The sequence below is a fragment of the Phalacrocorax aristotelis genome, chromosome 4 (assembly GCF_949628215.1).
Source record: "Phalacrocorax aristotelis chromosome 4, bGulAri2.1, whole genome shotgun sequence".
Taxonomy (NCBI): domain Eukaryota; kingdom Metazoa; phylum Chordata; class Aves; order Suliformes; family Phalacrocoracidae; genus Phalacrocorax; species Phalacrocorax aristotelis.
The window spans coordinates 6746593-6818681 of NC_134279.1; the positions used below are offsets into that span (position 1 = coordinate 6746593).

The 72089-nt window shown below is 40.6% G+C and overlaps 1 protein-coding gene across 1 annotated transcript; it reads right to left on the reverse strand.

Annotated features, from left to right (window-relative positions):
* Window positions 1–1599: 1599 nt before the first annotated feature.
* Window positions 1600–50947, reverse strand: TNIP3 (TNFAIP3 interacting protein 3). The gene is made up of 12 exons (XM_075090171.1): window positions 50867–50947; window positions 41457–41589; window positions 32198–32284; window positions 30502–30591; window positions 29297–29362; window positions 27873–28004; window positions 23864–23992; window positions 19595–19711; window positions 16472–16597; window positions 14297–14455; window positions 10854–10914; window positions 1600–2427 (listed from the first exon to the last, which is right to left on the reverse strand). Exons 1-12 carry the CDS (start codon window positions 50872–50874, stop codon window positions 2396–2398), a joined length of 1140 nt encoding a protein of 379 aa, XP_074946272.1. The 5' UTR covers window positions 50875–50947; the 3' UTR covers window positions 1600–2395.
* Between the last annotated feature and the right edge of the window lie 21142 nt (window positions 50948–72089).

Sequence of the window (72089 nt, forward strand, 5' to 3'; positions counted from 1 at the left end):
AGAATCAGGTGAAAACTTTGGCGGGTGTTTAGAAAATACAATATGTAACAAAGATTGGGAAATGCCAGAAGGTCCTTTAAAAGACTGAGGAGGAACTGGGAGTGCTGATACCCAGTTTCAGAAAAGCTTGAGGAAAGAAAAATACCTGTTATGAGTCCTATGGTTGATTTTATCTCAAATAACTCACCCCCTCAAACTTGTGTGGGTCACTGCAGAAAGCGTATCCTTTGGGGGTGTTTGAGTCTGACAATGCTAATTCAAATAGATGACACCACCTGCATTTGGGAAACATACATCATTACGAGAAAATCAGGAGGAAGAAAAACTGTCCAGGCATTTTTTATGCATTTTAAAAGATACAAATCCTCTATCATTTAATACAAGGACTACCCCACACTTAGCATGATCAGGATCTGTGTGAGTCAAGATTTACAGTCTTGTGCCCAAGCCAGCCAAACATTAAAAGCCTGTGACTAAACAGAGAGAAAAAAAGATACCCTGCAAAGTCCATTTTCTTACTGTGAATGGCTCGCGTTGAATCATCCGCTTGGGCCAGATAATGCTTGCACAAGTTGTCAGATAATGAGTTAAGCGCCACAAATGGAAGGCATAAACCTTTGCAGTTAGTTGGGGAAAACAGTGGAAATGAATGAAATGGGGGTTTGTTGCCTCCCACACCAACCACACAGAAGCTCGTCTGTTTTGAGGATTCACGACGTCTCTGAGTACGGGCTGCTCTGCCCACAGCACTGGTCACCTGCTGAGAGCTCGCATTGAATTAGGTTACATTATAATTGGATTTTCCAAAGGCAGTGCATTAACATTTTCCATGATCTCACCCTTATTAGCCAAATCACTAATCAGGAGTAGCGCGGTTATATTGTTTGCTGGTTAAACTATCTGCTGCTATAGTGTCTGTAAGCCAGCTCCAAATTCATGCGGAGATGAAAACTCCTCTCTCTCTCTAACAGAGAGTGGGGAGTTTATTCTGTAGCTAATGGTGCAGGCAAACTCTAATTTTCAATAGTTCATGAAAAAGCAATTTCTCTCCAGAGGCCAGTTTCCTCAGTGCTTTGCTTGTGTTTTTTCCTGAGTCTGTATTATAATTTAGGAGCGTTGATTCTTTGATCAGTGTAGGCAAAAGCAGCATTGCTGTAAGATGTAACAGCAGAAAAATCCTTTCCCATGGACTGTTCCTCATTGTGTCCAAAATCAAATGCTGAACATGTTTAATCCTGTAAGGTTATTATTTTAATGCACAGACCTTTGTATATCAATGGGAATGGAAATACCTGTTCTAAAAGTAGAAATGAGACATACAGGCAATCTCTAACTGATGACTCTCTACAGCTCAAAAAGCTGTTTATGTGGTAACTTAAACTCATATTAACTACTCCTGAGCTATAAGCAGACTACACAGGACATCTTATGTGGCCTTATGGTGCAAAAAACCTCAGTTTCTTCTTTCAGGTGGGATCCCAGCAGATTCGGGTACCTGCCTGAAAGTAAGCAACAACCTTGCAAGTAGATGATCAGGTAATGTTTGCTGAACATCCATTCACCACAATTTTCTGAAAGAATTTCATGGTCTAAATACAATTTCATTTAAAAAGCCAGGTTTTATTCTCAGGTTAAATGTTACACAATGATGTTCAGATTCATTACAAGAATAATTTGGAAATACAAAGCCATTTTCAGCGAGAAGGTAAACCCGTTAAAAAGTTCTACTAACATTCTTCTGGTACAAATAAGTACACACAGGAAAAAAAACTGTGATTACATTTTTCATATCATTTTGGAGCCAAAACAAAAGGACAGCTGGCCTTGACTCAAAGAGGGGAGTAGGCACCTTCTACCTGGCCTGGTATCAGCGGTACCCTGCTTACAATTACACAAACGTGTTTGAACAGTGAAGCAGATTTCTTTTATACCAAATATTCAAGAAAAAGAGTACAGAATTCAAGATGGTATATCAACAAATCATTCCCTGGAATCAAATAAAAAACACTATAATTCTGAAACAAACAAAAAAATCACAACATTATTGGGCTTATAAGCTCTTGAATTCAAACCAGATGCGACTGTCTCGGAAACCCCAGCAATAGCTGCATCTTTCCTCATACGGCTTTTTAACAGATTCTCATAAGCAGCACAAACAGCATCTTCAGAACAAAGGGCAATAACGCTTCCCAGCAGAGTCTAACTGGATCCTGAGGATCACTAGCCTGTATGATCTGCTTTTCTATTGTCCTCACAGGGATTTCACCAGGCATAAATAACATGCACTGAAGAGATAAGGAGCTAGGGGCAAAAAAAACCTCAGAACAAAACAGAATAATGAAGTTGCGAGACTAGCTTGCAGCTTTTGGTCTACACTTCTCCAGGCCATCGGCTGTCAGCGATGTGCTCCCTTCTCTGAGGATGGATCTGCAAAAGTACATCAATAGAAATTATTTTGACATTGAGAAATACAACTTGCTTATGACTAATTTCCCTCTATTTTGTAACACATAGACACGCACCCCCGGAGCCACCACTGTACATCGTTATAAGCCTGTAATCAATCCAACACAAATGACAGTAAGTGTTAAGAAGCAAAAGAGAGTAGGGATATCATACAGTGCACTAGTACTCTCACCGTCTCAACTTTCATCTAGCCCTGATTGTTGATACAGAGCAAACAGTAGGGTCTAGTAACCTAAAACCCCCATGTAAAATCTTTCTAGATCTCTGAAAAGAACAGCTGACATTCAGCAGTGTTCATAGGCATACACTAGCATTAGGTGCACCCGAGAGAGCAGGTTAAGTATGACAGAGGGAAGAATTAGATAGTAGTACCTACTGCTAAGTAGGTGTCTGTGGTTCAAAGACTTGTTTGATAGTAATTCACTCGAGGTAGGAAAACAAAATAAAATCTAAGAAAGGAAATATACTATTGCCGGTGTAACACATACTTCCTTCCTGCAGTTTCAAAAGATTCTGGAAATGCTGTCACACATTGCTGCTAGCACACACACAAGTGCACACAGTATTTTGCTTATAAGAGAAACATTAAGAGTGAAATATTTCCAGCAGGGTTTTGAATTTGCCTAGGAGAATTGCTCTGCAGCTGCTACACAGTAACCCCATCATTCACTTCCAAACCCACAGAGCTGATGATATCCAAACGTATACGAAAGAAAACTTGATCCAAAAGGTCCACATTTGTGGCAAGCAGCAGTTCCGTGAATCACCAATTTTGGTGACACCTTTTTCTTTGCAGGTACTGTCAGAGCTAAAATTCACATTATTTATTCACAAAAACCAGGAAGAACAGCAATTAGCAGACTGGTTCTTTGTGCAAGGCAGATATAGATAGGTATTTGTGTTTTCATTTCATTGCCTGCAAACAGCCCCCTATAACAACAAAGATGATGGAACACCACTCTTCTAACAAGAAATGTGCTTCTAAGCTTTGCATCAAAGGTTGGTATCCATATAACAACACAATTTGGAGAAAAAAAAAAAAAGAGAGGTCTTGGATATCCAAACACTTCAGGCAGCTATATGGTGGGGATGTCCCTCAATTATTTTTGTTCCTTCCCAGTCCCGAGTCCCACTGGGACACACTGAGGTCACCCTGCTTATGCCAAAATGCTTTTGGCTTCTAAAGTTCTTGCCCAGCTGGTGCAAACCAGTAGACACCACAGCACTGCTGGCACAGTCTGCCAGAGAAGAAAGGCAAATGTGATAGAACATGTAGTTCCCAAAAACAGTGTCTCTCTCACCTCGGATGGAATTAACTATTCGGGAAACCTTCTGGATATTTTGCAGTACGAGCAGGCTTCAGAGCCCAGCACAGAGTACTTACACACTTAAAACATAACAGGCAAAGGATGGTGGAATCCATATAACGAGGGTAGGTAGCACTTGGCTGCTACTTTAACAAGCAAATGTCATGGAATGAATTTTTACATCACTTCCTTAGAGGATCAATGAGGAACCAAGGATATTTCCAAGATAGCAGATGGATGCATCATCAAGTCACCAGGAAAGAAAATGATTTAATGAAAACAGCCACCATGTCACCTATTGCCAGAAGACAGTCATCGACGACCCCTTTCAGGCAGGTTCCCTTAAATGCCTCGATTCTTCCCTGTGTTTCATTCTCAAGGGAAAGAATAAAAAACACCAGTGTGTGTGAAGCCATTTCAAATCTAACACGTACTGAATGATAATTCCTCATTTGTTGCTTCATAAAAATAAAGTTATCAAATCATGCAGCTGTTTAAATTACATATCCTGTTCCTCTTCACATGAGACTTTTCTGCCTAGTGCTCTGACAAACTACAACATGTTCTGTGATCTTTAGCTCAAGTTGGCTTTTGAAAGCAATACCTTTCTAAAAAAGGCAACTTCTCATGTTCTGGAGTTAGAAATGAAAGGTGTGCTAATGGCCTTTTTGTTACACTGCAGTAGCAGAAATCAAGTTGTATCAGTAAAAATCCTGAAAATAATCACATTTTCGTTCCCAGTGGGGATGGCAAGCTCCTAATTAAATCTGTCTTGACTAGTCAGGAACACTGATAATTTCTAAGGTAATGTATGCACTGAGGAGAAGCTAATACCAAAAACATTTAGGGTCTGGGATTTTTTCCAGGAAAATTAAGATGTCAGTTAATTGACTTTTTTTTCTGTCTGATTTTCATTGAAGACCTCCACAAATCCATTTTTCAGTTTTTCACACACCCCCCCCAACAGATGTCATTATTTTCAGTGGAAAAACCCCACACTTCTCCCTCCTCCTCTTCTTCCAATTAGCTGTAATTATAACAACATTAGCAGCAAAGTAGGTACCCTGAGGCAAAAATCTGGGAAGCAGCAGAGTGTCGAAGGGAACAAGAGATTATATTATAATGAAAGTAAGCGGACACATCATGCTTCTTCATGTGCTCATCTGGCCATCCTTAGGGCTGTGCAGGCTGATTTCTGCTTTCCCTAAGCGTGCCAAGATGAGGCGGTGACCAGCTGCTCTCACCTCTCCCACAAGCCTCCAGAGCTACCCCTTAAACTGAGAGGTAGGTGAAGGGCTACGTTTTGGCTTCTCCCTATGCCTGGTATAACCGGATCCGAAATAAAAACCTACAGTTTAGGTCAAAGAAATCCGGTGGTTATATCTGATGTTCTGAAGGGGTAACTGCGGTTCTTAAATACATGTACTGAGAATCTTTCTGCTGAGAAAACAAATACAATAAGATTAATTTTGGAAGAGAGAAAAGCAATACATGCCAGCAGTTGTGGCATGCAAAAGGGTCCTTGCTCCGAGTAGGCTTTGAGCAATAAACCTCTTTTCCAGAGAATTTTTCACTAAAAAACTGGGTTCAGGGAAAATCTCCAAAATGAATCTTTTTTTCAACTGTCTTTTCAATTTTGCACAGTTGGGTACGGAAGGAAGTCAACACTGCTTGCCAAATAAAGTGACATTAAGTACACTTGCTGGAAATGTTTCTGCCTTCCTCCTTAAAAAGACCAAAAAAAAAGCAAACCCCAAACAACAAAACTCCCAAAAACCTACAACCAAGAGTGAAAAGATCAAAACCTGGTTCCAGAAATGCTGAGTGACAGAGCACGGAGAGACTTAGGAGCAAATGTCCCTCCAAAGGCAGCATTGTTGTACAAACAAAGCTAAGCTAGAAGAATTTAAGCACAGTTTAGGACCAGGATTTCTACACAGCAAAGTTACCTGGGGAGGGACCAGCCCAGATGTGGGCAGGAAGAGTTATTCTCTTGGGAATACATTGCTGGTGCAGTGAGACAACATCTCATCTCATTGCCATCTTCCTCAATCTTCACCTGCCTCCCACCACTTACCTTTCCACATTGCCCTTCTATCTTTATTGTGACCTTCAAGGAAACATCTTTGCTTTTTTTGGAAGTGCAATGATTTTCCCTAATGCTGCCTTACAGACAGGCGCTTGCCCTGCGAGGACACTTGAGCTGTCTTTCCCTGGCAGCCTGATCTCCATTGCAGCCCACCTACGGAGCACGGCTGGACACAAAATGTTCCTAGCCATCTCTTTGCCCTGCCTGCTTGCAGCTGGAGTATTTCATATTTGGGAAGATATGGAGAAGAAATACTTATGTTCACAGACAAGCTGAACTCTGGTACGAGTTATCTGCATTTTTAAGCAGTTTAACAAGAGGTTTAACATGAAACTTTCTGGATACAAATGGGAAGAAAATGCTAGTAAAATCAGTCCAATGAACCTGAACACAGCCCACACCCTCCCATTTGCAAACTGCTTGTTGAATATTCCTGGATTCAGTTTGGATCCCAGCGGTAGTGTGGAAAATTGAACTCTTGATGAGATTGCAGCATGAAAGAGCAGGAGGCGAGGAACCAGGTTAAACACTCACCTTCCTGTGGCCATGCAGACATACAGCTGGCAGGCAACTGCATTCTGCAGTGCAGCCTGGCATGGAAGCCATGGGCATGCCTTTAGTACTTGTTGCACTGCGAATATGCAAGGGTGTGGAATACATCAACTCACTAAACACATCATCAAGGACTGAATTTTTTTCCCATCCTTTTTGGAAAATTGTATTTTACATGGTTAGTAATTCTTCACCGTCCCAAGCGACCTCTGGCAGGTCAAAGTTGTCTCCGTGCTTACCAACAGAAAGGCTGTGTTTTTTAACCTATGAAGCCTGCTAAAACCGTTTCTAGGGTCCCAAAGCCAGAGGGGCCTGAATAGTTCTCTGTTCACCTTTAAGTAAGCTCCCTAAAGCCAGAGACATGTTTTAAAAAAAAATTCAGTGGTTTTATGCAGCCAGGAGGATCATCAACCTCTGGTTAAAGAGGGTAATTCAACAATAACTGTGGGCAACTGCAGTCAAATAAAAACAATAATTGATAAAGTAATTTAAATCTTGATTACTGAATCAAAAATATAAAGGCCAAGTCTTATCCACAGAATCCCTTTCTGGACATCAGAATGCCTATATACAACCCGTAGTTTTTATTTTACTTATTCAGGCTTACAGAGAAGTAAAAATATTAAGTAAATGTAATCAAACACACATTCCAGGATTGCTAGCTGTGTTTGATCCCCTCCACATATTCATACACACACGGTCCTACCATCACATTTCCATGCCGTACATGAACAAAAGCAGGGATAAGAGACTCGAGCATGCTGTTGCATCACTCTGAACTCTGTGTTCAAGGGCAGGCTGATGTGATTTCAAGGCTGACGACTGGTCTCTCAAGCCACAGCAGCCAGCCTGGGGCAAGTCTGGGAGTAACTGCCTCTCTCTATAGAGCAACTTCAGCCTTATGTACCACAAGGGCTACAAAACCCTCCTCTTCATCCAGATTTTTAACTGGTCCATAGATACTTAGCTGTAAAACAGAGAGGTAGGTCACTAAAACCAACTCCTTATGCTCTTTTCAGTAGGATTAAATCCTTAAATGGCCCCTAGAAACTCTAGCTGCAAAATACAGACGCAGAGATTACTTCACCAACAAGAAGCATAGGATAGCTCTGAGGTGTTTTAGCCAAAGAACCAAGGACCGCTCAGCCCATCGCTGAACCTCACTTAACTGACAAATTTCTTGGGAAAGAGGGAGCTGATGTAGCCCTGATTAAGTAACAAGCAGTGCTCACTACTCCAAGCTCTGAACAGACACATAAGGTTTTTGCATAAAACCATACATCATAGCTGTAATCTTAGCAGCTCCCTTTAGCTTCACTCTCTTCATAAAGCTAAATTGCAAGGATTTCATTTAGATAATTACCATTGCCTTGCTACTGTGGAACATCTCTTGTTCATTTTCATTTTGGAAAGAAAGGCTCAATGGAAATAAACCCAGGTTTTTCAGTGTTTTGTCGGGTTTTTGTTATTTGTTTGTTTGTTCCCCCCTCTCCCCCCCATTTTGCCCTCCTATTCCTCTTGTCCTTCCTGTATTCTGATGAAGTTATTTCCAGGCTAATTAGAAAGGGCTGAAAACAAAAAGAGGCAGATCCAAACCATCACACTACCCTGAAATTTCAGTGCTGGAGGCAACATCGCTCCTCAAACTTGTGCATAAGTGATCTTCTGCCAACTATCAAAACACAGATCTGTGGGAAAAGTAACAGACTGGAGTAGAAACTTTAGAAAATAGGATAAAATAGGATTGATCAAAACTCTGTAGCAGATTTTTTTTCATTTTAGAAATATTTCAGTGATTATCCTATTTCTGTAGATACAGGCAGAGGTGTTTCTTATAGAAAACAAAGACAAACAAGGCTTCACAGAGCCAGCAGTCCTTTAGGACAGCCTTCTTTGAACACGGGAGCAGCTAAGAAAAGTGGTGACAGTGAGAAGAAAAGTACAGATATGGTTACGGGAGAAGCAGAAAACATGAGATCACAGCTGGTTACAGAAGGACCTGGAGAACCTAAATCAAATGCCAAAACGCCTGGGTGCAAATAACTTCTTCCCTCACAAAGGAGGGGAGACAGGGAGGAAAACACAATCCACGTACAAGTATACAAAACTGCAGAAAAAATTAATAATTCCTCCTTGGGGACAATATGCCTTTTCAGTCCCAATGACATTACAGCAAACTAGTTAGAGTTGATGTAGAGACTCTCATAGATTTCCAGTGTCTTTAGAACAGGCTTTTTTGATGTTATGTCAAAAATATATATCAGTTTCCCGATTCATTTCACTTGTGTTCAGCTCTAAAGTTACATCCTGTGACCTGTATTTTCTAATTCTTCCTTAAGCAAAAGTACCCAGTGTCAAAGGAATATTTGTTCAGTTAAGGGAAACTTAAGGGTCTTCCCTAGAAACATCAATCTACTGAAATATCATTCCTAAAGGAAACTGCCTCATGCCTAAAAGTTGCTGCACTGCTGTGTTGTTTTTCTATAATAAAGCCCTATCTCAGAAGAGACAAGATTTATTGGTCACTTTATCGCCTAATGAGGAAATGAAAAATGGGAAATGAGACTCAGGAATGCTGCTGCACATACTAGCTTGTTTAAAACCGTCATTGTAATTAGACCTCATACAAAACAGAGCAAAGATATTGCAACATCAAGAATACTTGCATGACGTACTCTTTGAGTTTCCACCTTTGAAGCCTTTCTCAAAATACTTAAATGCAGATTTGTTATAGGTGACTATATATAATACATAAGCCCAGGCTAGTGCCCTTTCATTGATAGTAGAAGTTGGACTTCACTGTGATCAATGGCTAATAAAATAATATTTATCAGTAAAGTTAAAAAGAATAAAAGCCCTGAAGCTGTTGAAGCAGACATCCTACACAGTGCTATGATGGGACCTGTTGAGAAATCCTCTTCATGGGGACTGAAGACAAAAAGGAAGGGAAAAGTCTCCAGAGGTCTCCCTGTCCCATTTAGAAGGAGGTATTTGGATGTTCTGGACAAGGAACAGGAATAGAAAGAAAGAGCATGGTTTTCTAAAAAAAGTTTTTTTGGGGAGCCAGAGTCAACTCATATAATCAAGCAGGGTAAAAAGAACAACTCACTCTCTTCAGATCCCTTAAGTGTAGTGCCCTGGACCACAGCTGCAGTTGGTGGCTGGACTTGTTTCATTCACTGTTATAAACATCCTCCCTGTATTCTCTTATGCAGTAAATAATTTTGAGTTTAAGTGGGAGGAACTACAGAATGAATCTCCTGTCCTCTCTCGCAGTCACAGCCCTACTTTCCCTACAACCACATCAGAACCCTCCCAACAGTCGCCATGTAATTATGGGAAGCTCATCCTCCATTTCAGCCAGCTACGTTCCCACCCCACCCTCTCTTCTGAGCAAATGTGGACAGCAATAAATAACGGAATAGTTCCTCTGTAGCCATCTTCTTCTAGATGTTACAAAACAGCCTTTGGTGATGAGTCCTTAGCACCCCATATGGTGCCCACTCGCACCGTGAAATGGTAGACACATGAAGCACACATGCTCCTGCAGCGTACACCAGCAAACTTTGTTGGTCCCCTGCAGCACATGATGATGTATCATTCATCTGAGATGGTATCTCTACAAAAGGGCCATGAGACGCAAGAACAGAGCAAAATACAAAGCTTTAGGTGCCATAATTCTCAACCACTATTGAGAAAAAAGGGGTGGTTTAGGGGAGTTTCTGAAGGAGAAGATCCAGAGGGACGGATTCCCACCCAGAAGAACATCCCTTCTTTAAACTCTCTGGCATCCATCTTTTGAGTGGTCTCAAAGTAGTATTTCGAAAGATCCAGGAACTTGGCGTGATTTCAAATCCAGGTACAAATACTAAATACTCCTCCTGGTTTCCAAAACATAGTTTGCGCCGACACTTTGGCAACTAATTAATTTTGTCCATTTACATGGTCTAATTTTTAGACTTGGCATCTTGAACTGTCAGAGCAGATCAAGAGTAGCAATGGGCATTTTGCCTTTAAAGTGAAACAACATCCCAAAGCCTGTAACATTGTTACAAACGGCTTCTAAAATCTGCCTCATCCTGGCCACCAGGTTCGGCACATCATTAAATTCAGTCTTAGCTGGAGCAACAGAAGCTCTAAGGACAACTCTGAAGATATATTTTCTTTAGGATTATTACTAGGTGTTTAATGAGGCAAACATGTGATCCTATAATGTGTAATAGAGACATTTTATGAATTGCAATGAAGCTGAAAGCCGTGAGGTAGATGGTATTACATCAGAAATCTCACCTGTGTTGCACATTCACGAACCTCTGCTCTCTGAGGCAAAGCTGTCACATAAGCACTCAACAGATAGAGAAGTTCACTCTACAACCCTCAAAGGCCCCCATTTAAAAAAATGTACATTTAAAATATGCTCTGTACAGCTGTTGTCTTACCATTTGCCTTGTGCTGCACATCTGGCGGAAACTGGTCAGGAACATACCACTGATAGTCTGGCTGCACAGAACAATAAAACATTATTACAGCAATATGGACTTCATAGACACTTCAAACAAAAGAACAGTGACATGATAAAAATATAATCGTGCTGTGAAGGTTTTTATTAGTCATATAAAAGTAGTTTACAAAAAAATCTTATATTTAGCTTTATATTTCCACTGATCGAGCCTTTCAGCTTGCTTCCTTTTTTATGACATGTGGTTTAGATGCTGCACTCATTACAAATATTGGTGTAAACCTTTCTAGATCCCACAAATCAAAAGAAACATTAACAGAAACAAATCAGATTTTAAAAGGGCTTAAGGAATAAAGTGCACCAGAAGGTACTAGCAGGCGTCACATTCTCTGTATTCAAGAACCCCAGAGAAACCTGGTACACAGACCTGACAGGTGAAGCTGGTCCAGTTTGAATACATGTAACGTCTGTAACATGTTTCAGTGTGACAGAAATAACCCATATAATAAAGTTCCCTCCCCTCCTCCCTTCCCCACAGGTTAGCATTAGCGTTACTATAACATTGGCTGTTATCAAATAACTTCTTGAAAATACTGTGGGATGGGAAAAATTCCCATCTTTCTTCTAAGAGGAAGTAGTGGGAAGGTTATGTCCATGCAAACACAGTTTTGTCCAGGAAAATCCTGGGAGAAAGAAATACTGCATTATAGTTTATACCACACACCGTGTTAAATGAGTAGCAAATTACCACTAGAGCAAACAACTTTGGGACAAGGCATTTCAGTTGAAGCTGTGTTAAGCTGTCTATCTGGTTTAAGTAGCACACGCAAGCTGTCAAAGTCCAGGTAATTACTGCTTCAAATTAGTTAAACTGGGAAAATAATTCTTGTTTTACAGAAATCACTCTGACAAAATCCCGAGTAGTCCCAAGGAGACTCTTACAAATTTCAACTTGTAGGGAAGAAATTTCATAGACTTCTAAAGAAGTTTTGCCTAAATTAAGATGGCAAGATGAAGCTGAGATAAAGCAAACAGATTTAACTTTTACGTATGCTGCCATTCATAGGTATATAGCAGTAATCGCTCTCATACACTGTCAGGGGAAAAGGAGCTATCCTATTTTCACTTACATTATACCATCCACAGGAATTACTAACTAATTCTGTGCTTGTGGGTCAACAGAATAGGCTTTGATACAAAGCAAGACTCTGCTTTGCTTGCAGCACTGGTAGTTTTTCCATTGATGGCTCAAAATACACTTATTTACATTGCATTTTTGAGTTTCTGTTGAATTTTCTATTCTCTGGTCTACTCTTTCACACATACTTACACTATGCAAACTTGAATGAATTTCAGAAACAAGAGATGTATTTCATGTCAGACTAAACAAAATGTTTCTACTAACAATGTAAAAAGGAACCAAAAGGTGCAACATATAAAAAGAATGAGAAAGCAAAAGCACAGACTAAACACACAGGATTACGTATGTTAACTTGGGACACTCATTAAATTCTAACACCTTTCTTCATTGCTAAACAAATTGCTCAGGGAGGTATCAAAAGCTCAGAGCAGCAACACTGCACTCACACGGACAAAGAATTTCAAAGAAAACTCAGAATGAAACTGGGAGTTACAAAGCAACCAGTCAGACTGACCCCAGTGCTCCGGCAGGAATGGCAAAGTTGTAAACCCAGAGATCCCTCGCAGAATTAGAAACCCAGATGATGAAAGATCAGGGAGAAGAGCCAAAATCATCTGGGACAGCATCCAAATTGCAGTGAAAAACATTCTGCAATACTTCCAACTCTGATAAATAGGCAGATAAGCACACTCCTGAAGCACAGAAATGACTTGTTTGACCACAGCTTTTCGTTGGATTTCTACAGTCTGAAAGCCTCGTATGCGTTTTGCAAAAATTCGGCTATAATTCCTCAAATAATGAGCATCTTTCCATATGTGACAGTTTTATAGCCAGAAACAGATATTATGTATTTAAAATGACATTCACCATGTTTAAATGCATTCTCACTACATTTGAACAAGCACAGACCGCTTAGATAACCCAAAGCACTTGAAAATACTGATTCAAAGAATGGTGTTTTTGCTTGAAATAGACAACTCCCCCGCACAGAACCTGCCCTAGCGCAAAGCTATTCTTCATGCTGAGGAAGACAGGACCCTGTTGTATGCCAGCAGATTTCCCATTGTGTTAGCCACACTCAGATAGAACTTCCACTTCTGCTGCTTTTTAAAATGTTTTGATGCAATACACAGGCTTGCTTGGGAAAATTGCATTCCCACAACATTCACAGCCAGACTATCTCACCCTCAGTAGAACTTTATTCCTCGCATAATCCTGTTTCACAGCAACGTACCAGAGGGAAGATACTACTGGGTACAAGTCACAGCATCCGGGATTTTGCCCTTAGAGTTTAATAGCAATGTTGTGAATCCTGACGATAGTTTGCCGGCCTGCCCCAGAAGGCATACAGGGAACCTGGGATTGTACCGTCTGGCTACAGCGGAACTGCCTGACAGCAGGACAGTTATATGACCTATGAATACGGAAGCCATAAGTGAAGAAGGAGGAAAGTCCTTTTCCAAAGGCAGGGCTAGAGAAAGAAATTCGCAGTGTAAGACACAGAAATAAGACATATTAGTCAACAAGCTTTCCTAGACTAAATAGAGGGAAGAGCCCAGAATAATGATGACCACAGCTTTTTTGTTACTATCATTTGTGTTGAAGGACCAGAACTGGGCTCCAGAGAGCAGATTCATATTTCGGAATTTGAGTAATTATATAGCTAGAAAGGGCTCTGAATTTGTGTCTTAGAAGTAAATTAATCTAAGAAATCGGCAAGAGTCCAATCAAACAACCTTATTTTTCTAATTAAGGAATGACCACCAGTATAATTGAAAACAAATATATAAAAACAACCCTTTTTCTTCTTAGTGGTATTGTAGATAAATAGTATTTGCCAAAGTAAATTTAAAATATATAAGAATATATACTTAAAGTATAATTCATCAACCAAATATTTAAACGGCTGCAATTTTTCCTCTCTGTGCACAGATTTCTGTTGCTTATGCTTTGATTTCCACATGGCAGCACTCTGCAATTCAGTACCAAAGACACTGGAACAGCAAGGAAGAAAAGAACACAACTATCAAGAGAAAATCAGCATTTCGGGGCAGATAGTAAGGGAAGAGAGGCTGTACTGAGATCAGGAAGACTGTTGCAGACCTAGGGCTAATTCTAAAACCAGCATAAAATCTTGACCTGGAACTGACAACAAACTGGGAAACAACAGATTTAGTTACTGGTGAGGATGGCACTGTGACAGCACCACCTTATTCTCCTGAGGTCACCATGCTGTGAGAAAACCAGTGCCCTTGTGAAATGGGAGATGGTGGGAACCTTACTGAGTGCTGTTGCTGCTCATGTACCCTGCGAGACGCTGGATGTGCTCGAGGATCTTGATAGTGAAGGACCAACCCACAAGTCCCATAATTAACACACGGTGAGAGGAAGAGGGGAGGTGGGTAGACGGCCTTCTCAGACTGTACCTGGAGGTCTTTTGTCTGTCAAAAAAAACAAAAAAGAAAAGCAAGAAGAAATGCATTAGTACCAGGATACCATGACCAACAGAATATTCACATACAAATTCATCAGTAAAAAGCGATGGGGAAGAAACCGCCCCCCCTGCCCTCTCAGCGTGGGTCACAATGCTGCTTGTTTAGACCCTTCAGACTGTTCATGATTTGAAAAACTCATTTAAGAAAGCTGACTCGCGCCACACCAGAGTCTTGACACTTTTTAGATGAGAAAAGATTGGTTTCAAGATATGGCAAGCACATTTCTGGCTGTTTTCTATATTCAAGAAACATTTTCATTACCCACAGTAGCTTTCAATAGTTTGAAGCAGGACTACATGGGCAGGCACTTGCAAAACAAGAAAAATTAATAATATTGGTAAAGGACCAAAGTCAATGGCCTTGAGATTTGGGTCTGCCTTTTCTTAGGCCTGCTGTGTCCAGCAGAGACAACAGGAATTTGCCTAAGGACAGAGCAAGGAGGAGTAAAAGATGAGTCACAACTAAATAATTTGACTTAAGAAAACAAACTAAGAAATTCTCTATATGGTTCCTCTCATGTTTAAAATCCTTCACAAGCTCTGTTTAATCAAATCCCAAGGCAAGAACAGCCAGACAAGATCTCTAGTGTAAACTCTCAATGCAAAGCAGGGGCAGTCGAGTTGTGCATACACGACACAGCACTTGTACTGCCCTTTGGGTGTGTTGTACGTGTGCGGTGCCGTTGGCATTTCTCCTGGTCCAGAGGTGCTGGGGAGGAGTGGGAAAGGCCTTTTAACCCCATTTGTAAACCCCCTCTTCACTGTCACCGCTGTGAGAGGTCCTCACAGCGTCCTTTGACTGGTTGGGGTTGCGCAAGAAATTTAGTCTTTTATAGTCTCTACATAATACAAAAATACATAGAAAGAAGGTGTCTTTGAGTACTCTGGCTCCTACCAAAAAAACTTCTTTACTTTATTGAACCACCCAGGAGTGGGCTGGTGGGTGACAGAAACATACCTGAAAGTTATCGCATGCAATGCTAACAGATTTATCCAAGGTATATGCGTGGGATGTCCCGAGTGGCAAATCACGGCATTCCCTCTGGCATCGCTATTTTTACACTTGCATGAAAAATGCCCAAGCATCCATAAAAGCACTGACAAGTCTGAGGCCTTCCTGCAGCAGTGCCCACCATTGGGCAGGATGCCCAACCTGCTTCTCCACTCGTGCTGAAGCCGACGGGAGTGAGGGAGACTCGACAGCACCTTGCCTTTGATATGGCTGTAAGACCCTACAGGTACCGATGCATGGCTTGGTTGAGAATAAGCCCATAGTGAAGTTTCTGTTTCACAACAATGGTGGGGACGACAATAAATCACAGAGCGTTTTGGTAATTGGCCATTCTTTTAAAACATTGCACAATTTTGTTAAGACAGGAAACCTCAACATTTCATAATTTTTGAAGGGGATTGAGAAAGCTCAGAGTTTTGCATGCCATGATTTTACTATGGCTTCCTGAATGTCTGTGAACAGAATAGTAACACTACTGTGAAGAGATAAAAAGGGTGTTGCAACAAAAAATTATTGCAGCGGCTGCTCAGCTAATTTGGATGGAGACAATTTTTTTTCCTCAGTGACCTTAACATTACTCTAATTCCACTGCAGAGGTCAGGATTCATTACAGAAGCTTTTGTTTCAAAAGTGGGTTTGATGTTACAACTCTTACATCAAGTGCCAGTGAAGCAGTGGATTTGGTTTTGGTTTCCCTCCCTCCATTTTAAGATATGTTTGAAGAGTTTTTGCAATAAATACTCCCTTCATCTACTTAATTTGGAAGTCATCTCTAATGATTTCTCATCTTCTTATTACATTACTTTGGAATGATTTCATCCCAGGTGGTGACCTCATATAAAATCCAATGTCAATTAATGGAAGCCAGAAAGCCTTGGGTTGTGTGGAAAGTGAGAAAATAAAAATAAAATACACATGTGCTGGCAATGGTAACTTTCTTTTGACTCATACCTGAGAGTTTAGTTTATTCAGTTGAGACTGTAATCTCTCATTAATTTTCTGCAATGCTTCTTTCTCCTCATTAAGTCTCTCTCTGTCAGATCTCTCGTTTCTGAAGTCTTCTTCATATATTTGTACCTGCAATCATTATCAGTATGTGAAATTCAGCAGAGCCACAACAGAAATTTTCATCCACTTTGTTTTCTGGTTGCTTTTTAAACACTGGCCAAGCAGCAGGGTGCATTCCAAAAGAATCCTCCTTCTTTATAATTCTGGAACACAAATTTTCCCTTGTCTTTCTTATGACTAAAGTGACAAGCAATGTTATTCTCCGGTGGCATCCGTCAGTTGAAACAGGCCATAGCTTCAGCATTCAGAGACCCTTGTAATTTAAAAGGCTGACTGGCAGATAGCAGTTTTAGATATTATACATAAGATAAGCACTAAAGACATTAAACTTTTTAAGGGATAAACAGTAGGACAAACATTTTACCAAAATTTTTTCCAGTTTACTCTGCAATTGTGAGCACTTTTAATTCCTCCTTGTATCTCACATGCAAGCAGGTGGCATCCTGGTGGAGATGGGAGGTGTTGGCGCAGCACAAAAACCTAACTTTTAGCACGCAGTCTGACACGATGTTATCACCTGGCCCAACCTAACGATGAGCCAGTATCATCAAACAGCATCCTGCTTTTTTACAGCCCACTGAATACCGTTGGCCTTAAGCCTACTTTGCTTTACACCTTTTCGTAGTTGTCTGAAGCTTTACCTTTCCCACTGTGCTAGCTGTCTACCCAAGGTGTGGCCCAAAGGACTAATCTGTGCAGAATAAGTGATAGTATTTAGAGCCATGGTCACATATTAATGACCAGAAGACTTGGACTAGGCAGGACTGTCAAGGAATTTAGAACTTGGCTGGACCACTGTGGGGAAAAAGAAAAACCAAAACCTGTAGGAAGGTATCGTGTCCCAGACGGTAGAAAACATAGGTGGAAAAAATAATTGGCCCATGTACCTTTTGTGTGCCATAGAGGACTTCTAATTCATCCTCTCGAACCACAGCCCGAAGAACCTACCTGCCCCGGTGTAGGAGCACAGGGGAATGTTATGTACACAATTCAAAATGGTAATACAGAGGTCTGACCCTGTCCCTGCCTTTCAAATACTGAAGGATGAAATGGCTTAGCTCTTCTTATGTCATCAGGAATCATAGCATTTCATCCCATTAAAAAAATGTCCGACCACCTCAGGCACAGGCAGCGAGCACATGCATTCAGAAGCAACGGACAAATCATCCATAAATGAATTGGTGTTAAGCTGACTGGCTTAATTCTTCAGCTAATGGGCAGGCATCCCCCTGGTAAAAAGCTGGAGGTTGGTGGCACTTCTAATGAAAAATACAGAAAAAGCATGTTGGGGTGGGAACCACCACCAGAACTTTCAGAAATCCTTTCACATCCTCTTGGTTGGTCACTAAAGCCCACTGACAGTCTATTTCCAAAGAACTTGCTTGCTGTGGCTCATGCCCTGCCCGTCGTACGGATCCAGTTTTCTTTTTGCTGGCAGCAGCACTATGACTTCACAGGAGGACTAAAGAAATGTTAATACCTCAGAGGAAGAAAAAAGTCAACACAGGGCTCTGTAAATTATTTTCACAACTTGCCTGTTGCAGCTAATTTTTGCAAGGTTTTTTCAGACCCGATGGACCCCCACTAGATGTAACCCCCTTCCTGAATAACACTGGGTAAAAGGAACAAAGGCTTCTGTGTGGTTGTGTGGGGACTCAGCTCCACAGCCTGTGCCTGGAGGAGGCATGCGTGCCCCTTACCCGCCAAAGCAGAGGCAAATCTGTTGCCTGCAGAAATCTAGGTGTCTCGTATCCCTGTCCATCTACACATTTCTCTCCTCCGTATTTCCTCATTTCTTCTCCCCCAATTCCCTCTCTGCTGTCCCACCTCCCTCCTGCTCCCCAGCTGTACGATCTGCTGAAGCTGCAAAGGAACTACTTTGTCACAGTTTTGCCATATATTCTGTTGCCCTGAGAAAGAGAGGGGACACCTCCCAGGGAACTAACGCTTTCATCTCTTCTGTCGTGGCCAGGGATGGGCTGATGACAACCAAGCTCTGGTGAGACTCTGTCACGTTGCTCTTTGTCCCAAGAGTCCCTCCTCCATACAGTTAGAGCCTTCTGCTCCATTTCGTGCAGAAGGAAGTCTGGACTCACTGTACTGATTTATACAACTAGAAAAAGACATTCATAAAATGGATACCCCATGAGAATTCTGAAAAAAAATTGGTTTACTCTATTTTATTGTGTAGAATGAAATAACTCATTACTGTACAATCAAGTGCAGGATTTTATTCTCCAGCATGTGGCAAGCATTACATTAGAGAGCAAAATCTGGCTCTGCTGTCAAACGTGACAGAAACAAGTATTTTATTCCCATTGAATAAAATTCCCGTTCTGATCACATCCATTTGTGAGTCAATACCGTTAACCCTAACACTGTCCAGGATGACAGACCTAAAATGTAAAATGATCTGAAAAGCATCATCTTTTTAAACAGATTCTTTCATATGGAAAGAAAAAGAGTGCACAAAGCACTTGAATTCCTCCGAGCAAAGATTAAAAAAGAAAAATACACACACTTGTCTATAGTGATTGGTATGCAGGTTCAGATGAAAATGTTTTGCCTCACACTTTGAAAAATTGCAGTGCCACCACTGTAATTCTCCTAGACTAGGATTCATAGGTAATTCACTAAACTTTCAACTTCTAAGAAAAATGGATCAGAAGAGACAATCAGTAACTCATGAAGTTTAGCATTGACTCTGGATGAAATTCAGCCCCTAGCAGAGAGCTGGCAGGACGTCTCCAAGGCTCAGGGGAGCCATTCTGCTGCTTTGAGTCCTACACAAGTCCTTGCTCCAGTACTTTGGAAGGACTCAGTTTCACTTGGTGGACACTGCTGTGATGACAGCATCTTAGGAAACACCATTTGAATGGGCTATGGCTAAACTGGTTCTTCCTGTCAAAAGCTCTATGCAGCAAGTCTGCCAAGGACAATTCCAGGGAGAGAAGGCAAAATCATGCTGTATGAAATCCATCCAGGCTTACTTCCAGCTGTTCTCACCTGCTGTCTCAGAACTTCAAGCTGGGTTCTCATGTCCTCAAGGCTGTTCCTGTCACCTTTCTCTGACAGAGTCCCAAGAACAGGTGAGCACTGCTTTTTCAACACATCCAGAAGGGCCTACAATGCCAAACAGGAAAATTACTAAACAAAGATTCACTACATAAAGAAAAAAAAAAAACCAACCACCAAACCCAAAACAAAAACAAAAACCCCCAACCTTTCAAATAATTAGAATGTTTGCCCTCTAAATAAACACATTAGTGTAAGTCACAGACTTGTGGGTGTTTTCCCTTCACTTGCAGTTGCTTCAGTTACATACACTGGATATAAACCCCATGAATAACATAGATGCACGACTAGGTCCAAATCAAAGCATCCACACTACATCGATGCATTTGAGGCAGTGCCATTTTACTGTCCTTTTACCTATAACTATAACCAACATTTTATGGAAATCACAGCTGCAAATCTCATTCATAAACACCACTTCCCTGTGCAAGTCAGAAATTGGGAAAACAAAGACAGGTATCTAAACTCAGCGGAGGCCAAAACCAAGCAAACAAAAGATCCAAGAACATAAAAGCAATATTCAATAAACATGTGACTACAGTAAAGTCTGACTGAAATGGTTTTTTTGCACTAAGAGTACAAATTTCTTCAACTTGAACCAAAGTAAACCCTTCGGTTAAGAGGAAGTTATGTACTCTCTATAGCTTGTCACTAGAGGGAGTTATGAATACACACACTACACTGATAACGCTCTTACTCTATTTTCCAGTCAAATTCTTCCATAGTTCTTTGCAGTTTTTATTTCTTTTTTAGCAGTATTACACAGCTCTCACTCGGACTGGGAAAAATTTTAAATCACTCTTACCCCTCTCTATGAATTACCACACATTACACTTATATATTTCTTATTTACACTAGAACAAATATTCATCATTCAGTACTTCTTAATGTCTTTCACGTAAGACATGAACACAACTAACTTCATCCATTTTAGAAAGTTTAATTCCTGCTAATGATCCCCAGCTCCCCCTTGCTGGCCACACTCTATTCATGCTGTAAGGAAAAGAGGGAAGGTAATTTGGAAGGGGAAGAGGCAAAGGGGGAAGTGGCCAAGCAGAACCCGTATCTAAAGTAACCCAAGGATTAATATTAATTTTCAAAAGGTCAACAAAAAATTTTTTTAAAAATTAGTGCTTTCCATGGAGAGCACAGAAGAGAAAATGAAGGTTTTTTATCTATAGGCTGCTGTCCCTAAGAATTGTGCAGAAGAGAAATCGGTATAATAGTGGCAGTTTGTATGCCATGTCAATCCATAAAAAGGGTTGAACATAAACATGGGAGGATGAAGATTACTGATTAACCCTCCGTAAGCTATCTGTAATTAATTAGTTAATTATACATAGCTTACTGATTAATCCTCCTTTTGCCCCTTTGAGCCACTGCTAATCCCTTTTAGGCTATGACATTGCAGTGCTCTGTGCTAATAGTAAAACAAATAATAAAAACAAGTTTCACATTGGCATTTAGGCTGGACACAGATCGCTGTCAGCAGCACGAGTCAGTGGCATTTGACAATATCATGGTACGTACGATACGTTCCCTGGCTGACTGCAACCCAGATCCTTTCCCAGGTGTGTGCTTTGTTAAGCATACTGCTGAGGACAAAGATGAGTGAAACGTGGTTTTCTTCTTCCTCCTGCCTACACGGGATATGTCTCTTATTTTGCTGACAGTCACAGAATCAGGAGACTCATTTGGGTGGCAGGGAATCTCTGGAGGTCCAAGCCCCTGCTCAGAGCCGGGCCAGGGAGGTCAGGTTGCTCAGGGCCTGTCAACTAAGTACTGAGCATCTCCAAGTGGGGTGATTTCACAGCCCCTCCAGGCAACCTTTTCTAATATTTGACCACCCTCAAAAGAAAGTGCTTCAAATGCACTAATTAGTTACCCTAATTCTTGAAAAAATGTCACTATATTGACTATTTTTCTTGCAGCTCACTTCCTAGAATCATAAAATGATATAGACGTATTAGGTATTTGGGCAGTTCTTCAGGTTATCCAGAAAATTCCATCTTAAAAGGTTAAGAGTAGAGAAAAATAAGGCGAGGATTTTTTTTTAAACCTCATTTGGATGCAATGCTGAGAGACCATGTTTTACCGCTTCAGATAAAATAAGAGACTGTAGCATGAATAAAGCTGAATCGGTTTTGGGGTCATACTAAACGCAGATCAAAATCTTTGAGGAAAGATTGTAAGAGACATGCTGAGAAGCACTATGTATGGGGGAAAAAATTAAAGTTTTGTAATGTTGCTATTAGGTCAACTACAAATTATTGAGAATTACATTATTTTATTATAGGAAGTTTGCGTTCCCGAGTATAAAATGGAGACTAAACACTACTGAAGCCAATACTCAGAGATGTAACTGGAATGTTTTTCTTTCAAAATTCCCACCACTCTGAACTGTTTTAGTCATTTATGGAAGAAATGATGATACTATTTTCCATTGGTTTTAAAAAACAACTGTAAATAAAATTATCACGAGACACTTCAAATAAAAAGTAAAAAGGCTATTTTAAATATGTAACTAACTTTCTGTAATTGGTCCTGTATGAAATTTTTGCACATGATCAAAATCTTTTGACAAGATCAAAATGAGATGAAGCCAAAAGTAAAAAGATCAACGTACTTAAAGTAAAAAGGCTAATGTACTTAAGAAACAAGTAGCAATATCTTCCATAAACTGAGAACTAAGTAGCTTAAAGTGACTGAGATGAAAGAACATGTGTATTAGTAGGCACAGTTGTACTTTAAAAGACCAAAAGAGCTGGGTCAGCTTTGCTAAACTGTCCTCTGGTGAAAATACAATTGTCCTCTGTAGCTATAGGGAAGGAGCAAGTGCCCCTGAGAGCAGTCCTGCTTTCACTAGAGGACAGTACTGCTTCATGGAGAGGACAGATGTGCTTTGTGCAAGCAGTGAAGCAGATCTGTTCAACACTGCTACCAGAAGAAACTAATATCGTCTGGCCAGAATAAATTCAGCCCAGTTGAAACAGATTAATGCATCTAATGAAAAAGGGTTACAGTTCCAAAAGAGCCTTCCAACAGGATCACAGTAGAAGGAGCTTAAGTGATTAAGGAAAATGTTGTCTGATTTCAGAGAATTTCTAAGAACTTCAAGTCACTGAACCTGCTATAGCAGGGGACTAGATTTACAAGGGCACGGAGGTTCCCTTCTAGTCTTATTTGCATTCACAACATGAGGTTTGAAGAATGCAAACACACAAAATCAGCGAAATATTGCTTGTGGAAAAGTGTGTTACATGAAATTGATATTTCATTTGAAAGTCTATTTACCTAAGTTCCAACCACATCATAAGACAGCAAAATAAAACATTGAAATAAGTTTTACAAATAAGTCCTTGATTGAAAGTTACAGTAAGTCTTGTCAATGCATTTCAAAAAGAGTGAGAGATCATGTGTTCTGTCAGATTTTTGGATATGGCAACATAATTTTTTGCCCTGCCTTTTGCACATCATGGCCCTTTAGCTGTGTGTCACTTGCACAGCAATGGTTACAGCAGTGCATTTCCTCAGGAAGTGTTTGTGGTTCACCATGAAATACAGAATTGTTAGAAAACACCCACTGTTTTATGTGATCTTTTGATTAAACAAAGCTACTTTTATTACTTTCCCTCAGTTAAAAAAATAAATCCCAGTTAGCTATTTTATGGCAATTTCCTCAATGAGGCATATATACGCATACATACTTGTACGTATGAATATATATAGATGCAGCATATAAAAAGTGAGACAGAAGCATTTCTTGTGAAGAGAAGCCATTTTTCCTCAAACACAGAATACACGTAGAACAACAGTTTTTAACCTGTATTTTTTTGCCCAGTGTTTCAATGGGTGCATATGAAAGCACCTTTGTGCTGCTTACCCTTTTGTTCTAAGGATGGAGAATGTAGAGAGAGGTTAGATATGACACATAGAGAGACTTCACAGCTGAAGCCAAAGAGTCTCTTAACTTTCCTGTTTACAATGCAACCCTATTACCTACCAAGAACAGCATACACAGGTATTAAAGTAAGCTCTTGCTTATTTCTCCAGCTCCCTAAAGGGGTTCATGAGTCCTACCATGAACAAGGTGTTCACCCAGGATGGAAAAGATGGGCATCTGGTAGTGTCACTGCTTGCCACCAGAGACCCTAGAATTACAGGAAGAGGTCATGGTCAGTGGCTCACTTTTGTTCATACCTTATTAAGACGACTTATTTCACTCTCATAATGTTCTTTCTTTCTGATCATTGAGGCATTCTTCTGCTTCAGGAGCTTGTTCTCTTCCTTCATTTCATGGAGAGCCTCACTAAGGGCCTTCGTTTCTTTCTGGTATGCAAAAAGACAGAGAGATGCTGCTGAAATGCAGATGGAACCATTTTTCAAGAACATTTTTTCAGAATATCTGCTGTCTGGCAGATGTGCTGCATTTTTGTTGTCCCAAACACAGCTGGGAAGGGAGGGAACAGGAAGGCAGATGGTTAGTAGAACCCAGATATGATAAAGTCTGTTGAAATTGTTTTGACCGCTCACCATATGAGATGAGAGAGAGGCAACATACCAGACCAAATCCCTGCTCTCTACAGTCTGCAATTGCACAAAGCCGTGAGAAATCTGGCAGGCCAAGCAGATCAGTACTGTACAGAAGATCAACTGAAACCTGCATTACTCTTACGTATTCATAGTGTAAGGCCAGGGCTAAACACTGGTGGAGTCCCAGCTGTTCCCAGCGTCATACGACATTAAAGACGAAACCAGATCTCAGTATCACATAGTCTGAGGGCTTTTTCCACTACACAAGAGGATGAAGCAGGTCTCAGCCTGCTCAAGAAATACCAAGTTAGCAACCGAGGCTCAAAAACCCACTTTCTTTGACCCCACCGGAGTTGTTGACTTCAGCTTGACCCTTCCTAGTGCATGTGCCTACACTGTTGCCACCCCAACAAACTACCAAGACGACGTCCCTACTTGCAACAGGATTCATACACTAGCCTTTCAAGTTGGCATTATAGGAATTAAAGTTTGGCAAACCTGTCCTGATAAGTTTGATGCTCTTCTCCTACTGCTTTCAGCACAGCTATTATCAATTTACAATGAAATTGTTGAAACTGAAATCTTACAAAGCTAAGATCCAAATCAGACCCTGAAGCAAGGGGCATTGTGTAAGCTTCTTTCCCAGGGTAACGCATTCCTCTCTAGCCCGCTTTTGCCAGACTGTCTTAGACCAAAGCTGTTTAGACATATGAAAGAGAATGGCCTGTTCTACCAAAAAAAAAAAAAGAAAAAAAAGATTTAAAATATTCTTATGCAGCTGCTTTATGTGATTAAAAAAATGAGATCCAACAATCACGCACAGGATGCCATATGGACGCTTTTTCTTCTGTACAACAGACATCTCTGTGCAGCCACCAACTAGGCATTTAGTGTTCAGGCTCATGAGAAGTACATCACTGTGTACTAACTGACCAACTGAAAAACACCCTTGAGTAACTGTCACCTACACATGAGGTAGCTTCATTTTCCTGCATTCTAAGCTAGCTGGAACATTTCATTTTCTCCAAAAAACAGACAAGATTAGCAGGGTACCTCTGCATTAACTATAGGAACTTACCCAGGAGCTAGCTCAAGCTGGTATGTGCATATATGCTTTAAGATATTAAAGAAAACCAAAACACTAAGATCCATATAGGCTTTTAGCTATGCTCTTCTCTTCACCTTTGCCATCCTCTTTTCCTAACTCGGAGAACAAATTCTCCCTTTTGGAGGTTGACACCCGCATGAACATGGCCATTTATAACTAAAGATTTCCAGTTTTTCACATTTTTGAACATTCTGAACTCTTACAGCTTATTACTTCTTATTCAACACTGAATCTTAGGTGTTACGGCACCTGGACTTTCCAGTGACTAGGTGGGTCTTTGATTCCTGTCTATAGGAATCAAAGGGTATATAGTCATGCCCAGAGAGAACAACAACAAAAAAACAGATCTCCAAAACAGGCAGTTTGGAGGACATGGGGACAGATAAAGCTCACATTATCGTTCTGAGCACGCCATACCTCCAGGTGCATTAAAAAAAAAAAAAAAGCTCTGTAAGACATCAGCAGCATGTAATCTGTCTCACAGTTGTTTGGTGCTGCTGATGTTCCTAAATGGCTCAGCAGAGCACTCAGAGAACTGCCACTCTGAGTAAACAGATTTTAAAAGTACTGTCAGGTTGCTGGACTAGGTAAGTAGAGAACAAGCTTATTACTTTGCTCTGGAAATTGCCCTGTACAGCCCATCCCAGCTCTGTGGCTACAGGTGGATAAGTAAAACATCTAAAAAAGAAAGGGTTGTTACCTTTAAAGAAAAGAGAAAAAAATAAAAATATACATATACACTTACACATATATAAAACCAAATGCAGGTATGAAGAATGTTAGATGCCATGGGGTAGGGGAAATCAAACCAAACACAAAGGCCAAAAAATCTAATCTTGGTAGATCTGTCAGCTTGGGCCCCTTCCGCATCTGCTGAACTTTAAAGTAACAAGCCTGCTCACATGCTTTCAAGCTGAACATATCTCTCAGCATTTTTCTGAATCATCCCCTGGCACTGCTTTTTCTTCATCCTGCCCTGAGGGCAGTGTAGGATAACTTGAGTTGGCACAGCTGCTGACATGGGTGTTACAATCCTTACTGCTCAATCAAAAAACTCTACTTTTAGCAGCTATTTCTGCAAAGGTGTTCATCTCCTGCATCCCTGCATGATATCCAGAAAGTAAAGAAACTCAGGATAATTAGAAGGGTTTACTGGCTGAGTATATAATTTGTAAAGAAATTGCTGATCTAAGGCTGAAGTTCCATGCAGGTTAACCTGTCCCTGTAACAGATTTTTGTATTATATTGTCATTTAGTTCATTACTCATGTACATAGTAAAAAAATTGGGAGAGTGTACCTCTCATCCTTACCTCTTCAAAAAGATCGATAGGGCTGTTTTTCACACCTATCTTATACTAAAGGGCAGGCAATAAAAAACTTGGTAATATGAACAGGGAGATGGATTGTCTTGCATTGAATCCACACTTGGAGCAAATACAGGCAGTGATTCAACAAGTACTTAATGACATAGTTTGCTTTAAAATGTGTAAACAGTCTTATTGGTTGGAAATCAAGCACGTGCTTAGCTAAGATCATGCCGTAACTGATAAGCAAGTAAGACGAACGTTCTGCTTATGAAGATAAAAGCTAAGGGCTTTGCATTTCTTTTCCTGCAGCAGCTAACTTACATCTTATCTGAACCTGAAAATGATGCAATTGCCACCTGTTTTCGGGTTTGTTTCTTGTTATCAAGCAAGTAGAGAAGCCTGACTTCAGCCATCAGGGCACCATCCAGAAACTCTTACAAGAAGTTAGGAAATGTGCAATACCATGGAGCAGAATGAGAACAGGAAACACCACTCTGCGATGCTTGTAAAACAGGGCATTAAGTTTTGTGTATACGTTGGGTATATACATGCCGATCACCCAGGCTGGTGGTTTTACCATGGTGGGAATTCAGCTTGGGGATCTAGCTTTAGATGCGATGCCTACACAAAAGCCAGTGCTAAGGAGTCCTGAGAGGTGCCCAGCCACTCTCGGGGTGAGGTAAATGTCACTTTAGAGCAGCTGATCAGCCCAGGCAGTTTCAGCCCTAAGAACCACACTGACTACGTAGCTCATATTTGTGGGGAGCTGAGATAGCTAGCACACATATATATAGCTAGTACTCCTATATTGTCAATACTAAAATATAAAAATGGGCATCTGGAGCTGAATTCATTCCTTCAAGTATTTATTGCCAAGGACTTCATGTAACATCTGCAGTAACATCCCTACTCCATTTGAAATCACTGTAGAATTTTCATTCACAAAAGAGATTCACCCGAACTGAACAGTGAGAAATCTCTGCAGTATTCATATCAATCTGCTCTTTACTCCCCCAGGCACACTAATGCCGTGCTTTCTGCCGATTGCTATTGAAATTACTCTCTCTATATAAATAGTTCTCTGATCAGACAGAAGATCAGCCACTGCCTTGGGTACAATATTGAAGAGCACTCAACACCACAATCTCATCTCACGGCTGTGCAACAACCCACACCCTGCCACTCACAAAAAGACAAAGAGGAAAGGCAGACAGTGTTCCACACTGAGCACAAACTGGGTAACAGAGTGCACCCTCCTACCGTTTCCTGCAATGGCCTCTCTCTCCCCAGGGCTCGCAACTTTTCATCTTCTGGATGCTGTCGATGTCTCTCTTCCTCCAGCTCACTGACTCTCCTCTCTGACACGTCCAGTTTTGCTTTCATTTCTGCCAGCTGAAAAGCAAGTGACAGACCGTGGTGGGCTGCCTAAGGATCCTGAAAGGCACAGCACCTTGAAGGTGCCTTCAAATCCTTTCAGCTCTCAGCAGAGAGGCATAGAAGAGTGGTTCTGGTTTTATGTAAAGTCCCCCAGCCACTGACTTTCCCCTCTCCACCTCCAAGCTCCACTGTTCTGTCTGCAGCAGAGACTCTTAATAATCCTGGGCAAATTCTCTGTTGGTGTTAATCCAGTTGGGTCTCGCACTGTTTTGCTGCCAAAGGACAGCTACCACAGGTCTGTCCCTCCAAATGAATTTTCCATTTTGATGTTCTTTTTTTTTTTTCTTTCCCTTTTGCAGTTTGGACTCCCTCTGCAGTGGTGCACATCCAAATGATCTAGCCAGATGCATATATTGGACCCGTATTAAGTGAGGAAGCACCATTTAAATTCCTGTTCTTTTCAGGGAAAGGAAAAAAAAATATCAAAGAAATGATCCACATCTCAGTAAACCTTACTGGAAAATATTAGAGGCAACTTTCCGGATAAGCACATTAGGTCATTCTGCAAAATTCCTTTTCATAGAAGAAAACAGGAGGTGAGAAGTGTCAGTCAATTAACCAACTTGGTTTTTGGAATATCAGGCAAAATTTTGAACAGCCAGCTTCACTAGGCAGCTGAATATCATGTCTGCAGCAAAGATGCCACACAGCCACAAGCAACAAATGAAAGCTATGCCAATGGGATCTTGACAAAAAAAAGGAAATAAAAGGTATTTATTTCCTTTTTTTAATGAAAAGCTTTTGTACAGAGCAGTTTCTCAAAAGCAAGAAAGTCCCTCTGCTTATAGAAGGTAGCATTCATGGAGGATTTACCTGAGAGATTCCCCATTACAAGGATCCCCAGTGAGCTTCCAGGCTTCACAAGCCAGCCACAGATGATACAGACCAGTGGCTGGGCACACCAGGCACTGCAGGCTTATTTTCAGTTAATTGCGCTCTGAAGTATGAGCAATTTTTATTACCTTGTGGAGGGCATGAAGATCTCTGCTGTCATGTCCACCCTAGTCCCTACTCTTTTAGAGCTGCCCTGCTTCTCTGGCTATTTTGTCCTACTGAAGATTGCACACACATTAGCTTCACTTTTACATGGTGAAGCTTCTTAAATTTGTGAGCTGAAGACTAAGAACGTCTTTACGTCTTTTTTCCCTAAGATATTTACTGTAGCTATGGCTGGTCAGTATTTAAGCACAGACTTGACTATCAGCAGGTAGCATACATATTCCAATAGAAGTAGTCAGCATTGTTACCTGTTTTTCATAAAGCTGTTTCATGCTTCTAAATTGATGATCCCATTGCTTGTTCACCTCCAGAAGCTGTAATTATCAGGAAGTCAGAGTAAATAACCCTTATTTCAACACCGTCAATAAATAAAAGAATAGAGCAGCAGTCTAATCCTCTGGCTATGAGTGTTCACAACCTCCTCATTATCTTGCCAGTTCGTTTCAGAAAGAGCAAGTTTAAGGTTTGGCAAGCTTTACAGTCCATCTGCCAGTGGTTTGGTATTTCAGTTAAAGTATGTGAGCGTTCAGGAAATAACATTCAGGAAACATGCAAATACACAGTAAGCTTCAGGTGAATCATTTGCAACACTGTACAAATCCCAGGCTGCAACTCCTAAATGGCCAAGGACTTTCTTGTTAGATTGCTTTAAGTTCCGTAGACATAATTCCAATTAGAAGGTCTCAGACTTCACACAAGTGAACTGAAGATTCCTATTGACTGCAGTCACTACTGGGTGCAAAACCCTCTTGCTTTCTCAGTACCACTAAACCGAGCAAGCGCACGCATGCAAGATGGGGACATTGGCTAACACCACGAATGTAAGTGGTAGGAGTGAAGTCAGCACGCGTGCATTTTTATTGGAGGAAGCCAAATAGGTCCCTCTGAAGCATTGTGCTTTGTAGGATATAAGGTCACTCTTTAGGATGCTCAGCAAAAGAACGTCTTCCAGTTTGCTGCTGTGACTAAGACACCACTGGCTACTACTCACAGTGGTTCCTTGGCCTTTGCAATAGTGATCATTAAGAAGATTTGCCCTTTATACCGTATAAATCTCTGCTCTTCTAGATTCATAGCCGCGTTACAATAAGTCATCATTTGTTTTTAGGAACAGGTCTCCAAATATAACCCTGCCTAGCTTGGTAGAGAGAAGTAGGGCTATAGGAACTAGTTTAACACAATTTTAAGCGCTTGCACACTTCAGGCTGTGAAGAAACACAAAGCAGAAAGTCTCCACAGAGAAATTGTCTCACAGGAGTGCAGGTTGAGATTCCCACAGGAAAAACATAGGTCTTGCTGGACTGGTGGATTAAACCCACCACATCATAAACGTGGTGTAAATAACAGTGATAACACATTCAGTGTTTTCCTCCCCCGGCCACATCACTGACATTGTACGGCCTGTCCTAGAGGTTATTGTATCTGTAAAGGTTAAGGGTGAACTCAAGATTACCTCTCGTCTCTGTCTTTCCAGTGAGAGGATCTGTTGTTCCAGAGAATTGGCTGATACAGTCTTCTTTTTGGTCAGTGACATGTGCCTTGACTGGAGAAAAGAAATGGTGAAAAATGAATGATTTCAGCATCCTCTCCAAGTCAAGATTATCATATAGAACTCCCATCCACCTGCCACGTGCATATAAAGAAACTGAAACAGCAACATTTTCTTACATTTCAGTACCTTTACACCTGCTGACAGGAGATTCTGAAGCGTACATCTGCTTTAACCCTGCTTGGTCTGTGTTTTAATTAAAGCATTATGCAAATGGACACAGAAATTAATAAATTATGTCTATTTGTACCATGTGAGAGACAAGAACACAAAATAGGATTTTAATTATCTTGCAGATGGTAATACAAACAAGCAGGACAAGACACAGAAGTTGAGCATAAGTTGAACTGGGCATAAATAATTTCCTTCATTTACAAGAACTAGAATAATTAGTAGTATTGCCCCTGGTAAGTGCTTGCAGGCCCAAGGCAATAAACATTAGCACAATGGGCTCGAAACAAGCAATACAGAAAATTAATAGGCCATTTAAAGAATTTAGGAAATCAGTCTGCAATTGTTCCTTTTTTTTTTTTAAAAAAGTGTGGAGTTTTGCCCATGCAGGACAACAGCAGCTAACCTCATTTTTATAATGGCAATGTCATACATCTTAATTTCCAAGAAGTTCCTATGGATTGTCATAAAAAAAAACATGTGATGTATTAGATATACGTACATAGATATATATTAAGAGAACTGCACTGGAAAAAAGATACATGCTCATAAAAATAAAATATACTATGTTCAGATACCTGGTCAGGGATTCTCCCTAAATTCTCAACCAATAAATGAGAAACTAGAATAAAAGTGTGAGCACTTCCGAGGTCTTAAACCTCCTGAAATAAATTTATCTTCTTCAGCTAGAGAATTTAAGGCTAAATACCAATGAAGAAGATCAAAGCATAGTTTTGTTGTGTCTTTTCACAGGCAAAAATCCTGACCACGTATTTGCCCATGGCCAATCCTGCTGAGCTCTAACGTGGAGCATTTGACTTCCACGCCAGAAAACACTTAATCCCTCTTCCAGTAGAAGTTCATCATATTTATCTTAATCACACATTTTAATCACATATTTAACTTCTGAATTCTAATTCTAAATTCTGAATTCTAAATTCTGAAGCAATTACCTGGCAGTCAGTGGAGTTATTCACATGTATAATTTTTTTCAGAATCTGGACCTTAGGCATGTATTTAAGTGTGTATTTAAGAGTCCTATTAAAGCGAAGAGGACAACTCACGAATCTAACAGATGTGTATACACCTGGCACCAACTGGCCCTAACACTGCTCACAGAAGTTGTTGGGTCACTAAAATGAACCACTTTCTACCCTTTGTAGAACAGCATATTAAAATGACCAGATACTTTTGGGGAGAGGGGGAAATGCTAGGGAAGGTTTTTCTTCTAAGAATGCCATATCCAAAAATATTTCTAACATTTCCTTCTGCTCTTAAACAGCATTAATCATTCAGATACATCTACAGGAACACAAAAACGAGCCCATAACTGTCAGTCTACAAAGTGACATGCATGATACCTGCACTGGCTCAAGCCAATCCTGTTAATCAGACAACACTTCAGAGGACAGCCAAAAGAGTCACTTACTTCTAGTGGGTCTGCTGGGGCTTCCATGTCATTCACACCTGCCCACGTGCATCCAAGACGGCCTTGAGCATTTGTTTCAATAGGGGTCTTTGGAAGAAGAGCAATGAAACAGATATTTTACATTGGCTAAAGGAGCAGAATTGCATTAAGACCCAGAAGATCCATGAGTGCTGCCTGCCTGTGGAAGCAGCCGAGGTTCAGAAATAAGTGGTGGAATTTTGACTTTAATCTTTTCCTCCTTCCTGGCTGGGGCTTCCCAGAAGGGTTGAAGCACGCTGCCTATGACTAATACTCCGGGCAAGGCAGTTCTCTGCTTAGTGTGCATGTAAATCGCAATCAACTGGCCAGTTCACCCCGAGAGAGGAAGTTGCACATAGAAGTCAAGAAAGGGTATTTCTTTTTTTTTTCAGTAAATAAGAGGACAGGGTTTCCTATCCCTGTTTCCAGTTGTAAAAGATGACTTACATAAGTATGGCAAGTATTAAGTGACACTAAGACAGCATGAACTATCATGATAGAAAAATTTAGTGAGTCATGCTTATAAAGGAGTAATAGCAAAGTATTAACAGCTATGGGGAAGAGCACACCAATACAAACCCCAAGATGTTTAGGGGAAAACCATAACTGGAAAATTTATTTACTTTCCTTGAAGAAAAGGTGCACAAAGGTGAAGAAAGACAGGGGTGGTTATTCTTCTCCTAAGGACATCATATTTGCAGTTCTAGTACTTACCTTATCTAAGCTTGGATCTAGCTTCAACCTACTCAAGTCTTCACTTGAGTATTCAAGAAACTCAACACTTCAGATTTGTGTCTTAGTTTCCCGTTTGGAAAAAGAGGTGAACCGTACCAAGTTAAACTCACAGGGAAGATTAACAAAGAAAAGGCTTCCACTGACTTCACATATAAAGTCACAATGAAATAGGAAAGTGCAAAGTATTGTCATCTTCAGTCTTGGAATTCTGAATAATGATGGATTTGAGAAGGAAGTGTGAAAGAAAAATGATTTTCCTTATTGTAGAAAGATCCCTGGGTCTGAGGCTTTTCCAGTGGGGCACAGGTTGCTTATCTCCTTTTCAAGGAACGGAATGAAAGCTAGCCTGTGAAATTTGACATAAATCTTGCCATTTCCAGAAAAGAATTTAGACAAAGTAAAGTAATCCTGTAAAATGGTGGAATTTAACAGCCACATTCCAGACCTCTGGTTCATAATGTGTGACTAAGCAACTCCTCTTTTGCAAGATGCAAAACCCGATTTTGAAGAAAGCTGCTATTTTATAATATTTGCATATGAAATATATCCTCCCTACCATAACGTTATTTTTGTTTTTTTCCTGGCTTATGGAGCAGCTGGAAAACTCATGGGGTATAAAAAGAGAAATTAAAACCCAAATGTTATCTTAATGAAGGTATTTTAGATTCTACATAGAAGTCATCCTACCTATCAAAAAATAAAATTTAATTGTACCTATACCAAAAATAGGCTTTGCACATATCCCTCTCAGGTACAGCATTGGTTTAAAGAAGGAAGATCTACTGGCTGATAACACAACTGCAATTTCCACAATCGCATTTCTTGACATTTTCTGTAGTGATTAATGTATCATAAGAAATACGAGCCAGGAACTGTCACAGGCAGTGAAACAAAGTAAACCTCTGTAGCACCAAAGCAAGGCTGAGTGAAACAGGAAGGCCATCCTCCGGGAAACAGACATGCGAGAAGGCCAGCTTCTAAAAATGAATAAACATACCATGCTACCTGAGAAAGTGTAGTAATAGCTAGACCATAAAATCCCCATAGTGGAGAAGGAAGAGGAAACACCACACATTTTAAAAATGAGACCATGTATTAAAATATTACTAAAAGTTTACACCAAATCAAAGCTTACACTTAATGACTTCAAAGCACTTTGCAGAAGTAGGCAATAACCCTATTATACACATAGGGAAACAGACCAACTGAATGCTAAAGGTCATCCAGATGTTACTGTCAGATCAGAGAATGATGATGTCACCTTTCACCCACAGCCTGACCATCTGTCTGTCACAGCTGCGCCTGCAGCATCCATTAGCAGGCTATCACTGCATCATTTTGTGTTCTGACTGTACTAAAGTTAGGGCACATGAAGAGTCAGGAGTCAGCTGCTGAAGAGGGTACTGTAGCTAGACACAAAGAGCAATTTCCTATCATCTTCTTGCAATGTCCCGCTACCTTGCGCTGGCCTGCTACAGTCCTACAGATTATAAACTCAAACAGTCCGTCTCTGTCTATAAAGTACCAACACTGAGCATCTGATTCATAAAAATACAATCATAAAACTTCCACGTTGCACATCTGCTCTCAAGTGCAATGCTTCCCAAGCAGAGATACCTTCCCTTACCCCGGCTCCCATGCTCGGCGGTCCCATCCCCATTCCAGCAGCAGCTAGCCTTTGAGAAAAAGCTCATGTTGAACAGCTGTATTTTACAGTCTGGCCTCCTAAGGTAAACCAGCCCCAGTTTCTGATTTCCTCACAACAGCACGCTGTGATGGGCTATGTGAGGTGCTGAGCAGTCCCTGAAGCACAGACAGAAGGCCAAACCTAGGGCACAGTTCTACTCGTGAATCACAGCTGCCACCTGAAAGATATTAGTGCTCAAATTACTTTGAAGGGAGGATGAGGCTAAGACCCTGGAGTGCATGCCATTACTCCCATCATTTAGTTCAAAACAGTTTCCTGAAAAGCTGAATAGTTTCCTGGAAAGCTAGGTAGACATTAGAACTCCAAGTCCTTTGTTGTTGATATCTTAATGACTGTATTAACAACTACTGAAAGAGAATTATTCTCTCTTGGACAGGATGATTTGAAGGTGCCATTTATAGTGGTTTTAATCAGTTACAACACTATTCCTTTCTGCTCTCCCCCTTGCCCACGATGCTATGAGAGAGCTGGGGAGACCTGGGGGAAAAGCTGAAGCTCCTGGAAGAGCAGAGGATAGAACAGCATCAGCATCTCCCCTTTCCATGCCAAAATGGCCCACACATTTGTCCACTTTCGCTCTCTGTGAATCAAGTTTTGCTGTTTGCATGCAGTGTGGCACTGCCAGTGAATGCAATTTATACTGGCCTCATTTATTGGGCAAACCTTTCACCTAACATAACAGTCTTGTTTCAAAGACAAACTGCTCCCTGCTGATAATCAATAAGCTCTGAGCTAGGCATGCCTGTGTGGAAGCTCTTATATTTGTTACTGGCCTTCCATCCTATGTATACATGTTAAAACCAGTGCCAAATTTTCTTGCATCATCGTAGCTATTGCTCTTCAAGACAAGTATTTTAAACAAAATATGACAGGATAGAAATGACATTAAGTACTCTTCAATGCCTAGCTAGGCAAGCTTAGCATTCACACAGATAACGCTGATGCCCCTTCACACAGTACCTAAAGTCAAATGTCTTTTAAAAGTCTTAACAGGAAATGCATCTCGAGGGCGACAATGTGCTGTTCAAGAACAACGGTGCTGTCCAGTTTTGCGAGCAGCTCAGCGGGAGATAGGCACCTCGTTCCCTCCCTTGCAAGTGCTTTTCTGTACTGATTGCCACATTACAACAGTACGGGGTATTGGAAAGAGAGACTATATGTGAAATCTATACAAAGAGGAGAAATGACAATGAGTAGGGAACAAAAGCTCAAGCTCTTCAGAGGTAGTGGTATTCTTCCAGCAAAAAACAGGAGAGGTTGAAGCAAAATTGTTGTCTCTCTCTCTCTGTGAAAACACTTAACGGCACTGAAGAGAAAGACAAGGACATAACATTCATTTTCTTCAGTATTGCGGACATGAAGACACTACATTTGTTTATCAGTCTACTGCTACGCAATGAAGAACTTCATTGTACAACAGCACTTCAGAAATCTGAGATATATAAAAATCCTTGAAAAGAGGACTCTTTTGGACAACTATCAGACTTCAGAAGTAAAAAAAAAAGTTATTTTAAAGGCATTTACACTTGGTTTGAAGTTATTGAATCAAATAAGCACTTTTTAAATTGCTTGGAGAATTCTGGTTGAAGACCAGATTGCAAATGCAGTCGCAAACCTGAAAATATGTTTATGGATCCAAGCAAACTTTCAAAAAAACTGTTAATTTTTTCCAGCCTGCAAAACATAGCCAGACCAGTTAAAAATTTTGGAGGAAAATTTGTGCTGGTACTACATAGTCACAGGAAGCTCAGGAAGCTTCACAGGAAGGAAGAAGGACAGCTGAACAGAGTGTCTGTAAAGCATGAACAGGTCTGCACAAAACACCAGGAAAGTAAATTTTGGAGGAAAACACAGACTTAGCAGTGTTGTCCAAATGCAAGGCAGTGTATGTTTGCCAGATGTCGCACTGTTTGGTAAATGTCTACAGAAAAGCAGAGAAGACACCCAAGGAGAAACCAAGTGTGCCTGTTCTGCACAGTGGGAACGATGTCAGCCATGCTGAGAGGATGTCCCTCAGCGCTAACGATGGCGAGTGCTCTCCAGGAGCTGCCTAAGCCACTGCATACATGCTGGACACTGCCATGCAAATTAGCACCACCTCTAACACTGCAGCAGAGGGCTTGTGGAGAAAAATCTAGTCACTGTCTTGTCATAGTCAATTAAAAATCAGATTTTACTATGGTGAAAGCGTACCTACTTTAGCTACTAACGTGCAAAATCAAGACTTGCTAAATGTGATGTAATAGCAGTGAGAAACTGGTCAGCAAGTTTTATAAATCCCAATCTAATGCTTGCAGGAACCTTAATTTCCCTAATTATTTAATCTCTTCCTCTTTAAACGAACAAGTCAGTCTGCGTCATGGCATTTACTGGTTACACTAAAAAAAAAAAAATTTACAAGAAAACAGACTGCAGAGAATAGTCTCTAAGTAGAGAAATACAACCTTGGCAACCTCTTATGGTATAACTGCCTCTGACTTCTCCATAACCACGTGTAAAATCACATCAGTCTGCAGTGGATGAAGTTGCTTTTTATAGCCTCCCTAAAATACATAGACATGCTGGCCTTTATCTAGCTGGGGTTCATCACACATTTTAGAGCAAGAACATAAGTAACTTATATTCTCTTTTCATCCATTTCTCACCCCTTATTTCTCCTTCCACTCTCTCTCCAGCAAGTCACTTCCTTCACACATTCCTTCTATCCATCCCAAACGAGGAAACAAAACGTCATTACTCCTGTTGCTGGGAAAGGCTTCTGTTACACTATCACAAAATAGACACTCACAAATTAAGATAATGAAAGCCACTTGTCACTTCTGAAAATTCCATCTGTTCAGTAACTGCAGTGAAATGAAGAACCACTAAAATGCTTGATTCAAGTAAAAGTGAATCTTCCTTTGATGATGACAAAAAGGTAAAATGATCTTTTTTCTTTTTCCCCTAGCCTATCAGGTACCTGCTGTGAGGTTTGTTAGACTTACTTTTTTTTTTGTACTCTTCAGTTGCAAAACTGGAGGAGCTAGATTTACTCTGAGATGACTTGGGTTAAAATTTGGTGGCTCCTGGGAAACCTTCTGGTTGCTTATATTTTGGTTGAGCTTTGCTTTTGGCTTTATTTCTGAAGCTGTTATTATGCCAGCAGTGCTTGCTACAATATCCATTGCAACCCCTTTTCTCCTTCTGGTGCATATGATGAAACAGTAAGAAATGAGACATTTTAGCTGCAGGATAAAATCAGCTCTTACACCAGAAAAAGAATCTACCTCTTCCTGTCTAAACCTGGTCCACGTGCTTCACCCAGAGAAGTGTGCTAGAAAGGGATTTTCCCTTAAGTAAGTATGTCAGCCTCAGCCTTTTGTGCTGTTCGGTTAGGCACTCACTCTGAGAGAAAAATATGTGCAGATGCAAAAGTGTGCCTTAACGTATTGGGAACCAGATAAAATTAGAGCAAGATGTGGTTTCAGAGTAAGTAAAACACAGCACAGGCTTCTGTTCCAGGATTTCCTTTATCCACTGTTTTCCGTCATGGGCAATGGGACTAACCCTTCCTGAACCATACGGGCATGGCTACTCAAGTACCTAAGTATTCGCAAACTCAGGCCTGATGATGAAAATCGCAGCTTCATGGAACAAAAACTGGATGACAATTTGTAACTGTAGCAAACAGACTATTTAGAGTTTTACAACATAGTTCTTGCAAGTACAGATAGCCCTTAAATGAAAAGTCTTTTCTTTTTCACTTCACACCCAAAACAGTTTTGGTGCTTGAAAATTTTTTCTCATATTTTTTTTTTACCAATTGATCCCATAAAATATATTATCTATGTCAACTGTATGTTGACACACAGCTATTTTAGTTATTATTATTCCCTTCCTATCTGATACTTCTGTCTGCCTTCACCTCCCCCAGAAAACATCCTCCTTGTGTGTAAAATCTTGATCAAGCCCTAAACATACTGAAAACACTCTGCATGAGTAATTTTTAGTAATATTTGTATTGTATAGCTTATTCCAGTTGAAGGTAATCGGATTTATACTTAAATTTGAAATAGGAAGCTGCTTTTCTGTGGTAAGAAATGTTTCTTTGGTTTCTTATAGTAAAATAGCAAATCACTTAATCCTTTTGGTGTTCAGTGCTCCCCTCTGCAGAATACAGAACAAGGAACCCTTTCCTTCCTGAGGCATGTTTTGAGGACAGGCATTTTCACAGACTATGGCTTCTGCAGGACTGGAGCTTGCAATCCTTCTCATTTACATACACTCCTGCTGTACATCGCAGCCATAAGAATTGTTAGAGAAGATGAGGAAATAGATAAGTAGATGTGAATTAAAACTTATCAGTTGTTCTAATCAGTAAAAGATTTCATCATATGTTTCCCTTTTTTTGGTCAATGGCTCCAGCAAAAGACATTTCATTAAACTGAGAAGAGCTTAAATCAGTGTAAAATAATGATGCCACACTAATGTCTCGCCTCTCAATTCAGCCTAACACTTAAAAATACCCAGACAGTTTGTTCACCTAGACAAACTATTTACAGGGACACAGGCACTCAAGTCCTTTATATTAGACCACGTAAAGTACACGTGGGTGTCAGGGACCTGAGTACACCAACAGGCTCCGCTTGCTGTGACCTGCCTGTAAGGATGTTTCTCTGTAATCGCCTCCCTCTTTTCCCTATCCGAGAGCAAGGGACATAGCATGACAAGCTGCAACTAAGGCACTAAAGATAAAGGAATCATAGGCTGAAGGACGTGCTGAGAATTAGTTCATTCTGCAGACGTACATTTTCTCTCTCTCAAATATTTGCCTTTAAAACCACACTAATATTTTATATTTTTACGGAAAAAAAATCCTGGTGAAAAAGGGAATTTGTTTACAGACATTTCCAGATAACAGTCTCAAAAGCTATTTAAGTCAGAAGGAAACAGCATTTTGGAGTGTGCAATTTAGACTTTTCACTCCAGGAAAAAATGTTACAGAATAAAAATTACTTGCTGGCTCTGCCAAATAACTTCCTGATGAATGACCAGCACTATATTGTTTCATTATTAACTTTTTCCTAATTCCTAGATATAGAATTTTCCCCACATTTTAAGTCTAAATCAGCATTTCATTTCACGAAATGACATTTTCTGGGTGTTTTTTTTTTTTCCATTTTTGTTTGTTTGGTTTGGCTTTTGTTTCTAATACTATTTTATGTTATTTATTACCTTTGTAACTGAAAGTATTTGTTAAGAAAGGTTTGTTAAGAATATTTCCTCCTTTTCCAAAACACAAAATCCGATACAGCACCTTATACTGAGGTTACTGAAGCTTACCACCACAACTGTCAAGCTGTCACTCACTTGAAGTCCAAGTCAATAACCAGCCAAGTGAAAAGCAGTTTGACTTAAAAAGTATTAATAAAAAATAGCCAGTATACTGCTAGCACTGAAATATCATAAACCTTCCTCCTTTAACCTATGGAAACCACACACGCCCCTTTCGCGGGCAGAAAAGCACTATAAATGTAAAAAGCATAAAAGCACTACTGCCATGACGTTCTGTGTGAAGTGCTAAAGCACTCCACAGAAAGAGCTGAGGTGAGCACATCCTCTCTTTTTCCTCCCCACACCCCCAAAATCCTTTCCTACATCGCCTTCTGTTGGAAGGAAGCTAACGGGGGGGACCAGGTGTTTCCACAGACCAATCATGCCTTGCTCTTCTGCCCTGTAATTTCATAGCTCAATGCTACTTGATTCTGCACCGACTTCTGCTTCTCCATGCTTATTCCTCCCCTGGGGATGGGAATCCCCATTCTTCCCTGTGGCTTCTCTCTCACTGTTTCTAATCCCACTAGTCTGACCTGGGGGCATCTCCTTAGGCTTAGCTCAGCTTCATGCCCCAAGGTCATGAGTCATTCTGGAGATGGCAGTTTACATGTGAAAGGAGCTATGTGCAATTTTGGATTTCATAGGAGAGTCATCTCCTTTACCTCCTCATCAGTTTCCTGCATCATGCTTCGGGGCACAGCCTTCAGACCTTTCCTTCCCCACCCCATCCCGTAATGGAGTCACACAGGCAGGTAAGTGTGTCATCCCTTGCAGGTGGATGGCATTCATGGCTTAATCACTCCTCTCCTCCAGACCTCTCACTCTTCCCTTTCACAGGTTGCAGAAAACAGGAATTTCCTTTTGTCCTCCTATTGTGTGATAAAAAGGAGGCTGCTATTTCAGGGAAGAGGAGGGAATCTGAGAGGGAAACCTAGAACAAATTTCTGTCCTGCTCATTAACCACTGCTTCACTGCAAGCAGAGACAACCATCTTAGCAGGTGGCTTACAATTTTCTGTTTGTAATCCCACAAAAGTATGGGTTTGAATCATCATTTTTCTTCTTCTTTCTTCCTATTTATCTAAAAGCCTTTCTGACACTCTCAGAGATCTTGGTCCCCCACACCTCTGCTCATCCTCAGTTAAATCAGAGCCACCAAATGCCAACAACCTAAAGAAATGCCAGTGTTCTTGGGGTATACAGTTTTGTGGGTTTGTGTTATCCAAAAGGCACAGCTGGCTACAAAGGGTGGCACTTTGGATAATCAGTGGGTTTAGCTGACCTTTTAAAGGACTGAAAAACATAGCTTCTCACTCAGTCTTCTTCATAACAGATTGTAGCTGCATAACAACAAAAATGTGTAGCAAGTTCATTGCATCATTTCAGAAATCAAAAAGTTTCATGCATAATCAGGTCACCCAGGGAACATCCCCTGAATGTTCTTTACTGGCAGATAAACATTGCAAAAGCCGACTGTGTTTACCTTAAGGGAATGCAAAGTTCTCTGAGGGTTCGGACACTCTTGAGCAATAGGTTTGGGGTCCTCGCACAACTGGTAAGTGGTGTTCTTCTCTATCAGGTTCCTTATTTCAACATCAAGCTCCTTACTTTCGCACCTGCTTAGAAAGAAACAGCAACATTAAACTTTACACCAAAACTTGAAGTGCAGAGAAGGTAAATTTCTCAACTGTCTTCTGAATGTGACAACACAAACAGCAGAGCTTGTACTGCACCGAGCTCCTGCTGCCTTCCTTCCTGGTATGCAATCAGAGAGCACTAGAGCAGTGTCACACAGACAATCTCTAAGTGCTTTGAGGCAGAAATTCATGTAAAGTATTTAAACAAGCAGTCTTTATGAATTTTTTTACCTTGTGCATACAAAATCCAAGTCAACCCTTTGGGGGATTATATGAAGACTGCCATGTGCCCTCAAGGCCACCCACGCACCCACACTTTTAAGAACTTTACATTCAAGAAAAATGCAATCAAAATGGTTAGATTGGTTTTTGAACTTCAAAACTAGGTGCTCAGTTCAAAGTTTTTCAATGGCACATTTTGTTTTCTGTAACACCTTATAATGCATTTTCAATTCTTTTTTTTCCCTGAAAAAAATTTCCTTTTAAAACATTCCTATCTTGTAAAATTGCTCTGTTGTGAACACTGAAATGGTGTTTGTTTGGTGGGAAAATTCTTTTCTTTCAGTCTCTCTGCTAAATACACACAGGATTTATGTGCACTTCAGGGCTTGCTCCAAATTCACAGAACTAGCAATTACGGCTGATTCACTTGGTACACCATAATTGTGGAACGTGACTTTGAGGAGAATGGACCTAGGCATAATTAAAACAAACCTCAGAAAGCACTAGACCCAACCCAAGTTTTCAAGAAATACTCATGTCTTCTCCAAGCTCAGACCTTCATTTCCTAATCAGCTTAAATGAACTCTAAGTAATGCATGACCAGAAAGCAAACTGCAAGGCTCAAAAAAGAATTACCAACCCATTATAGCATGATTAGTTCTTGATTTAGGCAGAAAATACTGAATTCTTTATCTGCACTACCAGAAAAACTGAAAGCAGTAAGAATTTATCAGTTACCACAGTTTAGACAGGCAATCCACAGGGATTGCACTGCAGGTTCTGAGGAAACTCTTGAAAGGCAATTGATAAAATTATCCAATAAACAAACTCATCTATCCTAATCATAAAAGCAAATAAGTGCAATTAATTTCATACCATAGCATAAAATGATTCACTTTATTCTTGATATTTACAACATGGAGACTAGAACAGAAATGTATTTTCATTAGCGTGAATGCAAAATCATTTGCAGCAGTACTACAATAAAATAGCAAGAGTAGCAAATAAGGACAAGTAAAACTCAAGAGGTTTTGGTTTTTTTTATTTGCCACCTAGTTGTTGGACTAGCTGGAATTTCATGGCAGTTTCAGAGCTGCCATGAAGCCTGCCTGCACCAAAAAAAAATAGTTTCATGGCAGAAACAAGATACTGGGATGTGTTTCCAGAGCTAGACCTATGGCACAGAGAAATAGGACTTTTACACAAGGAATCAAGACCAGGGTTTTTTTAGCACTGGAAGGTCCTGAAACACTGGAACACATCACATGATTTGTCTTCTCCGCAGAAATGTTTCTTTGTACTAGCCTTTTGGGTTGTTTTTTTTGTTTATTTTGAGTTTTTTTAAAACCAATATAACAACTAGTGCGAGTTCAAGGAAACAGAGTACCCAGCTGAAGAGAGTATTATCTTTTGATAGACCACTTTAACTGACCATAACTCCCTTTCAAAGCCATGGTGATTAAAAGAAAGACCTTCTTGATGTATATTTTCATGAACCTCACGGCAGTGCAGCAGGCTGCAGCTGCTCTGAGCACTTGTGGCAGTTTTCAAAAACCTCAGCTGTGTGTGGGTGGCAGGTGAGCCCCAGCAGCACGGGCACCATGTGGCAGCTTGTGAAGGAAACGGCAGAAGGAAAACAACGAAGCTTGTGAAAGAAAATCAGCCCTTTCCTGTCTCGCTAAATATTGCAAAATCCTGGATAGGCCAGTGCGAGTGACACTTATTCTTTTTTATGCAATTCTGTGTTGAGGTTCCCAAGCAATAAATTCTCAGGCAGCAGCATGACTGAGCACTCTGCTTGTAGCCATCGCTCTCAGTCAGCTGCAAAATGCAAATGTTGCGACATAAGCAGCAACACCCCTTTTCTCTCAAGTACACTTCTCTGGAAAAACAGCATCTTCAGCTCACTTGGACTCCCGTGCCTGACCCAGCCTGAGATTGGTTTGCATAAGAGAATTGGATATACGCTGCGCAGAGCACTCAGTGCTTTTGAGGATGCTCGAAAGAATTGAAAAGCCACAGCACAGAAGCAGTCGCTCATGGTGCAGTTTTAGAAAAAAGCGCATGAAATTATATTTACACAGTAAGGGAGAAGTTATTGCTGCAGCCTCCTTAGAGCCCCTAGAAATGTGGTGAAAGGAAGAGGTTAAGTGAGGTGGAATGTTACTGAGCAATATTGAGGGATTTAGGACAGAGCTACTAAAACCACAGGCCAATATTTTCAGATTGAGCTTTCAAAACGTCAGTTTTTTACCTGTGCTTAGGTAACCAAACCAAACAAACCAACCAAAGGTAGGCTAGCTGCTCTCTTTCCTTCCTCCACACACCTCCTGTGTAAGATCAGTAGAGCAACCAGCTTACCTCTTAGCTGAGGGAAAAATCTCTGGCCCTATAAGCGACCTCTGGTAAAGAGTATTCTGCTCATTGCCCAGGGTTGCAGTCACACATCCTGCTGAGGCAGCAGCAAAACCAGCCAAAGAGTTTAACCCCTCTACAGCCCCGCCACTTTGCACCTTCATTACCTCTCTACTGCAAATTACCATCCCCAGCTGCCAGCACAACCCACTCACCTGGCTTGGTCAAAGTAGTCAAGGTTTCTTAAACTCTATTAAGTCAAATAAAGCAGCTTAGACTAAAACTGTTCAGAATAAAGGAGCAATGTCTAGGTGCAGTCCTGAGGGCAGTGAAAGACGGGCAGCGATCTCTGGCAGGAGTGCAGCAGCAAGTATTTAGGCAGGCTGCACTCACCTCTGCTGCTGGTTCAGCCACAGCGAGAGGAGATGTGTGACCACAGCCTCCTGAGGTCAGAGCGTGAATCAAGCTGGGAAATACCCCATAAAGATGGTGGGTTGGCTTTAAATATTTATTTTCAGCCAGGAAGTATTCATTCCTCTGCTCTGCTCCCAGCAGTTTGGCTGACGCTGTGGCTGTAAAAGACGTTCACCTCTGGCTGCTCCCACCCTGTCTCTCTGCATTCTCTTTTCTGGGCTTCAGAATACCTGGGCAAGAGCTGGAACCAGCTGTGCCTGGGCAAAGGAAAGGGAACTGCAAAAGACTCAAAACCCTACAAATTCCTTCCTGCTCTGTAATATCCATGTGTTTCGGCATCATCACAAAATCAGATAATTACTTCATTGCCTGCATTTTCAGTGCATTTGGTTTTCCCTCAGTGTTTAGAATAAGGTCTTCTGACCAGAAACCATTGCTCCGTTTATCTGTATTTTAATATTCGCCACTTTGATATTTGGAAGGGTATATTTACTGTGATGTAAAGTGTTAATCATAGCTAGTGTATAGACCCATTTTACAGTCCAAACTTTCAGAGCACACAGATGATCCAAGTGCCTGAATAAGTTCAAGATACTGGTGATTAGGAGCTACCCCAGAATGAGACAGCTTTTGATGATTACCTGAGCTTCCTCTGGCGAGCCCTAGAGGGCACACAGCAGTTAGCTTCTGCAAAAAGGAGTTTTTTCAAAACTTATTTTGGTTTTGTGAAGTTCACAAGTACGTTTCTGCACCATTAATACCCCTACTGTTCCTCACTGTTGCCAACATTTTCTAAAATCAGGTATTTCAGGTTTTAATAATTAAATTATGCAAATAGGCAATCTGTTGGGAAAAAAATCAGAAAAATGAAATCCATTCAAATTTAGATTTTTTTTCATGTTTTGTAAAATCAATCATCAGAGAATATTAAAAGCATTTTCATGTGGGACAAAGTATATCTATGTGCAAAAGCTTTCTAAAGTATATGAAGAAATAAAAATACACAACTCTTCCTACTTACATAGTATCCTATGATTAATGCAGAAGCCAATCAAAGACTGGATTATTAACTTTTTTGTAAACTTTGAGTTAGCTGCTAAATTTCCTTTTGTTTTTCCTTTTTTGTCCTAAATTAAGACATTTCAAATGGAAGCAGAACGCACAGATGTAATGAAGGAGGCTGGTCTCCCAGCATAAGTTTTAGCAGCTTGTAGGAAGAGGAGAGACCCAACCTTACTCATAATTTCCATGTCATATCTGAAAAGTAGAAGCCGATCCCCTTCTAGCCATGTCCTGCATTAATAAGAAACTAAGTCTGTTCTCTTTGGTTTGCAAGTTGCTGTATCCATGCAGGACTTCACTGCTAGAGACTAACTGTGCCCCACAATAAAGATATGAAAGTATCTCCCACGTATTCACCTAGCTGCCTTTAAAATGGTTCTCACCGCTTGCTCTGTGGTACCTCTTTGCACCCTTTCAATTTCTAGGCCCTGTCAGCTTTTTGTAATGAATTATTTGTAAATGCTTGCAGACTTCTTACAGCAATTCAGTTTTTCAGCTGGGAGCCAGGCACAATTATTGTGCCCAACAGGTGCTTTGTACATGAAATTCCTGCGCAGATCAATGCCACCCAGCTAAATAAACCATGCTGGTCAGTCTGTCCTAACAGGGTTAGGCAAAGAAGTGTTGGTTGTACACGCACGGGAAATTTTATTAAATTATGCATGTAACTGAGCCAGAGCAAAACCTGTATTTTGCCCCAAATTATGACTAAATCCAGAACATGATGGCACCAGAAAGGAAGCATGATGTGTGGACACCAGTGGCTTCTAACAGCATCAGGGTCACTCCTTGCCGTCCATCTTTTCCGGGTCAGGAGAAGAAGCAGAAGACAGAACAACTCCCAGCAATACACACTTTCATAATGGAGTGACCACCAGTTTTTTATTTATCAAATAGCCAGGTACAAGCCCCCTGCAGAGTCCCAGCTCTGCATCTGGTACCATTTGCGAGCTTTCAGCTCTCCCTGGTTTTTACTGGAAACTGGCATCATTACTTATTAATAGCAGTTACATGGCAACAACGGACACACCTAAAAGGTGTCCCAAGGCATTGATTGCAAAATATTAATACCAAAGGCATGTAACTCTATTTGAAATAGTAATTTCAAGGCTTGTGTGCTGGGGTCATTCTCCTGTGATTGGTGAAAACACAAATACACACCATAAACAACAGTGAGAAAAAGTTTTAAGCCAGGATTTACAGCCAGACGCCAACACCACAGAGTCATATTTTGATGGGAAATGAATTCCAGAGTCTAGGGGTTAAACACATGCTCCATCCCCTTAGGTGGGCTTTTGGATGTATTTATTCTTGCTTGGCTAAGCCTACGGAGCAGATCCACAGAAAGAAATTAATTTCTGCATTTGAATTACGGATGATGAAGTGATTTGGATAAATTAAAAAATGTGACAAATTTCAAGGCAAACCATTTCATCTAATATTTCCCCTTTTTATGATAGCACTCTTCATTTCAGAAAAAGGCTTTTAGAATATAGGAGAGAATAAGACCTGGATTACTAAATATTTAATGTAATTTGTACTAGAAATAGACTTAAAATAGGAATCAAATTAGCCTTTATTCTTAAAAATGACAGTTTATCTGTAGAACTAGCCTATTCTTTTATGTTCCTTATGATTTTACAGGATTTTGCTCACTTAATTCAGTTTTGTAGAGTTCTTAGGTTTTTTTAATGTAAATACATTGGGATGTTTATATTAAAATCTTATCTAGCTAAGACTAAATGACGAAGAATTTCTGGTCCAATAAGCAATGGGAAGAAGAAAATTTTGCCAAGAAAACAAAAATACTTTTGTTACAGAAAAAAATTTTTGCTGCCTCATGAGCTCTTACAAGTTTAGTTGATTCTGAGCTGATAAGAAAATAGTTACAACATGGTGCAGCTCCCTAAGGATCAGTGGTGCTATTCAGTACTCAACACCCAGCGAGAGGATCTCCGCTCAGAGTTTAGGTTTGGGAATTCGAGCCAGATCTCTTGAAATTGAGCTCCGTGAGTTCTATATGTTCCACCTCACATGTACCACTATAAAATAAAAAATACTTTATTGGGCATAAAGCACGCTGCACTGGTACAAACACAAAAAGAACACCTGCCTTCGACAATTATGAGGATATACTTAAAGAAAGTTGTTGGTTTGTTGTTAGTTTTTTAAAAAAGCATTAATTCAAATAATTTCCAACTTAATTTTTTTAACTCAAGTTTCACCACAGAAAAATTCACCCAGTATTTTAAAAGCATGGCTGGAAAGCCAGCCACCAGCAGCAGCGAGATCTACCTAGAACTGCATTGTCTTTGGAGTGAGATGTCCCAGATGTTCTGAAAAAAGTGCTGGCGCTGTTGCTTGGAAGGCAAGTGAGAGATTAGAAATAATCTCACTCCAGTCCCAAGAAGAGAGCTCCATAAGGCACGGTGTGTGACAGGGGTTAAAGCATGTACGCACTGTGACTATAGCAGAGAAACCACTTAAACTTTCACTCAAATCTGATGTAGCCAAAACATCTGCCTGTCACCCCATAAACGTCCCTACACTTCTGTTCCCTTTACGACAAAGGAATGGAGCTTTTAAGGCATGTTTAATAGCCAGCAGCTGCTTGGCTGTCAAATGCCACATCTGGAGAAGCTGTGTGCTGTTAATGTGAACAGAAACAATTATTCTTTAATAGTTTTGCTTAATTTTAAGAATTACAAAAATCACAACAACAAAAGAGGTGCGTGTTCTTAATGGAAACACATCTGGTTTCTCTGAAAACAAGCCAAAAGAAAAAAAAAAGGGCCCAGTGACTAATTGAAGCTGCACCTATAATCTGTCCCATCTCAGTGAAGAGAGAAGGAAAGCTACTGATATAGAGGCACTCAGCATCTCCCAGACTTTGACTATTCCCCTCAAAAATTATGCAACATGAACGACAACGACAACTAGCTGGTTCACTTTAAATGGCACGTTACTTATCACACGGTGCTGCTCCCTCTGTGCCTGGAAGTTCCTGTCCTTTGGGACTGGTTTTCAGTGCTGCCACTTCACTTCTGTACCCCATACAGCCCGTACATCAGGAAAATAACATCATTCCCCTTTCACTTGGATCTTCTGCTTAATTGTACTACCAAGACCATAATTGAATTTCTTCCTGATAGACAGCATTTGGGCTGAGTTCAAACCTCAGGAAAGCCAATTAAATTATTTTTCACCAACCTTCTTGGGCTTTAAACAAGCCATGAGCGAGTTACAGATTACTGTCTCTCTGGAGGAACAGTAAACAGAGCACTGTCACCAAAACTCATCACCCGGGACTCACGTAGCTGCATGTGATCACTAGTGGAAAGGGAATTGAAGTTTTACCATGAAAATCAATCAAATGGAAAGCTCAGCCAAGCAGAGCCACCAAGTAGCATGTGCTTTCTGAACAAATTAATTCCCCCACTGCAATGCACACATTCAGAAAGCTGGTGGGAGATGGCAGGAAAGTATTGAAAGAACTGAAAACTAAGAGTTAAAACACAAGAAGGGAGACAAATCTAGACGTTTTCAAGTGCTTGCTCTTTTTCTAGGAAGACCAATAGCTAGAAAAGCTCGCACCCCTTTTAGGATACTCTCCTAGACTTGGTAGGTACCTTTTTGTAATGGTCCGCCTCCCACAGCCCATTCCAGCTGGCTGCTCACCCCACAGATACAGCTTGAGCACCACCAGTCTATTCAGATCTTACACGTATTCATTTCTATAGAAAGCTGTGATTCTGATACAACTACATGGTTGACATTTTTAACTGGTACTTGACACCACCATCTTTTCTTTTCCCGAATCAGGCATCGCCACAAACAGAACAAGACCTACGCACAGCACATTTTGCCTCCTAGTTCAGCCTTGGTCAGGGTGCAGATGCATCACCAATGCCTTGCTGACCTGGGCTCACAACTGCGCTGTACCCTTGGAGGAAAACGAGTCCATGATTCATTTGGGTCAGTGTTTCCCACACAGACCTGAGATACTTTCAGTGATCTACTAACAGCACAAGCAGAATAAACAGAGCACCATTTGAAATGCAGCCAGGATATTTGACATACAGTAGCTGACAGAGGACAACCAGCTCTGTTAAGCCAAGCCAACTTCTTGCCCATGGTAGCTGTTAGGCAGCCAAGCTTAAAGGCAGAAGCTCGCTGCACAGCTGTTTGTGTCACAGGTCCAGGGCTTGAACTGCCAGTGACTGGCACATGGTTTCACCAGGGGTGCCACCACCAGACAGGAACCTGGCACCTCCCTCCTTTCACAGAGACAGTTTGGAGTCAAACACACTGGCAGCAGCTCACAGTGTCTTGAATAAATGGGAAATCCCAGTCTGCAAGGGATTTTCAATCCAGTTATTTCACAATGAACTAACGTGGGAAAAAATGCCTCTTAGAGGAAGAAAGAAGGGTAGGGTATTATTTCTTAAGCTTCCCCAAACAATCTACAGTTACCTTAAAACAATTTATCTTTTTATATCTCTCTCAAATCCACACACTGTACTTAATACTTTTTAAAGCTACCTTTTAATCATTCTCAGCTATCTCAAAGTGTTTGGGTTTTTTTGGCCAGAGGTTATCTTGCTGCATACAGCAGTATTCAGTGAAGTACTCAGCACTATTAATAATCTTAAAGTTCCTTATTACTCACTGACAATCTTAGAAAAGCATTGCATCCTCACAGCTGCATTAGAAGCTGCAGCCATAATGTGACCTCTTTATCTTTCTATCCTACAGTACAACCTCTTTTACTGCCATTATCAGTAGAAGTAATATTGGTTAGTGAAGAAGCAGGTGCCCAGAGAGGTTGTGAAATCTCCACACTTGGAGATATCTGAAATTTACTTACACAGGCCCTAAGTAATCTGACCAAATCAGCCCTGCTTTGAGCAGGAGGTTGGTCTGGGTGACCTCCAGAGGTCCCTTCCAACCTACACTATTCTATTTTGCTCTTCTCAGTACAGAAAGTTGCCATGTTCCACTTATTTAAACAGAACTGATATAGACCTCCACAGGACAGATTAAAGCAGGAAAAAAGGTATCAGTCTGGGTCTCTGGAAGATAAACTAATTCACATATGCAGGAAACACTTGGCTATATATTTCCAATAATGCAATGTAAATTACTTCTCAAAAAATAAAAATCAAAGAAGTTTCTCCACATAAAACTTAAAGATAGTTAATACCTTTCCATCTCAACACACTGATGGGGGCACAATTCTAGATGATCCTCTGCACTTTTATTCTTCCTTTTGAGCTTCTCACAGTGAATCTATTAGAAACATGGGGGGGGGGGGAAAGCAGACTTTAAGGGTATAGAAACAATCTAGGAAGAAAAACTTAAACACACTATTACAAAGAGAGGAGATAACAATGTCTTGCCTGCATTTCTGTTTTCCTCTTCATATACCATAAGTGGCTGACAAGCAAGCCAGGAATCTACTTCCTCCTTCCTAGCATCATCACCTCTTAAGTCCACAACTCTATCAGGGACAGTTTTGCGAGGGTAGGAGCAATAACAATCTCTGGTTGCTGTGGCAAGAACCTACCCAAGGACCAAAGCTGTCAACAGCCACAGGAATACTGGAAGTGTTGCAAAAAGGGCTTTTTATTATTCATTTTAAAAGAATAAACTGTCTTAAATACTCTAGAGTTCAAGCATGTCCTCACATTGACCAGAAAATTCACATGCTTCATGGAAGCATCCAGTAAAACTCACTGCTCCAAATCTGAGAGAATTTGCATATTGAGTCTCATCTAGATCGCTTGGAGAGAAAAGAAAAGGGAGCCATGTGCGAGTTCTTGTGCACAAGTGTGCCGTTCAGGAGTTATACAAGCTCCTAACAAGATTGCCTCTTGTCAGGGCCAGCTACTGTCCAGCACTGCATTTCCAAAGAGAAAGGAGAGAAATAAAAAAAGCACCCCTCCCAAAGGAAAGGACATGCATCAGGGTAACAGTAAGCAGTCCACATTTAGATATTCCCTTTTGGATGAAAACTTTAAACAGGAAAAAATGCAAGTTTTTTTAATTTTATGAAGTACCACCACCTCTCCATCACAAGTGGGAGGACAGATGGTACTAAGAGTGAGCCAACGCCACCTCATCCAGAGGAGTCATTCTACTCCCGTGCTGCAGGCTGGTAACAGCCCTGGGTAATGTTTCTTCAGGCTATGTGGAACATTTCTAGTTCATCAGAAAAGGAGCCCAGAAATCTTATTCTTCTGATAAGATCAACATGACCAACTATAGCATTATGACAGTTGCTAGAATTGGAAAACAGGCAGGTTTCACATCACCTACCGTAAGGACAGCAACGTGACCACTGAAATGAGGTGGGGAGCCATCAAGAGTGAAACCTGCTCTTTATAAGCAAATAAGTTTTCAATTACAAGTCACTCTATTGGTAACGTCAACCAAATGTGAAACCACAGCTGAACATTTTATAGAAACCATGCTGCTTCATCTATGTGCAGAGCAGAAATTTAAAATGAAAGGTTGCCAGGAGAAGATCTGAGGTGTTCGGCATTCCTCCCCCCTCTTAATTCCCATTCCTGCAGGCATTTCACACATTTTAAATACATCTGGTAATCACCAATTACAAGTATCCTATTAAGAAAAAATGTCAATTCAGTTTCATGTGAAACTTGATTCCAGCTTGTCTGAGTTTTATGAGTATCTGTTTAATCATAACAAAAACATGTTGAAGTATGGAAAGCTGTATTAATTTGATTTCAATAGGAGCTGTAGACACTGGGTACTAATGAGAATTAAGCCTTATTGTGGAGTGCCTAAACTTGGCTTTTAGGTGTCTAACTTTAAAGTATAAAATTTGAAAAATGATGACCTAGAATGAACACTCCCCGCCACCACAAAAATATAAAATGAAATGACTAAATGAGATCTGACCATACTTGTCTGAATTAAACAACGCAATCCACAGAATTCAGGATGCTACTCCATCTCTAATTCTTCCCACTGGGCTTAGACATTTCAGCAGTCTCAGATGCGTTTGCCAAGTTACACACAGAATTGAAGCTCACGTGCTGGGAAATAGGCCACGTTAAAGGGACACAGGTTAGATGTTACTGAGAAGAAGATACCTATGGCTGGTAAAATCCACGCAAGAAGCAAAAGAAAGTTCTGAAAAACTGAAAAGAAAAAAGAAGTAGAAGAGCACAGAAGAAGATATTTATTTATTTATTAGACATGTCACTTCCTGGTTCTGCAGTGACGGGATGGCAAGCCAAATCTGGGGGCCTGCAGGGAAGGTGTGCTGCACGCTCCCTGCTGGAGAGTGCTCTGAAATGGCAGAGTGGGCACTCTGTGTTTTCTGTAGCCCTGCTCTGCCAAGCCAGGGAAACACACAGAAAGGAGCTGCTGAAACCAACAATTCCCAACCCACTGCGTGGCCCAGTTGTACACCCAGCCAGCATAAACAAGCAGTTCTCCAGAAGTCCTACTTCTAACATCTGCTGGGGTGGGGGGGGGTCCCCTCCCCTATGGCTCAACAAGGTCCGTTTTATGCATCTCCTGACTCTTAGTCATATGCAGATTTTTGCAGCACGTCCCTCAGTGCCAGACACCTTGATTTAAAGCCCGCCTATACAAGCCACCCAGCTATCAGAAGCCATTTCATTATCGTAGCACGGGATTACATCCACCCTATTTATATCCAGTCCAAGATAGGAGAAAAAGTACTACAAAGTTATCTGCAGTGATAGCTGGCATGATCCACCCAGCTGAGCACGGTCAGGCTCATGCCAGGTAAGCAGCATTGCCAACTGCCTTGATTTGCCTCCACTGTTTCCAAAACTATTGATGCACAAGGCACTGCTGGTGCAGAATAACAGGTTTGGCTTTCATTTCTTATGGGTTTTTTGGTAAAGCATGTCAGTTCTGAAAGGCTTTTTAAATTTTTTTTTTAATATTTTATTCTTCACAACAAAAAATTTACTGCAATGAGTCTGACCTGTGTTGGCAGCACAAGTTGTGCTAAATCTAAATGCACAATTATGAATCTGAATGAAAGAGAAGCAACTAGGTTATTGAACCATGTGCAAGTCATAGTTATCAAAACAACCCTAAGTTTTTACAACTATAATATGCAATTTAATGCTGTAGGTTATTGGAACAGACAAATAGAAGCCAAGATGAATAAAATTCAGGTACTTCAAAGAATTAAGGCTCTGTAGAAAATGGGGTTATAACAGTCATGTAAAGGATGGCTCAGAAACACACAAATTTTCTCCTTTTGTCAAGGCTTTTAAGAACAGGAACACCCTGAAGTAAAACAGGATCAGTTTTGCTCACAGATTCATGATGTTATGCAATAATTGAAAATGTTTGGTAAAAAAACATGCAAAATTCCCTTGGTGGTTGTCCACCAAATTTATCAACGCTCCATGCCCTAAGTATTTCCTAGATATACCAAATAGACCAAAAAAGCACTTTCTGCATTAAAAAAAAGTTTTCCACAAGAAAAAAATACATCATTCAAGAATGACAACAAGAGTCACTAATCCTAATAAAATTTTAATTATAAATTAATCACAGTCAGACAGGCATTCATCATGCTGGACCTTCAAAATGTTATCAAAATGCATTTCACAAACATCTGTATTGCACTGCTCTTGTCCCATTTTCTTTTTCTCTCTCCAAGTCTAGTTTTAGCTTAAAAGCATCCTATTTTCCCCAAACTTTTGCTCATTTTCCCCAAACCCACACTGTAATTCACTTGTATGAAAGCAATATCTTGTAGGGATACATTGCAAAATCAATGTCAGAAATGAGCCAGCCTAAAAGAGGCAGAGAAATGAAAGGAGTTTTGTTCTGTTTTTCCTGCCTAGATCAGCTCAATGATTCAATGACAGACCACCACGATAAATATGGACACTTTGTCACAGCAAAGGGAGCAGAAAACAGATAGTATGCCCAATAAATGGAAATACATACTAGCAGACTATACATAAGGAATAAACCCATTAACAAGTTACCCTCTCAGTGATACCCATTTCTGTATTGCGAAAGACCCAGGGCCTGTCACAGCCGGCCCGAGTAGACTTGCCTCATTTAAGTATTACCCATATTGCAAAATAGCTCTGAAACAAAGTGGAACATATATAATCATAAATGCTGTTGATAAACAAGCTGGTAGGTTATACATTATCTGTGTGTGGCTGTTGTGTAGGAGGAGTGGGAGGGAGAAATGGATTATTACTGTAAATGTGATTAAAATGGAAGAAGAACTGAAGAAATAAAAAAAAAGCATTTGATGAAAGAGATCCGAAGCAGCTCACTGAAACTGATCTGAAACAGGACTAAAGCCTTTGAGAGTTTTTTGCTCTGAAGAGGTCAAACATATAACATTTCTGTGATCTCCTCCCACCTAGATATTCCCAGGACTGGTAGTGATAGTAGCACTAGTGTGCAGTGCAACCAGACATGAACCAGCCATTATATTACATATCTTTCTGCTTTTGCATCCAATGCTCTTCGCTGCAAATGCAGCTTCAGTCATGTAAAGACAGCATGAGAAAAAGCCACAGACAAACACAGTGAGATCGGCCAGCTCTCTCCTCCCCCTGTTATTTCCTGATAAAGTGCTGAAACTTCATTACTAGACAGTTTCTAACCAAAATTTAAAATCTGGAGCTTGATTTTTGCTAAAAAGAGCAGTTAGGTTCCTCGGTTCTACCTTGGCTGATTTGGTTCACATAAAATGAAACTGGTATCTGCCCTACGTGATGCAGGAAGATTTAATGCCAACTACTTAAAACTGATCTCACCATTAAGTACAATTCTCCTTGGTGAGGGTAACAGTCGATTCAGAATGGCAATCACCCCAAAGAACTTAATTCACAGACTCCCTCCCATGAAGCTCTGATATCCACAGCTTGATAAGCAGTCTATTTAAGTTTCTTGAGAAAATCTCAAACTACACAGCAACCGAAGTAAATTAAAACCCAAAACAGAATCCCCTTGAAAAGGACCAGACCGAGGAACGAGCCCAACTAAAGGCTGAAAACTTTTTCTACCCAGAATTGAATGCCTGGCTTTCAGCATAGAGCAGATGGGACTCTGGAGAGGCTCTGCACTGCAGGTTCTTTGGCTCCAGTCCAGAAAAGGAAAATGTGCAGCGTAATCTCTGCATTTGCTTTGTCGTACTGGCTGCAGCAAGGTGACTTGGCACAGACAGACAGTGCCTGTTGTATAGCTCTTCGGTTGTACAAGCACTGGTCCTCCACCACTGGGTGTGTGAAAATGCTTCCGTTGACACACACAAACTACTTGAAGTGGTAGGTACAAAACACTGTTTTAAACTATATATGGATTCTTAACAAGGTCATATCACTTTTTTTCTTAAATTGAAATTAAGAGAAAACCAATTTTCAGGCATATTTCTCTTTGAAAATTGATCCATTTAACAATTTCTAAACATCTTTGGATTGAAGATCTCGAAAACTACATCTAAAAGTGAGAAAGTTATACCCCAGAGAGTATAAATCCCTTCTTCAACTAGAAATCAGTGGCACAAATGTTACCAAAAACCCACCACAGTCATGCCCTGGCCCGGGTGACAGACTTCTGCATTTGAGCTCACCACGTCAGTCACTCCACACGGGCATCCACACAAATGATTTCAAAGCAGAAGTTCAGTGCCAAAAATATCATGACTACACTTCCAACATGCAAGAGAGTCACATAAGAAGTGACCAAAGAAAGTCATAAATATCATCAAGCCATCCAAGCCACACACAGCATACCTCAAAATACACTCAGTGTTTCTCTGAGTTCCTGTAGTGACCCTGTCTCTCCTGTCATCGGAGGTCATAAAAAAAAACAAAACAAAAAAATAACTGAAAATACTAACCTCTAATTATAAGTTTATGAGCTTGGGAGTTGGGAGGATAAAAGCTTTTCTGGTTTGGGGAGCTTCACAACATGTTAAGAAGTTGGTAGAAGATGTATGATGCCAACCAAAGATGTCACCTAAAGAAAATCCCAACATTATTCCATGTTTTGACACAAATTTTAACTTTAAAGTTATTTGAGGCCCTTTGATATTTAAATGCAACCTGTCACTGATTTTCAGATACTGCACGTAAACTCCTCACTTTTAATATGGTTAGAAGAGATCTTTTCTTCACTGGAAAAATGTTAGGTTCGACTGAAACCAGTTGGTGTACACAGGTCAGTGATACTGTGAACATACCTATTGTACACAATTCCTGTGAAAGCAAGTTGTTGTTAATAGAATATAGATTAGTTCCAAAAATATCTTGATAAAACCCTCAACAATAAATATCTTTGAATTGTTTAAAATTCATTTATCAAGCAGTCACGGATTTGTCAAATATACAGAAATCTGCCAAGTATACAGATCTTCAGAAAAACACTTGCAAACTAGGCGTATTATACGGAATAGCACTGTATGAGCCTTCCCAGTGGTATTTTTTCATGATCTGTATCCAAATTTAATTAGCATGACAAATTATTTGGAGGTGGGTAAGATGTGAAGGAAGTACTTAGGTATTTGTTAAATGACAGCTTTAAATTATGCAGTCAAAAAATAAGCTTCTTGATTATTATTCACTGCCAAAGTATGGACAGGAAACTTTCCAAGAGATAAAATACAGAAGTAAAAAGGAAAAATGCTGCAGGATAAAAGCAAGATTAATAACTATTGTGTTCATTGATAGCGCTCAAGATGGTTTTTCTGAACAATTTTTAATGGAGATCTCACTACAGTGAAACTGTGATATTGTGATAGGAAAGAAATGATGGAACTTTCTTATACAATCCAAGGGAAGAGAGAAAAGATTTAGTATCTATCAACTCCAATGACTTTGCGATCAAGTCTCTGCAGTATGAAGTGGTAGCACAGTAACAGAAAAGAGATTGTTCCAAGTACAGGGCCCACGTGGCTGGGAAGGAAGCAAGGCTGCGAGAAAAGAATTCAAGATACAGGCAGACCAACCTACAAGAACAGAAGTTTAACAGTGAGACGGTAAGAAGGATCCGATTTAGATGAGGAGTGCATCTCCACTCATACTCTCCAGCCAAGCTTCAAAATCCCAGAACAAAAGAGAAAAAGAGCCCTTAGAAAGGTAGGAACTATCAACAAGCCCATTGCAACAAAACCTTGGCATTGCTTGGCTGGCAGGAACACCAGTCCTAAGCAACTCAGAAATGCACGTTGCTTTCCATACGTTCTAGTGTGCCCACATTTCTGGAAAGGCAGTACCGCTGCTGCTAGAAATTAGGACTCTGTCAGCCAGCAGCAAGTCACAGTGTAGTAAGGATCCAGAAGTAAGTCAAGGCAAGATGACCCTTTAAGAAGCTCTTTTTCCCCAGGATTCTAAATGGTCTGCTGTGAGCATTTTGTAACCCTCACAGGTGTACTGACAACTTCTGCTTCATTTTCAGAGGGGGGAGGTCTGGAGCTCATACAGCTGCCCTAGCACAACAGGTACGCGTGCCCTCTGGCAGCAAGTGACACTGGTTCTGAAAACAGAAGGGTTACTGCTCGCTACGATGGGTAGGTGTACTGCAGCTTTATGTTTTTATAAAAAAAAAGTAGTTAAAACAAGGAGGGGAAAAAGCACATATTTGTTTTCTTCACCCTCTACACAAACCTCATCTCACTAGTCTTCATAGCTCACTTCATTTATACCTATTAATTTGAAACATTCTACTTGAAATTTATAGCGCTGTGGCTCCCAGTATTCCTTACGCAGGATTGGAATGCATCAAAACTTTTTCTGAGACACAGCATTAATGCCAATTTACAGCAACAAGGCAAGCAAAAAACCACCTAGCCCACCCTCAAATGCTATGTGGATTACAGAAGGCCATTTGTAGCAGGTGTGGATAAAGGGCCCATCTCCTAATGACAGACCCAGCTAAGGGAATCCTATGCCTGCTCCAGTCAGAGTCAGTAGCACAGGGAACATCCCAAACTCTACAGAACAGGTAAAACTTCCAGAAGTCTCAGAAGAAGCCTTACCCAAGGAAGTAATGTGGGTCAAACCCAGTACAGGTGCTCTGAATCTTCGTATCACTAGATTTACCCAAAAATAACTGTTTGACATAGCTTTAATGCTCTGCATGGCAATAACCTTTCACTAGTCCTGTACCTTTCATTGTCCAACTTTGCGCAAGAAAAGAAAGTAAAACAATTCTGCTATAGCTATTCTATATAAAAATTATGAAGGAATTACAAAGTCTTTAGGAAAAAAAAACTTTTAAAATACCAGGTTTTGGATTTGTGGTGTCTGGTAGATGACAAGGGAAAAGAGGCACCTGACTTCATTCTGAGGCTAGGCAGAGACCCACTGATGAGAGCTTCAAATTAACGCAGAAGTTACTCACCATATTTAGGGAAGGTGTTCGTCTCCGAGCTGCTAGGTTAGCACGTACTAGTCTCAATAAAGGCTCTCTGAATCAAATGAGAACTAAGTGGTTTGGAGGCAAATATATATATATATCTCTCTTTCTCTCTCAAGGTTTAACCTACACCCCAGTCTTAGGGAAACCCCTTTCTTAAAGTCATTCTAACGTTGAGAGCATATTCATATCTCTCAAACAAACACAGCCCACACAGATCTACTTGAAAGCACTGCTTGTAAGAGACCACAGAGGATTCCCTCTCGTTCTTCAGATTACCATGGAACAGTGACACAATGGTACACCCACACACCAGCAAAAGCTGCCCTGTGGGAAAAGCGGCGGTCTAGCATGGTGGAAAAGTTGCATCAACTCAGAAGGTATAGAACACAAATATTAATCTAGAAGCAGAATAATTTACTGTAAGGGGCAGATAGGTTAGGGACCCATTTCTAGGAATGCATTTTAATTAGAATTTATTCTAAAGGTTTCCCTACAGAATCAGCGCTCAGTTCAACCGGCTACAGTCTCCTCATCAGAAGTGACATTCAGCTCTGCCCCCAACCAGAAACGCTGCATTATCATATCTGATTTTCTCTCTGAGGAAGAGGGTGTATAGAGGTGGAGACTGCAGAAACATCTTCCCTTCACGCAGACAAGAAGTGATGCAGCATTTTCAAGAGTATACTATTTATTTCAGGCTTTAGTCCACTGCACACAGGAGTTGATTAATCCAGTTTCACAGACGATAACAATTAGTGTCATGCTGTTACCTAGAAATGAAAGATTCACGATAGGTATATTCAGAAAAAGGTTCATCTTTCAGCCCGATTCTTGTATCGGTTTCAGTTTTGATGACAATAAAACCTCTGCAGTTTTGCACCAAGGACTAGAAACCATTCTGACATTTTTAGGAGACTCCTGTTGTCTTCTGGGTTGGAAACACCAGTGATCTAGCAGCCCTGAGAGCATTTTTATTCTCCTAGCAGAGATATCACATCTGCTCAGTAAAGCAGGGTGGATCTTTTTCTGTCAAACCATTTACACTCCGCTTCTCACATGCACACATAAAGTAATAATTTGCAAATCGATGCTCAAGTCACTGCAGTTTTGTTCAAACAAAAACTATTCTGGAGGCATTTGCAATTACAGCAGAGGAAACAACAGGCCAGGGTCAGGATGTGGGAGATGGAGGTTCAACTCTTTCTCCTGCTTTTCCCTGAAGGGAGTTTAACAGTGTTTGTACCTCCTGGATAAATGTTTTAACTGCTGGAGTTGCAGGGTGATTTCTCCAGTCTTTTGCAATAATTGTCTTCCACTACATATGAAGTATTTACTGTTACTTTGTCAGAGAAAATGTTAATGACTCTAGTTTGATGGTTCAGATATTGACCAACAGAGTTCAGATTTATTGTCTGCCTGGTTAGAATAAAATAAAATTTTAAAAAAAAACAACCCCCCAAATGGCACCAACATCTTTCACTTCTCAGAACAGGGTCCTATTCAGTCAGCTCCACATCAGTCACTTTTTCTTACTCTCATCTCTGGTTTAGTTTTATATAAGCATTTATGAAAAGCAGAACAGCCTCCACAGGGAAGGTTTGAAAGCAACCCACCAGCTAAAGCTCAGTAGCAAACTGCTAGAGTGCTTGTCTCAGAAGGAGAGTGGCATGCACTCAAATCCTTCCAAGAAGTAGAAGAAATCAAAGCCAAGAGATACACCTCTGAGGGGAAATGCTTTTTCCACTGCATGACTCAGTAACAAGGGAATAGTATTACTTCTTCCTCAGCAATGCATTCACACAGAGTACGGTGAATTTAGCCTCCTATGTTTTTGGCTTTCACTGCACTCAAACACAGCTTTCGACTTTGGACTGACCAACATGCTTAATTTCTATGGGACTGGAAATAGTTCGGGTCAGTGTTGTTGTCATTTTGTCATCACCTGTCAGCTCAGTAACAATGATGGGGCTGAATTAAAACTTCCCATGTGTGCTCTTCCTGGGTTTAATATCCGTCACCTGTTCAACAGCACCACTGTGGTTTCTGCCAGGGAGGCCAGGAATAATCAGATTTCTCCTCAGCCAAGACCAGGCAAAGCCAGGAGTGTTAAGCCTTTAAGGTCAGGTGCCTCCTTACCTGAAAGGCTGCATGCCATCCCATGAGTTAAAAGAAGTGACCAAAGATGCCAATTTATTCTGGGAAGCATTCCCTGAATAAAATGCAAAATGTTTACAAGTGTTTTAGCTGGAGTTATTCTGAGCCACACACACTTACTGTCATGCCGGGTTACTTCCAATGCCTCTCAAAAGCCATGTCCACAGCACACAAGGGAGAGATGCACCGTTGTGTCAGCTGCAGCAACAGCTGCCTTCTGCAGATACTAATAGGGAACAGCGTCCTTGCTGCTTCCAGAGAAGAAGAGGTGAAAACATGGGCCCTTCCTTTCCTGTTAACACCAGCTTAACAGCCACCCTGACCCAAACAATTATATTGTTTTGTTTAACTCCTGTAAATGTTAGTGATATGAAAGTAATGACATTTTCATCACAGCAGAGCAGGCACAACAAAATGTTTTGTGGAGGCAGAGTAGTCAATGGAAAAATTGAAGGGGGAACCCCTTTTCTTAACCTCCAGTGGAAAATTGTGGGGGTACAGCAGAAATCACATATGCGTCTTTTTACCTGACTTCCCCACTCCTCCCATTCAGAAAAAGAAAACCCCTTTGGCTACACCATACATAACTGAATAATAAAAATTTCATTGCTTCTTACACATACCCAAGCCACTTATCTAGAGAAAGTCCAGATTGGATGGCTGCCATTCAAATTATTTTATTGTCCACTGAAGAACTTTTTGTTTAGGGGCTTTCCATAGGGGAAAATAAGGAAATGAGTTAGAGAAAATTTAATAGAATGCAAATACAGCAGCTTAAAGTACCGGATCCTAGGTGACTTGTAAAGGGCTTAATTGCCATGTGAGTATTATTCAGGAGAGAAAAGACTACTACAAGGAAGAAAGGAGACTGCAGAAAAAATCATTTCAGAAGTGCTCAAAACAGTTCGAGTCTCCAGTATTCTAGAGAGGAAGCTGAAGACATATTTGCTGTCCAGGAAGTTTCTGAGATATAGTTTTAAGTTTATACTTTGATACCACACTTAGGGCATTAGGAATTCATTCTGCTGAAACAAGGCAGCCTGCTGTTCTCGATGTGAGCATTATTTAGTGGCTATCTACAGCTGCCCTCCTCTCTTTTTGGTGCATGAATGAGGACTGCTCCCACGCACTTATATTTTTCTCAAGCTAAAGACTCTCTTATGTTTCACTCCGAAATAGGTTGACCACTATCCTCATTTTTAATTAAATATTTCTTAAACAGGTTCACATACCCAAGAAATAGCAACATGAGACAGTCAATCCCAGCTATCATGCTTTTGAGGTAAATGAAACCGTTAAAGGTGAGGGCACCTCTTATCCATACTTCATACAGAATTGAAGTACATTTTTGTGCTCACAGAAGGGACTTTCCCCAGGGAGGAAAGTACTGCTACCCAGTTCTACCCTAAATATTAGTGAACCACTTCGATTTTAGTTTGGACTCAAACAGTTTTTGCCTGAGATATACTAAAAGTCAAGGCACTTCTCACTCATTTTGTTCCTGCTCCCTGTGTGTCTTACTGCCTAGCCACGAATAAAAGACCACTCACAACAAACTCTCCCTTCCTTACGGAAAAATTGGAAATGCCACAGCTCCTTTATAAGGTATTAGATGGTGATTCAATCAATTCTTTGTTATTACTCAACTATATTCTTATGCTATTTCACTGGATTTTCTTGAAGATGTTCATGAAGTTGATATGATAGCAAGTATGCAAAGAAGCTTTAAGCAGGCCAGCAGCAGGTTCCAGCAGAACATCACTTTCATCATATTTGTCAGTTCCGCAAACTTAAAGCACGCAGCTTAGTGTCAAGGAAGTTTAACTACAAAGCTTTTTTCTGGCAAACAAGGCCACATTGTTCTCAAGCTGTTTGCCCACCCATTGGTTTCTACCACTACTTTTTAAACTGAAATATTGCAGTGTTTAGATCCTGGTCCAAACTGGAATTAAATCTAATCTTAGGCAATGTCTGAATCCTCCATGAAAGGGATTTCTCCCTCTGCATAATCTTCAGAAATATTTCTTTCCTGTCCATAGATAGTTTAACCTGCTTGCCAATTACCAAGAAAGAAAAGTCAACCCTGAAGCCATACAAAGTTTCCTACTCCAGACATCAGTGAAATTTTAAAGCAACATCTAGTGGTTCAACAGAAACGTGACCTTTACCGCAGGGAGACAGGGTTGGTTTGTTTGTTTGTTTTTTGATGGGGCAAAGCATTTTCTCCCAGATTCAGGGACTACTGAAAATTGCAAGTTGCAGACACTTCTTTGCCTTTGCTCTTTCTTGGCTGAGCTAAAACAACAAGATCAGGCACAGAGCCTGGTGGACTTACGTACCTTCTACTACTACAAAATAGCACAGCAAATTTTCTCACAAAATCATCTACCGCATAACTAAGTTCCTTGTCTCTGGTTTTCTTCTCAGCAGCAAGGGAGTGCCATGAGTTACTATGGTCACCTGGAACAGTGGATACCTCCAGACAAAGGGCCTGATAAACTGCAAGATGTTCAAACCAAGTTCAAGATCATGGAAAGAATGATTATCACAAAGCCCATTGCCGCCCACCCTAAGTGTAAGGGGCACACTCTTGACACTGACCTTTCATTCTAAGATAGACTGTACAAAAATGTGTTTAAAACTTGTCAAAAAACTTTATAAAAACTAGCCACTCTCTTCACTACATTTGCTTGTCCCTCTGGATAGAGTTCCATGGAATTCAAGCACAGCACAGGTTTTAGTCACATTAACTAAAGCACCACTGGAAGTTGATGATCATGGTAAGAATGAAAACTAGAGTGACACTGAATAAGGTAATACACAATAATATAAAACAGTATTGTACAGAAAAGCTGCTCTCTTGAACAGTAAGCTTAGCCTGCCTTTGTCAGTTATCACCACTATTATAGTGTTGTAAATTGTCAACTGAGTACAGGAGATACAAGAGTCTGGGTCAAAAATGAAAGGAAAAAAGAAGTAAGGCCTGATGTACCCAGTGAGAGCTAGTGTTGGCCATCAGCACAGGTGGCTGGATAGAGAAAGACACCTTTGCCTCACTTTGCAGCTGATAAAGGGCAAACAGGGGAAGTGAAGGCACCTCATAGGAGGTATCCTCGTTGTTGGGGGACAGGAAGAAAGGCACTTTGGAGCAGAGGAAGGCCATGAGGGGTGACACGTCTATCACATTTCAGATGAGAATTGTACTTTCTCAGCTTCTCTGGAGGATCTGATGACCTTTTCACAGCCTCTAATGTTCATCATAACACTGAAGTGTGTGTGTCCCCCAATAAAAAGTATGAATCCAATTTTCCCTTTTTGTGAAATCAAGAATAGTATCTGCTCACAACTTTTTATATAGTTGTGCAGGATGTAGAAGCATGTGGTAAAGCTATTAACCACACTAGAGAAAGATCACTTCTGTTGTTAGAAGCCAGATCCAAATATTTCTAATGCAGCTCTCCATATAGGCATGCAGACACATATACGCAAAAAAAAACCCAAAAACAACACGTATAAAAGGCAAACATTCCTATATATTGTCCTACAAGAACACTGCCTTAGAGCTGTTTCCTGTTACCAAAAGAAAGGACTATAAAAATGAAGGAACTCCTGATCTTAGGCTGCTATTTCCACCTCATGTGACCTTAATTTCATGGAAACTGTACCCTTGTGTTATTCAGATTTTACTCATAAAACATAGACAAAGGCAGCGTATAGGCATTGGGGAACAATCAAGAAAAGTAAAAATTATTTGAACAGTACAGAAAAATGTTGTTAAAATGATTAATTTTTATAAATAATGTACGGAAAATCCATTTGCTGTAGTGGAGATAAAGTCCTTTTTTTCTTTTCTTTTTTCCCCTTAAAACTAAAAAAGGAAAAAAAAAAAGAGAGCAGAAAAGTGCTTGGAGCACTAGGATGCCATAGCAAACAAATGCTTCCCTTACATATTTTCCTGGCAATTACAACCTAGAAAAACATGAAGTATTGAATATTATTTTATAAAGTAGGGATATATAGCTACCAATTAATTATAACCTTACCCCAAACTTCTGCAGTACTTCTCTGCGCATCCTACTTTTAAGGAAGCCTGAAACCACAGCAGAGAGCCAGTGAGTCTAAAATATGCTATTACTACCTGTAAGTCTTCCAAATGTTTGCAAGCATGCAAGTTTAGTTCAACCTAGTTTCCTAAAGAAGCCATAATCAGCATTTGCAAACCGAAGATGGCCATTGAAGCAACTGAATTCATATGAGAGGATTATTCAGACGAGACATTCTACCTCAGGAAAAAAAAGGTAATGAAAAGAAAATATTTGACCTTTAGCAGTTCACAGCCTAATCAAAGTGCCAAGGTGACCTTAACTGTCTAGATAGAGATCTCACTACCTAAATGGGGTGCTATTTTCAAAATTTCTACAGAATGCATGGAATCTTTTCCCTTTTTGGAAGTGCAAAAGCACTCGGGTATAACTTTTCCAAATCAGCCGACTCCATGCTACGCACCTCAACACCATATGGAACTGTCAAGAGTGCACTCAATCATTCAGCTCCCAGTAGCCACATTTTATCCAGGCTTGAGTCCGAGCCAGACCACAGACACAGATTCCTAACCTGACTCCTGTGAACAGCCAGCTTGGGCCACCACACTGCCAGTTCACACAAATGTCTAATTTCCAGCCTCTGGAACCCAGAGACACGGACAAATCGCTCCACCCAAACCTGGCTTTGACCCCCAGACCCATGTGGATATTGCACTGTGATGGGGCTTAACAGTTTCTGCTCAACATAGCATGAGACAAGCCTGCACTGCTGGACCCTGAGACACCCTCACTTGCATGGGGTAATGGGGAAGCCCAGCTTTACTCACCAGTGACCTTCACTGGAGAAGCCTGACCCACACCAGCCAAGCTGGTCAGCTTCCAGACCCAGAGAGCCTCCACAGGCACTCACCTGAGTGCCTCTGAACCACACTGCCCCAGTTTGCAGGATGTGCTATCCTGCAGGGCAGCCCAGCTCCTATGGTCCTGTTACCCTAAGAGGACAGCAGCTAAGCAAACTAGGCAATTTAGGGCATTAGTATAAGATTCTGAGTCTTTAGTACTTAAATACGTTTGAAGAGAGGTAAACCCAAAAGCATTTTGGCATTTGGGGCTGTCTTATACCCTCCCATTCATCAGCACCGACACTCCTTATGCTGTTAGGAAACGACCACCTCCTGAGGCCACTAGTTCAGAGCAAGGCCCCTTAAAAGCATGCTTCCTAAGGAAATCCCCTCACCTTCAGTTAAGAGTATTTTTTTCAAATGTTCTTTCTCTTAAAGCATTAGTCAAAGGCTATGGGAAATTGTACATCTTTGTGGCTTTTATTAACTTATTTCCTTTACAGCAATATGCTGTAAAACCAGTAGTGAGACTCTCTTTAAACTAGAGTGTTACTGTGGAGCCTTCAGCAACCTCATGGCCCTTTTCAATGCTCAATAACCACCATGTCTCAATATATAATCACCACCTCCTGTATCTTAATATTGAAGATGTTGATACAATTTCCTTTTAAATGGTGCTTTTTGTGGGGTTTTTGTTTTGCATTCCTAGGCAGCCTGGAGTAAAATCGGAATTGCTGAGTTATGTTTAAATGACAGATAAAATCAGAAAGGGACAAAGAAAAGGAAATTGCTAGTAGGACTTTCAGAGTCTGAAAGCAGCAGAAAACAAGTTGTCTCACCTAACACTGAGTGTGGAGGCAGCTGTCACCAGCAGAACTGGGGAGTCTGGATTACAGCCTGGAAAAGTTCTCAGGCAAACACTGAAAATCAGGAAGGAAAATCCAGATCTGAAAGAGGGAGCAGAGTAAGTGTTCAGAGAATACACCTGGACTGTCTGCCTATCTCTGCAGACATGAGAAGGCAGGACTAAAGGCTACTGCAAATTGAAATTTCCATCTCCTGTGTGCACACACGGGCACACAGAGATTTGAAATGTGATCAAAACTCCAGCACGACAGAGAGTTGCAGCAGTTACTCCAGATAAAAGAAAGCGATAGATGATGGTTTCAGAAGACTGCAGCTTAAAGCAACAGGAGCTAAACCAATTGTAATATAGATACGAGGATAGTCAGATGTATAATGAAAGAAGGAAATTCAAAGCAATCTTCCACACCTGAAAGAAACATTCTTAAAGCAATTCAATTTTGAATCCATAATGAACTTGTACACACACAAAAAAATGCCAAACCAAACTGTGCTTCTTGCTGAACAAATCTTAACATTCGTTACTGGGAACAGATGAACTAATAATGGTTTGGGGCTGTGATGGATTTTTTTCTTTTTCTTTTTGTACAGAACATCAGAGATATATAACTGCTGAATAATATTTTCAGTTTGAGATCGGTTTTGATCTATTAAACTTCTAAGCTGCTTACTTCTTACTGGAATTGCCATTAATCCCCAAATTAATAAATAAAACTAGCAACATTGCTTGCTTACCCTACAACTCGCCCAAACCTTTCTCTGTTTTAAACTACAACCTACGCAATGGAACAGGATTATATTTTAGCAATAATATAATTTTATAGTAGGAATCCCCTTCAGTTTGAAGCAAACAGCAGCAGTGACTCATTACAAGGCATTTAAAAAAAAAGGGGATTTCCTACTGAAGTAAAACACCAATGAACATTACAGAAAACAAAAATCAGCTAAGATGACAGCAAAGAGGGAACCCAAGGATCCACTAAGGAGGCAATATGATTACAGAATAAAAGTAACGGCTATCATTTCAGCTACAGATACACAATCCAAACCGCGTGTTTGTTATTCTAAAACCAAAACTAGAAGACAAGCTGAAATGTGATCCTTTGCTCAGAAACCCAACCGAGCCAATGCAAGGCTGCTTTCATCAGTCAGCAGCAGTTCTGTAGTTTTTACTTCATCCTAGATTCTGGCAGAGACAGAACCATCCTATGCATCGCCTGCAATATTGTATCTGACACAGAACTAGGCTTCGTTTTAACTATTGCACAAGACAATAGAGAAAAATGTTATCAAGCAGCAAGCCATTACCCAATACCTGGGCTCATTCCATGACTCAGAGTGGAGCAGTCTACTGCTTTCAGTAAGTATGAAGGTCATTTTTGCAATTACTGTTTCTAGTAAAGATAAACTCCCACACACAGTGAAAGCAGGAGGATGGTTACAAACTACGTGGGATGTTTCATACGTAGGCTGCAGAAACAGGGGACGCCTTCTGCCTTGAATACGAACACCAGCAGTTAGGATTTTTAGTAACTGGGTGACAGCGTGAGCTTCTGACAGAGCACTGGCACACCAGTGCACTGCATTCGCAGTGGTGTCTTGTTATTAGAGGCAAGATCAGCAGGCAGAGGATAAACCCAGGGGTTGTTCTGCCACTGAACCACAGCGCTACCTCACCAAGACACGCCATCTGCCTACTTCCGTCCAGGAGGTGTAAAAAAATTGCACAGCTTAATGTTTTACTGCACTCGGCCCTCCAACAAAAGATATTACTGCTGACTGCGTATAGTTGTATTTAGGCATCATCTCTGTACTGCGTTTAGCTACGTAAGATCTACTTCTTCACTACAGAGAGATGGGAACAGGAAGCAATACTAGAAATTCAATCTGTCTTCTGCCTCTGCCATCTACATGCATTGTTAGCACAAAAAGAAAACACCATGTAATTGAGCAACAATTCAAATATCTCACTTTGAAATGCCAGACACAGAAAGCAAGATGTAAGCAGGGAGTGCAAATATGCGTTAATTAAAAGGAAATAATATGAGGGGTATCAAACAGCTTCATTTCTCCACAGCAGCTTCTGCAGAAGAACTGGCCAACACTTCCACCAACTTTTTCATGAAATCTTAATGATCGTATAAATTAGAAGAGGTCAAACTCACCCCTTCGTAAAACTGTTATTCTTTCACAGCAGAGCTTTGTGGATGGCTTTTTAATAGAACAGCTCCTCTGGACTGACTTCTAGATTCAAGTATTAGAGACCCCTTTTAATTTTCTCAGGCTCACATGACCCAATGCTTGCGTCTAGAGAAAAGATATGGAAACAAACAAAAAAAAAAAACCTATCAATGGAAGCAAGGGCATCAATTAAAGGACTAATCACACAACCCTGTAGAAGCAAAGAGGCCTGGGGTGGCTAAGAAAGGGAGGGGGAGAATACCAGAGGCACAATGCATGCAAGGGAAGGAAAGGCTTATGTTTAGACAAAGGAAAAAAAAAAAAAAAAACCAGTACAGCTGTGCTATACTGGAAGAGAATCCACAGCATTTTCTTGAAGCCTCTGATTCTTCCATCTCAGTCAGTAAAGCACCAAGCTAAATTCACGTTCACAATATTTATACACAGGCAGATAAAATATTCTGCTGGGCAAGAAAGAAACAGTAAATCTTCTTCAAATCTCTTTTCAGTCCTCTTTTCCAATATTTCTTCTTCAACCAATTTATCTTGCTACATCTCCCCCACTAGTCTCCTCACCTGCAGGCCCAGCAATAAAGCTGGTTGAAATTTTTCTAAAAGCTGGCCTGTTTGAAAATGATATTTCATTAAAACCACAACTCTTCTGCAGAAATATACTAGTTAAAACAGAAGTTTTATTGGGTGCAGAATTAATTTTCCTGTGAAAATGAAAAAGGGGCAAATACTGGGCCAAAGGGAAGGAGCAGGACATAACCACTGCTCTCAGATCAAACAATATGCATATGTTTCAGGCACTCCAGCTCAGACAACAGCTAGCCTTTCCTTTGCCGCTCTTCATACGCGCTGGACAAGTACTTCAGCACCCACACACCCCCACACTCCTCAACTTTGCAGAGAAATACACCGAGACAAGCGCTTTCAGATGAGGTGAGGCATAGGAAGACACTGGAACCTGCTGCCCACCCATTTGCCCCCTTTCCAGCCCCCTACACAGCCAGGCACTCTGACCTCCTTACCCCAAGCTCGAGAAAAGGCAAGTGTTGGGGAATAGCAGCCTCACTCTGAATTTATTGCTGCCCTTGCTGTGTTTGTCTCAACCAGCTGCTGAGCCCCTGCAGAGCAGCACCTGGGGACAGCATCCTTTTCACCTCCATCCCTCCTGTAGCCCCTGCAGTGGCAGCCCAGTCCTCCCTCATTCCTTGTTAGACCTGAGAAAATAAATTTTTTCATGGTAACGGACAGTGGGACTAGCTTCTGTTTCACTAAGTCAGCATTTTTCTGTAAAAATATTTCCTTAAAAGGGTCCCAACTGTTACTACAATTGTGTTAAATCTTGCCATCCACATAAAGACAACTACTCTTCCCCCAATGCCCCCAGGCAAAACAGACATCCTTATGTTGTGCTCTGATCACATCCACAGCTTGAACGCCTGCCTGCCAGGCAGCATCTCATTTTGCATTTCCAATTGTCTACCTGCTTCTGAGTGCTCCTGCAGCACAGCATCTGCTTGGACATTCTCCTCCAGCCTAGTATTATTGCTCCATTTCTGAATTTTGAAGCCAGTTGCGATGGTTTTCCAGATAAAATCAACTAGCCATACATCCAAAACACACTTGGATTGCAAGCCATTCTGGGATCAGAGCCTGAGGTCTGTTTGTCAGTAGTCCTCTCTTGTGGTGCCCAACCAAATGGCAGAGCTCACGCCAAGCGAGGGCTTCCTGCCAGCAGGAAGTTCCAGTGTCAGAATTCACATCAAGAGGCATTTGCAGAGAGGCAAGCTGCAGGAGATCAGGCTTTTGCTAGTCTAAGAAATTGTTTCAGCCTCTTTTAGCCTGCTCAGCCTTGCCTGCTGTGTTCCCCCAGGGTTAGCTGGGATTCATGTTCTTCTGACCAGGGCAAGGCAGCAGGCTGAGATGCCAGATGGGTGAAGCTGCAACCCACCACATAACTTTGAGGACAGAAGAGAGATCCGTTTTGTAAGTGGTGCTGTACAGAGGACTTCAGTTATCCCCAGCCTTCGCACATTTCACAAAATAAGAGCAGGCAACAGGAAACAGATCTTCCACACATCTAGCCAAAATAGTAGCATTAACTAGGGAACGAGGTCCCTGCAATCAGCAGGTGAAAATCACCAGAAGGTTATCGAAAATGAACTCTTGGATAGTGAGATGTTTAAAGTTGTTTAAATACTCTCTTTTTTTAACGGGAAAAAAAAAAAAAAAATGTTTTAACTGTTTGGGTTTTTTCCCCTCCTAACAGATTTTTTTCAGAACAGGAAGCGTTTACCAGACAGGACAATGAGCTATGTACTGAGTCCATCTAAATCATGTCAGCTGTAACTGATTCTCATAATTTTGATTTCGGAATGTTTCAATCTAAAGTAAATCTAAACGTATTTATTATAAAACGTTAACATTTATTTCTAAATAATACTATACATACATGCACAGAGTAAAATGTGTAACACTTGGATGGAGTAAGGAAGATCAAATTCAACATGAGATAGTGTATAAGTTATTTTTAACATGTTTCTGGGAAGCAATGGATTCCTATTGATGCCATTCATCAGGCTGTCTCTCAGAAAAAGCTTATAATCAAACCAGCAAACTGAATACCAGGTACATATTCACTAGAAGGCGCATGACTATGCGTATTTAACATCTAACTATAAAATATTCTATTCACTGTAGAAATCAATGTAATTTTGCCCCTTGCTTTTTTAGTTCAGTTACACTAATTACCCCAGTGATGTCATATATTGATTCAAGTGCTAAAAAGGAATTCTGCTGTTCTTCAATTCCCTTATTGTGCTATTTTTCTCTTGCCCTCATTTAGCATCACCAGCAAGCATTTAAAAGAGATTTTTGAGTGTACTTAGCATGTAAAACAAATAACTGGAGGGATCAACCCTTTAAC

Coding starts and splice junctions, on each gene's coding strand:
- TNIP3 (XM_075090171.1), bottom strand. Junction 29,363..30,501: donor TGGAAAGACAGAGACGAGAG/GTAATCTTGAGT, acceptor TGATAATTACAG/CTTCTGGAGGTGAACAAGCA. Junction 28,005..29,296: donor AACAGCTTTATGAAAAACAG/GTAACAATGCTG, acceptor CTTGCTTTTCAG/CTGGCAGAAATGAAAGCAAA.